Source organism: Cavia porcellus, unplaced genomic scaffold (genome assembly GCF_034190915.1).
Source record: "Cavia porcellus strain 051 isolate PalLab524CR breed Dunkin Hartley unplaced genomic scaffold, mCavPor4.1 scaffold_13, whole genome shotgun sequence".
In the NCBI taxonomy this organism is placed as follows: Eukaryota; Metazoa; Chordata; class Mammalia; order Rodentia; family Caviidae; genus Cavia; species Cavia porcellus.
Window position 1 is genome coordinate 53,355,968 of NW_026947496.1, and position 72,089 is coordinate 53,428,056.

Genomic DNA, 72,089 nt, shown 5'->3' on the forward strand with positions numbered 1-72,089 from the left:
ATCAAAATTTGTTTTCAAGACCTTGACATTGGATTGAATAAAAAGTATTATGGAACCAATCTTTCATGGTGAAAATGGACATAATGGATGAAATACTGTATGTTGCTTACTTCATTTTTGCCAGGTCAAAGTGAAATTCCCATCAGCTTTGACACCCCTTACGTGGCCATGTAATAAATGAGCGAGAGCCTAAATATGGACATTAAATATTTCATTTGCCCTGGACATTATTACCATACACTGCAGTTCAACTTTTGAGACTGTCTTTCACATTTCTCTTTTGAACATTATAGTCTTTTCCTTGTGAACTTCTATATTAGGGGTGCTAAATAAGGTAGCTCACTCAATTATGAATCATTCGGGATTATAAATTCATGTATCATTAACCATGAATTCAACAAGTACACAGTGATCTGTTTGGTCTGAAATTGCATCAGAGTGTGAAGTAGTACTTTAGGATGATTAAATTAATAAAGTACATTGAATAAATGTTCAATATAAGTGAAATATGGCCCCCTCACCTAAGGGTAAATAAATAAATCCACTGTTTACATTGTTCCCCTTTGACTTCATTTTCTCCATCATCTTCTTGCTGACACTAACTGTTCCTCCATTTGATGGAATCAATATTTTAAATATGAATCAAAATGCAAAGTCGGGGGGCTTAGGCACACATAAGTTTGCAGTAATATTTTTCTAATGGCTTAGAATCATTTATCTTAGTCTGAAAGGCTTTTGACTAGAGAAGGAATCAAGTACTTCTCATTTTCATTAAAGTTTCTCTTCAGTTTCAAAACTACCTCTATGTTTAAACAAAAGATGCAAGAACTACTGTCCTTTATCATCATTATTGCTATTATTATTATTTTACAGAATAAATATGGAATATGATTTCTATGCTCCTTTGGCATCATTATTAGTAAATACCATAATTTTCTTCCCAAAGGTTTGCTTTATTTGGTGTTAATAAAGCTGATGTCTCTCTCTCTGCTGGGAAGAGATTTCTCTGTTAAAAACAAGATCCCTCAGTCTTACAGGGGGATCTTTTAAAGAGCCACTTTGTATCACTAACTAGCATTAGCCCAAATTAGACCGAAGACACATACGTGATTAGGCAGTGTTATTTAAGATTTCCTGCTTATTTTTAATCTTACTCTTTTATTCCCCATAAGGTAAGCACACAACAGTATTGTTTGGGCATGTATACTATAATCTAGAAGTTCTGAGATAATTTGTTGCTCAAATCTGTAGAACCTGAGTTGCTACTTAGAGAAAGGAGTCAACACGTCTTTAGCAAAAAATTACCATCTACTCTCTGCGGATTGTAAATTCTAAATAACCTTAACATAGCACCTGCTGGTTTCCAGCAAGTTCAACTAAATTAGGAATTGAATGTTCATGCTTTCACTGATCCCTTATTTCAGAGCTTCAGTAGCCTGGGATGGCGTATCTTTGTGAGCTTCACTTATAAAATATATTATTTGCATTAGAATTTTGGAAGTGAAACTTCATGTACTTGGGAGAGAAAAAGAAATAGAACCACAAAATTGATTATCTCTTAACAAACTTGAAAATCTGCAAGAAACAACACCCAGCCTCTGCATTGAGTAGAGGTCACATATTTGTACATTCCTACTAGACTGTTAGCTACTTCCTCTCTCGCGTTTTACCGTCCCAGCCTTTGCCCCATCTACCGGCAAAGAAAGCAACCTTTCAGTGGGCATCTGTGCCACCTTTAAATATATTCCTTTTTTGTCAGTCAGCAGACAAACCCCACACTCTGTATCCCCCTCTGCCCCTCCCAAGCCCCATCCCTCTGTCACTAACACGATCTTCCATTACTTTCAGGCCACACAATGTCACCATCTTCATGCTTTTCCTGCACTCTCCCAGCTGATGTCCGACATCCTTCATTCCGCAGCATCTGAGCAGAACCACAAGATGACAACTTTAGGATCATAATGCGAATTAGTTATGCTCTCACCATTTCCCATTCTCATTAAATCATTGTCAGGACAATGGATTCATGTGGTACCATTTCCTGTTCTCATTACAATTTTTGTCACAAGAATGAGGTATCCGAATTTCAATGCTTCTCCCAGCCTTTGAAAAATAATAGTTAACTCTGCTGCTTTGACCTATTTTTCCTGTTCTGCATTTGCCTCAGCTCTGGCCTCATCTCCCAGGGCTGTTATGGCTTTGACAATTAGAAGATAAAGATAAGCAGTCCTGAATAGGGTGAAAGTTAGGAAATCCAGAGACAAGGTTTGTTGACATGTTGCCTTTCCTTTTTCAGCGACAAAATTAAACCCGACATTGTAACGTGCTTTCCACAACACTTAGGTAGTCTACACATGCTGGTTTCTTAGGGAAATGATGAATCAATCTTTTATTCCACTTTTACTCCAGTTTAAAAAAACAAATAACATGTTCTTTAAAAAGAAGAGGAAAGAAACCACTCTTTATGTTTTTCTTGTTTGTTTTCTCTTTAATGTAATTGCAAATGTACGGTTACTTTTAGGGGGAAAACCCCCACATTCTTACTGTTCAAATATACGATATGAATAAATTACTTTATTTCCCCTCCCTGCTGATCCTAGCTGCCTTTACCCAGGTTTGTTTTACAATTGATGGCTTTGTTCTTTCAAGACAGTTACACGTTCTGTTTGGGTTCAGGTGGAAGTCTTACAAATACTAAGTAATGATTTGTTAACTAAACGCTCCTGAAGCTGTCTGTCAGCTCTCCCTGCAGCATAATAGCGGCTTCACCTGCCTGCAGTCACTTCAGGGCGCTCTAATTAAATGCAAACTTTGTAACACACCAAAGAAGCCCAGACAACCCAGAAATGCTGTAGAAATGCATACTTTTTCCTTTGGTAATGGACTGTTACATCTGTTTTGTTGTTGTGCAGGCAGTGTGAACAAAATTCGTGAGAAAAAATGAGAGATCATTTAATTGTTAGCTCAGGGGCCCCGTGTGTAAAAAATGTTTTAAATGGTGATATGCTTAAAGCTAAAATCCAGTTCTCTTCAGATTCTTAATAGGAAAACTGACTTCAGTATGGCGAGAAAATTTTAAATTGCTGCCTGACTCGTCATGTTTCCTATCTTATTTCTACTTGTTTTTTTTTATCGTTTATTTTTATACATATCTTTAATTATTTTGAGTTGTGGCCCAGCAAAGTGCCTGGTATGTAAGAGCCACAAAATGAGTATTTGTCCATGACAAGGAGAGAGGATAGGGAATTTATTAGAGAAGGTTAGAAAAATCAGGTTTAACCAGAAAGATGAAATGGTTTCCAGATTACTTTTTTATTGGTTGATGGTAAACATAGTTTGTTTTCTTCAAGTAGTTTCTTTCTATCTAGTCTTCTTCATGATTCTGTCAGATTAGTTTATGCACATGTTTATAAACTATTTTCTCCTTTATTACTGATAATGCTTAATCATGTCTTACTTTTTGAAACACTTCTAGATTTTATATTTAACTAGAATCGTGCGTCTCACTCTGAAAGTCAGTTTGTATTGCAGTTTCATTTGGTTTGGTTTGTGCTATCTTTGCTGAGTTTTATTATTAAAGGAAACTGACTTGGCAAGAATTTCCATATTTCATTTCATTAGCATGACAGCGTAAGTAGCCTTCAAAGGTTAGATACAACTCAGCTTTGAAGGCATCTGGAACTGGTCATTTTCATGGCACATGTCTAACCACCTAATCTTTTCTGGAGTAAATGGTCCCCAGATTATCATTTTCTTTGAGAAATAATTTTGTTGATATCTATTTTGCCAGGAAATTACACATTTTCTCTAGGATTATTAATTTGTTGCCTAGAATTTCAGGTAGTACTGCCTTCAAATATCTTTAATTTTTCCTAGATCTGTGCTCACTCTTCCTGGTTTTTATTCTTAACCACCTCTGCCTGAGAATATATATATATATATTATATATATATGTGCCAATCGTGCCTACTGGGGGACCATCTATTTACTAACAGTTTCCAAAACAAGTTTTCAGATTTTTCTATCTTATTTAATATTCATTTTCCTCTTCTTATTAGTTTGAAGACTTTTCTTTGTTTCATTCTGTTTATGTTGTTCTTTTGCAATTTAAAAAAATGTATAATGATTTTAATTTTTAGTCTGTTTCATTTTTTAATAATGGAGGTTCAAAGCCAAAATGAGTCCTTCAGTTACAGCTTTCACTGTAGTTTGATGTTTAAAAGAAAGTAGATCCCATCTCAATATATTCTAGATTGCATTTAATTTCAGTTTTTCATCCTCAGATTTTCCAGAAATTATCCAGGAGAATTATTTTTTATTTTTAAGTAGGTACAATTATTTTAATCATCTGTGTCCCCTTTTTTAGTTATATTAGTTTATGATTTTTAAAAATGAGCCTGAAAATCGTAGTTCTGCTTTTTAACAAACTTAAGTGTTTTTAATAGTTAATAGATTAAAATAGTTTCTAGATATATAAAATATATATTTTATGACAGATGAAAATATATCTATGTATTTAATAAAGCAAGCTTACTAATACATTCTTGTATGTCTCTACTAATTTTTTAGTTAGTAAATCTGTCTAATTCCATGAGGACTATTGAAAATTCTCAGTCTAAAGCTCTAATACTTTCATTGCATTATGTTCTGTTTAATGTTTTTTGCTGAGTGATTAGTTGTGAGCTCATTTGGAGATTCACGTGTATAGTTGTATTTGTTATAAATTATCACTTTACATTTCCTCCAATGCTGCTTTTTCCTGCCTACTACTTTTGATCTGCCTACTACTTTGATCTTTACTTTGTCTGTTACTGACATTACTACTCCTGTTTTCATTTTCTTATATTTGTATTCACGAATACCCTTTGATCATCATTTATTTCTTAATATTTTCTATCTTAAATGAAATAATATAGCTATTTTTTTAAAAAATCCATTGTTATAATCTCTGCTCTTCGATGGGAGAATTCAGTCATTCATATTTAATTTAACAACTTCAATGTTTTATTTTGTGTCCTCCAAAATTTAGTATCAGTTGAAGTACAATGATAATTCAAGGAATTCAATCAAATATGTTATGTCTAGCCATATGTCTATTTATTATGGGCTGTCACCGGATGTTACCTTTGCTAACATTTAACTGTTGTAAAACTAACTCATACAGAGCTAGTTCAAGGCTGTTTTATTATTTATAATTTTTTCTATTATTCCTAGTAGTAACTGAGTTCCATAATGTTCCTGAAAAACTTACCTGCACCTTGTGTGCTTAAATAACCCTGTGAGGTCATAATTATTATTTCTTCCATTTTGTAGATTAGAATTTGAGCCCTGAAAGTTTCCATGACATTCTTGCAAAACACTCGACTAATACAGAACAAAGTAGGATTTAGAACCCGAATACTGAGTCTAGAGTCTGTTGTTAATCACAAGTGAGCTTTTACATCAATTTTCAGTATTCACATGCCAACCATTGAGGTCATATATTAAAAGGAAACATTGTCATTACATGAAAATATTCCCTTTGAACTGGCTAATAAAATACCTTCCCTCTCAACCTCCTTCCCCAATGAACAATAATATCTACTCTGGCCTTGAGGGCTTCTGAATCAGTTTGTGAGTTACTCTTCTCTAATTGCTAACAACAAAAATCAATTTTCAAGAACTTAAATTCTTAAAATTTAATCAAAATATTTTACAAGTAGCTTATAAAATGAAGTAACATTGGAGGTCAGGATGGATACAAGTCACTTTTTCTTTGCGTGTTTGTTGTTTCATTTACCTTAAGTCAGGCCACTGTGATGAGCATAAAATTTTAAATAAATTATTGTCCCTTTCCTTATGGAAGATAAATTTATTTGAAAGTTTCATTGGAGAATCTCAAGCAGACGGCAGTAGATAGAGAACAAAGTCTGACAATAGCTCATGTCTATGAAATGCTCAGGTTGCACCTTGGACTACGCCAAACCCTGTATTGCACTGGGCTTCAGAACATCCCAGAATGATACCCATTTTATAGTGTCGGGTACTGAGTCTGGGATTCAAGCCCAGCCACTCTGACTTCTACTTGTGCTTTTAATGTCTCTTATATACTGAGACAAAAAATACTAGTTGGATAAACATGCAGATATGCATATGCAGAAATATATATACCATATTCCTTTTTAGATTCAGTAGCACACACTACCTTTATCATTTCTTTATTTTTGGAAAAATGCATTGTGTGAATGTATTTCTGGCTCTGTCTGGAATCCTTTCTTTGAATAATAATAGATCAATATGAAAATTTTCTTTCCCAAAATTTTATGTCATTTCAATTTCTCTAGTTGCTTGGTTGGTCCAGAACAAAAGGTGTTCCAGAATTAAGTACAGAATTTGAAATCTCTATATGACATTAAGCTTTAAGGGGAAAAAAATCTCAGAAAAGAATGTTTTTACCATAGGTACAGAACTCAGGTGACAAAATATCATACACATTTCTGTTTCTGTTTGTGCTTGATATAAACAGGTAGCCACATGAACACATGCATACAAACTCTTGCAACTTAGTACAAAAATCCTAACATTGGTTTTCTCTGAAAGTAGGTGTATTTTTATCTACATTTCTGTTTTCTTCTTAGTGTTAACAGGCTTTATTAACCGAGAGAGAGAGAGAGAGAGAGAGAGAGAGAGAGAGAGAGAGAGAGAAAGAGAGAGAGAGAGATTTTTAAAAGTCATGAATTTTTTATACAATTTCCTGGGCTGTGTTAGTTTACTTCATGAGTGTTCTCTCTCCTGTCCTCTACCGAGCACATTCTTTCGAGGCAAGAATGCCTGCACAGCATCCCTTCAGGTCTCTAACATCAAGTCCCCAAACCATACTAAGTAAATGGAGTAACATAATTATCTCCAAAAACTTTCACTAAGTCTTTTGCTAGCTATGTATTTGAATATACCAGTTCACAAGGAAAATTCAGTGTTAAATTCAATGCTGAAGCAATTATGCAGGATTTACCAATGCCTTTAAATTAAAGATTTCCATGCTTTTTCTTGCTAAAATAAAGCTATCGTTTTCATTTTTAAAAAATAAATATAGCCCAGGAGAGAATGACAGTAATATTTGCAAGCAGTTATATTAGAACCACATTTCTACTTTTGGAAATCAATATATTGTTGGGGCACCCTAAATTTCCACTGACATTCAAATAAGCTGTCTGAAATCACTAATATTATGGTAAGAGGATCTTTCTGCTGAAAGCATGTGCCCATAAGAGTTCTAAATTCAGTGTAGGATGAAGAGTTGGCAGAGCAGAGCTGTTGCTTGAAATATAATAACAAGGAAGGAAACCAGGAGAAAGATGCTTCCATTAAATTTTCCATCTAGTCCTCATGTTCCCACTATTAAAATGAACTCAATATTTTGTCTGTTTTCCACACACAAACCTTGTGACTAACCACCTCAGCTAAGTTTAAATAACTTGAATCCTAACATTAAAATTGAATACGTGTCATTTCCCTTTCAAATATCTTTAGCCTCACGACTTGATCTTGAAAGCTGGTTAAGTCTTTCATAGCTTTTACATGTGATTTGAGAAGTTGACGTATAATTCATATCTTAGGACTTGAAAGTTTTAGCAAGTGGAAAAGATCGGAAGTCCTTGGAAATTATTTCAGAAGTTCATTCTCTTTTATGTCCAAAGACATGGTTGACATCTGAAGAATAAAATTAAAGTAACAATAAGCCCATTTCTCTCATTTGGGCTCCAGGTGGGGCAGAGATAAGCCCTGAAAATTCCTCTAATGGGGATAATGCTCCTAAAGAAATCTGAATTCTCTCACATCTGAGTAAGATTAAAAAGAGTGCCATGATCATCTTTACAGCAAGTAGAGCAGAACCTAGCAAATAATTTTTTAAAAAAATCAGTGACTCTAGGGCTTAAGAGCATGAACACCAAAGTCAGAAAAACCTGATTTCAAATCTGGACCCTGGTTACTCACTGAAAATCTCTACATGTAAGGCCATGGTTAAAAATCTCTGTGCCATAAGATTGAAAAGTTACTGCTTCATAGAGCTGTATGAATTGGATGATGTAACCCATACAGAGAATTTCTCCAAATACCTGATGTATAATAAATTATAGCCATAATAATTACTGCTATTATTACAAATTAAAAGGAACCTTCACATTTGGCATATTCATAAGTTTTCAGATTTGCATATGCAAATTGAGGCAGTTGTTGACAAGTGGGTCTAAATCTCCCCATCTTATTTTAATTGATTCTCTGTAAGACTTCTAATTCTAGACTTGGCCTCCAATTGCTCCGTTTTCATGGAGTTCTGCTAAAATGTGTTTTTGTTTTTACTGCTAAACTGTGGATGCTGTTGTTTTCTAATTAATTAATTTATTTTTTGGAGAGGGAGAGGAGTTTGGTCAGTGTATTGACTGAATATGACAGTGTATAACTGCTAGTCTCTGAATTTAAATTAGCAGAAAATTTCTTCAAGGATCTCATCTGTGAATTCTTCCTACCCTCTGTAGATCTGTGTGCCACTGCTTCTCCTCTCATAGTGCCCTCCTGCTGTGCCAGAGAAAAACTGACTTAGAAAGTTTCTAAAATGAGGGAAACTCTGGGTCTACTGTTATTTAAATAGCATGCTTTGAAAGAGGACAGCTAGAAAACTGAATGAGAAATATACATGAAGATTCTTAAAAATCACTTCAAAGCAGAAACTGCCCACCTATAATAATTTTGTCATCACCTAGGTGTAGGCTGTTATATTTTGTTCTTATTTTTACAATATTTACTGAACACTTAAATAGTGTTTACTGAATACTTTCATGGTTAATTCAGTTAATCCTCATAAGACTATGGGCTGGATATTAATTGATACTGTCTCATCCAATGGGAAGACTAACACAGGCTCAAAGAGAACAGAAAGCTCACCCTAAGTCCCAAAGCTGGTGACCTGGAGGCTATCACCTGAGCTAAAGCAGGCTGCCTAGGGAGACTGTGTTCTAGCTTCTTGCTATGTGTTTGGGTGGATCATTATAGTTCAGCAAAAATAAATAAAGTAATAATAAGAGTATAATAAATAGGAAAATTTAATACAGTTACAGCTCTTAACAGTTATGTTCTTTTCTTGTGATTATATAAATGAGAAAGAAAAAGATTACTTGTCTTTCATGATATCATTTGAAATCTGGCAATACTTTAATTGGTGACTCTACCCGTGAGGGTTCCATGGAGAAAAGTGAACCTTCTGTTACACTGTAATTGCTATTTTCCCAGCAATATGAGATAAGGACAATAAAGTTTGGAAAAGGACAATGCTGATTTAGAGAAATGAATGGTCCGTGTTCTTTCTTACATTGACCTGCTCTCTAAAAAGGTCTCTATCTTAAAGTTTGCTTCTTAAAATCATCTATAAATAGACGTTGATTCTTCTTAAAATCTAAAAGGAAGGAAAATCATCTCAGATTTCTATGATGCCAGATAAATTGCCTCTTATCCTGTGCCTGAAATGTTTTGAAACCTGATGACAATAAAAGAGTTCATTTAGATTCAATTGCGTATTAAACGATAAATTTTCTATTTGCATAAGTTTGGCTTCTTTAACTTTATACTTAACATGTCAGTTTTTAATGTAATTAATCCATCTGATTGTGCTTGTAGAGTCCTTTTAAAAAGAGAGCATTTCATAATAAAATGTACTTATCTGAATTCAGAGTACAAAATAAAGCTCACGGGAATGAGCATTTTAAGTTTCACTTAAGGTTATATGTGGTAATCTGTGACTTTTCAGGCATATTAAACAGGCCTCAGACTACTATTCTCTGATAAAAACAAAATTTTTATTAATCAGTATAAATGAGTGCAAATTAAATTCTATTCCCCCTTTCATATTTTATAAGAACATAATGGTATTTGGGAAAACAAAGGATATTTTAAATTGCTCAAAGACTTCCATATCTTACTCATATAGTGAAACTATTACATTCTGCTTTTTGTATATGCTTGTATCTGTGCAGAAAAGACTTTTTTAGAATTTGAGCTACCCTTAGTTAGGGAAGAGGGGGAATGTGGTACATAAATTTCACTTAATACAGTATTACATTACTGAACAAAGCAAGGACTATCTGCTTTTGTGCTTTATTTTTTGGAGATTGAACTCACAACCTCATGCTTACCAGGCAGGCGTTTATGCTGCTGAACTAAATCCCCGGTCTGACTTTGTACATTGTAAAATATATTAATTGATTTTTCTTTCCTTAAGTAAGCTGGACTCATAGATAACCAATTTTGCCCTTATCATAGCATACAAAACATTGGTATAGTAATATGATGGTGAAAACTTATGTACTTTCAATAAAATAAATGTCTTTTAGTTTTTATCTAAGTTTCCATTAAGGGTGGATGTATAGCAGGATGCAGCTATGATGACACACATCATCAAAATAGCTAGCATTCTGGAGGCCAGACAGTCTAGTGATGGATTTTATATTTTGATCATGTGATTTGACTCTCTGTATACAACTAACAAGGACAGATGTTTTGAAAGAAGTCTTTAATGTTAATCTAATGAAACATCTCAAGACCTCTGTCATAATTTTTAAAACAACCCAAATTACTATATACCAGCCTGTTAAATTTTATGGCCCTGTTTTTATGTTTATATTTACAAACAAAGGTAATCTTGAATCACTACCAGAACCCCTAGATTTTAAAATTTCACAACTGACTTTCGGGTCCCAGCTAGTGAATTTTACTCAGTCTCAAAACCTTTCATAAATTGTTAAGAGTTGACAGAGTGAAATATACAAATAGCATTCCCTTTTACCACACAGCATTCCAGAAAAGATGTTTGAGAGGCTAAATATCATAAAGCAGCTAATATTTTCACATAAGAATAGTGTTAAATTGGTCAGGAATTCAGCATACATCATATTCAGGAGTAATACCATTTTAACAAAGATCACGTAGACTGTGAGGGAATTAAAAATAGTACACACTCTAAACATCAAATGATTATTCAGAGGCTCGGTATTATCCAGTTTTTGTTGACCAAAACCTTAGATATTTTTAATACTTTTCAAACTATATTATTGTTTAATGTTTTTGTTAATCTAACTCACTTTACAAACTTTAAATTTTTAAAAAAAATATGCATGTATTCCCTTATAATCTGTACTTGGTCTTTTTAGAATCTGAATTCCTGTGAATCTACTTTAATGTCACTTTAAAATGGTTAAAATTTTCATGTTCCAGATTCTTTTCTACCAAAACAAAACAAACAAAACACAACATAGTTTAAAAGTGTGAGATTGGAGGCAAGGCATTTTGGGAGATGATCATGTGTTGTTATTTGGTTCTCAGTGTCCCGGCAAGGCTCACTTGTGGTAACAATTTCTCAGAGATGTCCTTTATGTCCATGCCCTACTCAGCAGCAAGGCTTGGGAGGGCTAGAGCAAGTCTGCCTTTGGTCTATCATGACCTACAAGAGGAAGCCCCCAAGTGCCAGTGGTTTAGAGGGAGCCTGGCTTCATAGATTCCCCACCTCAGTGGGTCCGGGGTTTCAAATTCTCAACATGCAATGAAATCTTCAAAGTCAGTGCTGAAGTTCTCCTGGCTGTGCAATTCCTCTTAGCATCCTTTAGTTTTTGCCAGGTACTATTGCAGTAATTCACTGTTACCTGGGTGGAGAGTCCATGTGTTAGACAAGACCTCTTAAATTTTAGTTCAGTACTCTTAGTTGTTAGAGGATGAGTCTGAGTATCTCACACACCAGTGCTAACTGGAAATCAAGTTCTAGAAAAATTTGGGTGTTCTTCCATGCATGAAGTTTGATGTCTCCACATTCTACTTCCCGTTACTTGATACTTCCACTGAATAAATTCTATCTTTCCTCCAATTCCATTTCCTGAGATGTGGAATCAGAATGTCTCAGTTCATCTTTCACCTACAGGCTGTGATACATGTTTCTGGCCAGCCACAGACAGGCTGAACCTGAATTAGGACAGTGGAGGGCTATGAGCAGAGTCTGAATACTGCTTTGCCTTCCAAAGAGAGCCGAAGAGCAGGTGTCAGGGTTGAATACATGCAGATTACATTCCAAAGCATTTCTGTGTTTGGTCTTAACTACTGACTTGGTTTAGACAGAGCAGATAATCCTTTATAATTGGGATTAACTAGTCGTAGAGGAAGTTAGTTAAATGTCAAATTTCACAATCGATGAAAAAAAAAAAAAAAAAAAAAACCAGGAGTAAGGACCAGGACCCCAAGGACAGGCACACTCCTAAGACCAGGCAGGAACTGTATCCTTACCCCTACTTTCCCAGGTCATACACCTGAATAGACACTGCCTAGTCTTAGGAATGTACCTGTCCTTTGGGGTACTGGTCCGTACTCCTGGGTTATACTACATCTATATTAAAGTGTTCATATTCAGATTGATAAAGGGAAGAGAAGAAAGAAATCTGGGAGTATGAAGAGCTATTAAATTTTAATATGTTAATGTTGATCTCTCCAAATTAAATGATGTATATGATTATATTCTCACCAGATGTTAATGAAAAACATAGATACTCTATAATTTTTAAGGCTTACTCTAGGCTTTCTTTAAATCACATGCTGTATATATCTAGTACTTTTATACTGTATTTTTAATAATTGTCTAGTATTTTGTGTATAAATTTAATTGTGTATACTTGTGTATAATTGTCTAGTATTTTGTGTCTAGTATTTTGTCTAGTATTTTGTGTATAAATTTAATTCATGTCCTACATATTTTTGATAAATACCTTATAGTGTTTTTACAGTTGTTGTACAGGCTGTTTAAAGAATTAAGCCAGGAATGGGGATGCATACATGTAATCCTAGTACTGTGGGAGGCTGAGGCAAGAGGTTTGCAAATCAAGAGCCCAGTCTGGACAAGAGCAATTTAATAAGACCTTGTCTCAAAAAATAAGTTGTGGTTTATCCTTTCCTGTATAATAGCTAAAGACAAAGGGGAATAAACTACCTCCACGGAAGAAGCTATAAATGATGTTCGCTTGAATGGCGTTTGGGTGGCTTTGAGGGCCTCTGATTAGCTCTCCATTGATTATGGAATACTGAAAATGTATTCCTCTTTCTTACATTAAAGTTGGGTGGATGGATATCACTCTCTGCCTAAGTGAGAAGCCCCATCACACCTCCCTGCATAACTGTATCCCTACCCCTACTTTTCCCGAGCATGCATCTGAGTAGACCCTGCCTGGTCTTAGGGAGTGCGCCAGCAAGTTTTACTTTGACTCACGTCTCCCCAGTCTCTTGGCGGAGCAGAGGTTTTTCTCATCAACTTGAGAGTTAACTTTTGAAACCTCAAATCTGAAAACAATCCCCTTTGTTTATTCTGATTTTTAAAAAATATGGTATTACTTCCATAACACAATAAAATACAGGCTATTTGAAAGCTGAAAAGCAGAAGGCCCATGTTATGGCTTAGATCCAGAATGTCCCCCGAAGCCTCAAGGGCTTGCAGGCAGGGCTTTGGGAAGGTGGTTTGATCAGGGAGGCTCTATAGCTGCATGTGCTCTTAGGAAGTGTGCTCTATAGCTGCATGTGCATGGGAGAAGTGGGTGCCTGCAGGGCAGGATGACCTGGAAGGAGCTCTCTCGCTCCGCGGCTCCTCCCTTCTCCTGCCTCCTGATCATGGTATGAACAGCTTTCCTCTGCCCAGACCCTGCCCCTAAGACTCAGATTAATCTCAAGGAAGGAAAGTCGGTAGGCAATACGTTCATTAGCACTTGGGATTTTCTCCTTACACCAATGCTATTTGCATGTTCACTTTATAACAGTATGTGAAATGTTTAACACGACTCTACCTCACTGCAACTCTTCTCACACACAAAAACGTTTAGACTCAACCTCTGTGAGCTAACGCTTATCAACAACTGTCAAGGTTTCCCGCATTTAAACCTATATGAAAAGAGAACCTGACCCCAGGAGCTCGCCTGGTGCAGTTCTCTCCTGAGAAAACATGGTCTGACGTACTTGATCAGCAAGCTTGGTTCCGAATTTAGGGACACAAATGCGGGTGGAAGAGACACCTTATTCCTGCAGCTGCAATGACTTGCCGATGCATTATGAAAGCAAGGCTTCCAGTCTCTAACTTTTCATGCTTGGTGTCCGTAAGAGATTAATGTGGGCAACTTGGATTCCAGCAAAGCTCTTGGGGGATGATGCTGGAGTTTTGCTAGAGCGGGAACGAAGCAAGATATTTAAGGGCATACAGTAGGCAAGGGACACTTGAGGGAATCTCAAGACACTGAAAGTAATTATATGCAGAAAGATGGAATGGGCCCTTCAGAGACACTAAGTGGATATAAGATAAGATAAGGAACGGTGACAAAGGCGTTCTTTCTCAGTTCAGATACCCGAAACTTGTTTAAGAGAGTAGACATAAATGCCTGAGATGAAGGACTTTAATTTTTTAGAAATAGAACAATTTATTTGCTAGACGATTAAGTGAAGGAGGGGGAGAAAACAAAGAACAGCAGAATAATATATTTACCAACAAAAATGTACAAGTGAAAAAAACAAGAAAAGGTGGGGGTTGGGGATTTAGCTCAGCGGCATAAGTACCTGCCTTGCAAGTGCATGCTCTTGAGTTCGATCCCCAGAACTGATAAAAAAAAAAGAAAGAAAGAAAAGAAAAAGTGATAAACTTAGTCAAAGAGAATAAAGGATAGATTCAGTCAAATATTGATTGATATATTACCAGCTGTGATGCCTTATTTCTCGAGTTGGATCGAAATTAAAAAAAAAAAAAACCTTGCTGAGTACCTTCTATTTTATAGTAAAACCATTAGTTACTGTTTATTAAGCACCTACTATGTGCCAAGCACCATACTAAATACTTTACAAACATCTAATACAACCTTTACAAGAAATCCACAAAGTATATGTTATCTTTGTTCTACAAAGTTGTATAAGTATGTTTCAGAGAAATTCTCTGTGCTTAAATGTACTATGCACTGCAAGAAGATGCTGAAGCCAGACATGGTAGCATAAGCCTGTGATCCCGGGGGCTGGGGGTTTAGCTCAGCGGCATAAGCACCTGCCTTGCAAGCAGGCGGTCGTGAGTTCGATCCCCGGTACCAATAAAAATGAAAAAGACAAAAAAAAAAAAAAAAAAAGCCTGTGATCCCAGCACTTGTGGAGGCTGAGACAGCAGAATTTGCATTTCTGAGCCCAGTTTGGGCAGTTAAGTGACTCAGAGAGATCCTGACTCAATTAAAAAAAAAAAAAAAAACAGAGGAGTGTCTGTGGACATAGCTCTCTGTAAAGGCTCTAGGTTCAAACCCCAGGACAGAAAAAAAAAAAAAAAAAAAAAAAAACAGCCTTGGACCTATTGGAACTAGAATGAAAATCACATAACTCTTGCTATGACTATGCTCCCCCATTTCTCCTCTGCTGGCTGCTCTGTGTGTGTTGCTCTGGAAAGACTAGGGAGTAGCTTCAAGGGAAGCCATGAAACGTGGCCACTTCAGACCACAGCTTCTGCTTTCAGCAACTGCCATTTTCTCTTGTGGATGCACCTGGCCATCGCAGCTGTCTGTGTGGAGGTCACTGTTTCTTCGGCATCACTCTGCAAAAAGCACCTCCCCATTTGTCCTGAGGGCAGAAATATGTCGGCAATGCATTCTGAACTGGATCCTCACACGCCCAGATTACAGACGATGGGGGAGAGAGGCAGGGACCAGAAAGACTGGGTAAGATGAAAGCCCTCGCCAAAGGTGTTTCAGAGAAGGAAAGGTGTGGCAAGGAGGTGGACCAGAGTGTGAGTGAAATAAAAAGGCTGTGCCGGAATACGCAGGGGACCGTAGCAATTTCCACCTGCATTTGTTGTGAGGACTGGCGAGACACATGTAACAATGAGATCGCAGCTGGCACCGATAGAAGTTCGAGTGCAAACCATTTCATTCTCTTCTGGAGAAGAGCCCAAAATATAAGAATTTATGATTGCAGTATTTTTAATTTCAATATTTACTGCTGACTTTTATATTTTCGTATTCAAAACATGTAAGTGCTATAACATGTTTTATTAGATGCCTCTTTTGGTATCTAGTTATATTTTACAAATAAGTTCTATGTTTACCTCTTGTATTCCACACACCCTGATCTCCTGCCTTTACTGTTTACAATTCCAAATATTGTCTTTTCCCAGGTTTGGTTTGGTTTTTTTTTTTTTTTTTTTTTTTTTTTTGCCTCAATCCCCAACCGTTCATTAGAGTTCTTTTTTGCTAGTTAAACGTGGTAGCCTTTACTTTCTTTTTCTGGTTTTCTAATTCCTGACTCCAGGCAGGAATAAAGAACATGGAGAAGTTAGTCCATTCATTCAACCATGAGTCCATTCATTCATTTATTTTTTTCATTCAAAAATGTTTTCAGGTGCCTGCTGGGTGTGGATTCTGTGGTAAGTTTTGATCTGCAAAGGTGAAGTTGCTTGTCCAGAATTGCTAGAATTTATATTTCCACAGGGAAGAAGACAGTCACATGATGACCCAGGTAAATAATTGTCAGGCGTGATACATACTGAAAAAGAAACACAAACGGAGCTCTCCAGCATGACCGTGGACATTATGGAACAGTTTTCCTGAGAACAGTCTAACTGCACCCGAGTGACCTGAGAGTACCCATGGTCCCAAAGTAGGCTGTGGACAGTGTCTTCCCTTCGCACTGAGACACTGGGCCTCTAGATCATCTTATTCCTTGATGCTTGTGAACCTTCAACCTCACCTGAACATCCGCCTTTATACCTGAGTTAATAATCTATTTTTTAAAAAAAATATTTCTGACATTTTTGCTCTACTTTTCTTTCCCTCACATAAATTTAGTATTCTGCAATCATTTCTTCTCAGCATTCTTTATTTGCTTTTGCTTTTGTATCTTTTATTTAAAAAGTAATTATGTGTCTGTTTCCACTTACCTCATTTCTCGTTATTATTCCTTTCTAGCTCAGTGCATTTACCTGCCCGCTGTTTCCTTTTGAATTTTTTGGCTTCCTTTGTGCTTTTCTCCACCCATCAACCGGTATAATAATATATCCTATTGCAGTAAATGTGTCAGATCATGTATAGTAGTTAATGCTTTAATTTCCATAAAAGTGGGGCTTTTAAAATCTTCTCTGTGATTTTTTTGCCTGTATTTGCCTTTGTGAAATTAAATCATTTCAACTCGCTAATAATGATTAATACAAATATCAAATCATCAAATCTAATGAATTTGCTATTTTCCACAAATCAAAGCTCACAGGTAGTTGAAGAGTGTAAAGGCTGGCATTAGTGCTTATTGAGGAACAAAAGTTTTCAGCCATCTCAAAGAAAGCATCATTATTCATTTTCAGTGCGGTGCCTTATGAATCCTTATGTTTATAACACTTCTCGACTGGAATAAATCTTATAGCTGATTATCACAGCAGTTGGCTTGGTGCCAAAAGCAATTCTGGGAACAGCATTCAATCAATGTGTAAACTAGTGAAATGCCAGGAACTTTTGGAAGACCAAGAAGGGTGATTAGTTATTGAAGAATAAACAATAGTAAAACATTGAGCATACTCTCTCAAACAGTGCAGAAAAGAATTTTCCATGAGTTAATATGAGTATAGACCTGGTTATATTTTGGGATGTGGGTTCCACCAGATGATTTATGTTTTGTTATATTGATGGAGAACATTTAACTAGCACAAAGTATGTCATTTAGAGTTTAAAAGAAATAAACACTTCTATTATTCAAAGTAATATGTTTAGAATACTGCCATCAACATATACTTTCATTTATAATTTAATAAGAAACTTGATATAGAAAAATAAAAACAGTAATAAATCGATGAAAGTAAAACCACAGGAGCTGAAAACCGAGAATTGGACTATAATGTTAGGCTAAACAGAATGTAAAGATGCCATGTCAGAGTATCTTTAAATAGAGAAAGAGCCCTTGGTATATTTAGTATATATACAGACTGTAGTTTCCAAAGTTCTGGATTAAATCCAATTTATATTTTAGAATATTTTAAAATTCTAATAAAACTCTGCATGGAAAAAAGTTCATTGCATTTTGACACAGACCTATATTGTTTTAAAACTTAGGCCTCAAGATGGGAGCAGCTACCTTGGGAGAGAGGAAGAGAGCCCTTGCCTGACCAGTATTCAGCTAAATCAGTTCTATGGTCAGAATTAACCTTTCCGCAGTGAAGGAAGTCATGCAGATTGAATTCTCCTGTGTCTATTACTTAGTGAAAATACTTTATGGTATGAACCAAAAATGGTGGGACACACCTGTAATCCCAGGACTCTGGGAGGCTGAGGCAGAACAATGTCAAGTTTGAGCACAGCCTGGGCAATGTAGTGTCTATGCAAGACCTTGGCTCAAAGTCAAAAACAAATACAGAAGGGCTGAGGATGTAGCTTAGCGTGAAGGCCATCAGATCAGTCTATAGTACTGCCAAAGAATTATGTTGGAATGCATGGCTTCGCAGTAAGATTTTCAAAAACAATTTTGTCATTTTATTCTACACTTTTCATATCGCAACTCCACTTATACAACACTTACATGTGAAGTTGGCCAGGACCAATCTACTCATTTGCAATCTTTAAAAATGTATGTGGGAGGTACCATATAAGGACTTTGTTTCTGACAATTAAATTGAATAAAAAAGATGGCAGAAATTAACCAGTCATCCAATTTTTTTAATATATGCTGCTTTTAAAGTTTCATTTCTCATTACTAGTATGTACTCCACATAGACACTTGTACATTCACGCACACAAAAAAAGAAGAAACACACAGAGGCTTAATAACTGTCAAGCAAAATTTTAGTTAAGAGTTCATTTAGAAAAATGAGATATAAATCTCCTTTTAAAATAAAATTATGCATCTAAAAACATGAACTGTGCCAATATATGACAAACATCAAGCTGAGATGATTTAAAATTGCATGCAAATGACCCTCGGCAATATATATCATGATGAGGTTTGTTCACCACGATACATAATTCTGGATAAAAGCAATATTTATGTGCAGTAATATTTTAGGATTCAACTTATTAACTAAAGTCGCAAAATGAATTTACAGTTGGCGTATTTAACATCTTACAAAATATTTTCTGACTTTTAATACTTAAATATTTGGTTATTGTCTTCTGTGAATTTATTAATTCCTAAAAGTTCGTGCTCTTTGCCAGTTTTTCTTGAATTCAATTATACATGTCAAGTGTATGTCAGGTATTCAGAGGAAGAAGAAAATTCAATCAGCATATGCTCACTCATTGACACATACATAAAAGAGGACATTTGCAGATGTTTTGATAATGGAAGGGTTCAAATCATTTGTCCTAAGGCAGTATTTGTAGTAATACTTTGATCAGTTTCACAATGGTTAGACTATTTTCCCTGCAGAAATTACCACATGACCCTAAAGGACAAGAGAAATATTATGTGAGAAAATTGGAAAACATCCGATTGGCATGTTTCAGCAAGTGGACCAGAATGAATTGTATTCGATCTGATTTCAACTACTTAATGTAATATGTTTAATACCACAGTGAGATGAGAGAAGCCAAGAGATAAAACCCACATAAATCATAAAAATTGCCTCACTGCGGCAATATCCCTAGACCTTTAATTGTGACATCTTTTCTTTTTAAAAAGTTGTAGTTGCTTGTTTCCTTCCCAATAATCTGCAGTTGCAGAATGTTTTCTAATTTATAGATAAAACTTATTTAATTCACTCAAAAACCTGAGAGAGATATTCTTAACCATTTTTAAAGACAGAGAATCAAATATTCCTCAAAGGATCATTATTTGAAAACTGCAAAAGAAAAGTTACAAAGCTATGTGCAAATGTACACAGATTAAAATTAGCCATATATATTTTGCTGTTCTCTAGGTTAAAAATATTCTACCAATTATTTTTAGAAAAGTATTTTAGTGGATATTTAAGACAAATCATTGTAGCAGTGTAACAGTAATGAAAAGATGACATACGAACTACACTTTTTTGATCATTTTTCATGAACCATTATTGAGACTATAGTCTCTGCATATGTTGAACTGCACCTCAGAGAATAAATATTTTTGCCTGCGATGATAAAGCTAACAAGTAAAAACGACAACATTTGAACACCGAACCTCTAATGTCAGATTGTACTCTAAGCAAAGCAAACAATATTAAAAGTGACAAATACACAAATAATGTAAATTTGGGAAGGTAAGTTTTATAAAACTATAAATGTATGTCTATTTTTTTACCACTTTTGAAATTGAATTTCTCCTTAATTAAAAATGCTTTGTGTCTTCTTTATTAAACACATTAGAGAGTAATAGGAAATACAGACCACATTGCTTTTCATTTTCCCTGACAGTTTTCATGGTACTAATTTGATGAAAATACAATAATACTTTGAATTGTCAAAGAGTGTAAACATCCTTTAATCTGAAGATTTCATATTTAAAAATTAAAATATATGGTCAGCAATGACATTTTCTATAACTTCCAAAAAATTCTAGAACGGGGCTATAAATTATGACTGAACTGTATTCATTGGTTTAGAAAGAAACAGTTTTAATAATGCTTATTTAGACAGAATTTTTTTCCCTTTATGTCACTAAAAGGCAGAATGTTCAATCTTTGTCTTTTCCCCCAAAGATGTGATTATGTCTTTTGTTGTTGTTTTTACAATAATTTTGAAGAACTAACATTAATGTGTTTATAATAACACACTATTGAAGAACAGAAAATTTTCTATAATTTAGCAAAAAGAGTTTTAAAAATATTTTTGGACTATTTATTTAGTTTGCATTATCTGTGGAAGTATCTAAGATGCTTATTTCCAAGAGGGAATGTAATTCAGTTTTATGAATGAGGTCAAAAGCAGAGTTAGAATGTGAAGCAGTGGATAGTGAAAGCAGAATGACAGTAAATAAACTCTGAATTCAATTTCGTTCCTAGCAGTTCAGTTGAATCGAGAAGAATGCATCTTCATGGTGACTGTCCTTATAATGTTGCACAACTATGACTTTTTACCAAATGCAAAGCTTACAGCTGATTTATGCACTCCCCACCCCCACACTGTTAATGTCAACTTTCTCAGCCACTGAGTTCGACTTTGTAGGCATCCAGGGCTCAGTCCTTTATTTGGTTATGAACACCCATCACTGATGCATGGCTCTCATAAATTTAATATTTTCTTGTTGCTCTGAAGATAGTTTTACAAGATAAACACTGGCAATCTTCATGTTGCCACAGGATTTCAGCCATTTCTAGGAAAAGGTGCTGTGCTGACTAAATTTTATTTATGGTGCCTAGATTTTTTCCTTTGTAAAGATGACACTTTTATTTAAAACCTGTTACTGTCAGGATTTTTTAAATCTTCTGTTAAAAAATCTAATTTTCCCAAATTTTGTTAGCTTCTCTGATTGTATCACTGTGCAAAGAGCATTACTATTTTGTCTGATCTTGTTTTTGGAAGGATTTATATTGTAGGCACATCCAAAAAGGATACCCATGTAAGGAGCTCAGAATTTGCCTAAACATGTGGACCTGGTTACCTCATTTAACTCTTCAGAATCCTAGTTCTTTAGATGTTTTTTTTGTTTTGTTGTTGTTGAATGAATTTATAGAAAGTTATTTAAGAAAGTAGAAATGAATTTTTAACTATCCATTTTATAATTTGTATATTTTGCTTTAAATACCAGTATTAGAAAAATTGTATTTGGATAAGCTGAAATAGAGCAATTACAATAGCAACGTAAGTTGGAGTTTGTCTAAATCCCAGTGTAAAACTCTATGAAAATTGAAATTTTTTTATATCACTGAGCATGAAATTACCTCATAGTTTTTTTTTTTTGTCTTTTCTTTTATGGGTTCTTCTTCAAATATTGCAATATAGTAGGAGTATAGATGGTGACATTATTTTCAGGGTTATGGAAATAAACGCGGATACTCAGAATTGAGCGATACAATGCTGCTCTAAATTTGAAACATGCACCACATGCCTAATAAAGTATGATGTGATAATAACAGCTGCAAATTATATTGTTTAAATGCTATTATAGAAACTCTTCTCCAAATTGATGTTGTCTTGCATTCAGTAGGTGTTCAGTTAGGTTTTATTATATGATTTATTAGAAGCTAATTAATGTGCATTCTGTAGCTTTGTAACACTAAATTAGTGGAATATATATCAAGATTAGAAATTCTTGACCCACATCCAGAAATCTTGTCCAGGTCTAGAGCATGAGATAGTGTATTATTGCTTGTCACTCCCTTCAGAGATGACCCTACTTACAATTCTAAGCAGAATTGTTCCAGAAAAGTCAGAAAAGCTAATTTCTCATTCAACTTGTTTTTTCTATAATATTTGTGACAACTGTAACTTTCACACATTAATCCAAAGTGGACACCAGAAACACATAAAGTAAATTTTGTCTCTCTTCTCTATGTTGGTCTTTTCAGTGTGATCTGATCAGCAGCTTTTAGTCCATAAAGGAATTTATCAGCTTACTGTATATCTATTCCTTTTGCACAAGAATATTGACTAATCAAAAACAGAGGCAAGGACTTCATTCTGTCCAGTTTGACACTGTTAAAGGATTGGCATTAGAAACAGGGATCTCAGTGTTGTCCCTGGCAGCTAGCCCAGGAATCAACAGTCATAGTGACATTGAGAAGAATTAGCAACACCTTTACCAGAGTTTAAAAATAATACAGAGTTGGGAAGAAAAATAAATTAAACCAGGAAGCTGAAAATTTAAAAGGAAAGCTGCCAAAGTTTGTTGGTAGGTGAAAATGGAGAGAGGGATGCTGTCTCTTTCAGTGGTTGAGACTTCAAGTGCATTCTCTTCTGAGTCCCCGGATTCATGGTAGGTCTTCAAAATTGACACACACAAAAGAATTATCAAAACTGTGAGCATCTTGAAAGCTTTGAATTTGAGAAATTATTGGAGATGTTTGGATATTAAACTTGAAGCTGGAAATTTCCAGCTGTCTTCCAGTGACATGTGACATTATAAAACTGGCATTATGTCTATATTAACTTTATGTGGACACTCATTACAACACTACTTCAGACAAGAAAGCTGCAGCACAGGCCAAATAATTTGCCCAAGGTCACACTGCTAATACTGTATATCTTTCTTCTCCTTTTGAAGTAGCATCTCAGAGAAGTGTACACCTCCAAATTGCTAGAAAGCAATTTCACACTAGCAATGAAGACACGAAATTTATTGCAAATCTATGCAACAAAAAACTTTGCCCTGGTCTTTTTCACCTGCTCGTGTCTTTCCCAGTCATGGCCTGCTGAAATCCACCTTAAATTTACTTTGTTTTTAAATTTGTGATTAAAATACAAACTCTCATCAATAAATATTTGTGAAATTTCTCGTTTCTGGGTTCCCTTTTGTATTTAAAAGTATGTATAGTGTGTGTGTGTGTGTGTGTGTGTGTGTGTGTGTGTGTGCATAAAAAATCCTGACACTTAGGACTTCAATAACCTTATCCTTGCTTTGGGGGATGACTTAGGGCATGAAATAGGATAGGGAGTTTAACAGCTTAAGGAAGGCAGTATTGCTCCATTTAGGAGCAGTAGCAGGAGGTGTCTGACCCTGGATAATTCTCAGCTTTCCCCAAAACAATTCATGAATCACTTATAAGTTACTCTTGCCCCAAGAAAAGACTGTATTTAGTCAGTACAGGTAAGTACTTATGTATTATGTTGCCATGGTTAAAAGAAAAAAGAAATAGCGGTCGTTCTGCTTCAGAGCACATTAATTATTTATCCTGATGCAAATATAATTACCTAGCAGTTTGTGGAAATCAAAAACGGGGCACCAGAAAGAATGAAATAATTAAAATATATTGATAATAAGCGCACACTGCTATATTGACCCAACGATGGTTAAGATATCAAAGATGCACTCTTCAAAAGGGTATTATTTTGTAATTAAAAAGAACCGCAGAAAAAGAAACTGAAGACATGATAATTATACAGTGCATTCAGTGCAGTTGTCAGTGAAAATGCCATTTAAGGAAAATAATACCATGTAAAAAGAAGTTAATGTGGAAAAAACCTGAAAAGGATCTTACTGTTGATACAAGTAGGATCAACTATACATGTCTGCGAGGCATTCGTTATTGGTGATAGACTTTTAAATACCAGCTGCTGGAAATAATGTTTCATGATCAACATTTTTTTTATTGAGAGTGGAAGGTTTGGGTTTATATTTCCCACATAGATCACCAATGACCCTTTCTTTCCAGGCCCTTTCCATGGTATCAGTGTTGTTACTTATGATCACAGTGTATATTTTCTTCCTGGTTGTTAAATTTCCTCTTATTTGAGAGTGTCTGATGTCTCCCTCATGCTCAGTAGATATGTCATGGCTGTCGGCAGAGTGAGGGACATTACAGTCTATATTTCTCAGGGTATGAATGCTTGATTTTGTAGGTCTGGTGGAGAAAAATAACTCAAAGCCATTGTTGGCATCCATCAAGGCAAGAATTCTTTCACTCTTTCAGTTTTCTTCCTGCTGGGTGGGCATCTCCTTCATGGAAAGTAGTTGCTACAAATTCAAAAAGAATGAGTGGTTTGGACCAGCTTATGTCTAGTCTTTTTGATGATTTTGAGACTAAGCCAAAATAGTTTTATTAAGAGAAAATATGAGAAGTTATGAGCAGCTAGCCACATACGCTGACAGTCCTAACTGATAATTTAACTTTGCTTTGAAATGATGAGAAATTTGATTAGGACATGAGGACAGATTTCAGTAATTAGACTATATGACCTGATATTCATATTTATCAGTGACTTTACATGAAGGAATAGTAAAGAGATAAGCGTCCATTTCATTTAGATTGAGAATACATTTTGAACTGCCCTGTCTCTTCCTGAGTGAACTCTTTAGGATTTGGGAGCAGGAGACACATCTCATGAAAGGCAGGCAGTTTTCAGAGGCATGGATGGGTGAACCAAATCAGGGATTAGGAACTAGGGATATAGTTCACTGGTATAACACCTGGTAACAAGCATAAGGTTGTAAATCTGATCCTGGTACAAAAAAAAAGATAAAAGAGAGAAAGACAAAGACAAAGAGGAGGAGGAGGAGAAAGAGAAAGAAAGAAACAAACAAACAAACCAGGGATCTGTTAATTTAATTCAGTCAACATTCAGAGACTGACCAAATCAAGCCAATTTGGTCAGTCTGAGTGTGTGTTGACCACTGGGGTGCAGCAGAGAGAGGCTAGCATGGAGCCTAGCAATGTGGACACTATTACTTTCAGTTCTGAACACACACACACACACACACACACACACACACACACACGTCACTGCAAAATCAAGGACTTTTCTCCTAGCTTAGCAAATCGCCACGTGCTTAGTCCCTCTTTGCATTGTGTATTTGTTAGATGCACCACTCACTATTGGAATGTTACTATTTATGTGTTCTTTGCTTGTTCTTCAAATGTCTCCCTATCTAGTACCACCACGATCCCTTGTTGAGTTCCTACTCTGAATACTTGGTACTTCCATATTATTAAGGAAGAAAAGAGAAGAAAGAAAGAAAAAGTAGGAAAAGAAAGAGAGAGACAAGCAGAAATTAATAGTCAGAGAGATCAACTTGGGCAGTAAATTATGATAATCTCCAAAGCTACCTGACAGAGAGCATTCCCTAAACCATCTTTTCCAGTTTTCATAAAATTCTGTCAAAAATAATAACTCAGTATACTTCAATTCACTTATATTCTTTCCCAAAGACACCAAAATTATTATTAAACTAACAACTGTGTTCCTTAGGAGAAAATAACTTTTATGTTTTTATTATAATTTTCTGATTACTAAAACAATGTATGTTTAATACAAAACATTTGGAATGCTAAAAATAAAAATCATAATTTATAAATTATGACTATAGTTACAGTTTGTATATTGGTATAGAGTTATACCTTGGTATATACCAAAATATTTTTCCATGCCTTTTTTTATGCTTCTGTATGCAATAAACCTAGTTTCAATTGTATGTTATATATACCGTATTTTTACCTAATTAGCAACATAATTTCCTCAGGCCAATAATAATTCATCAGTTTTCCACTACTGAATATTTATATTATTTCAATTTCCACTATTGTAAATAATACCATAGGATATCTAGCATATTGTGCTTCTGTCAAATCATACGTTAAAAATAGGTCCAACAAGGGTGTCCTCCTATTTGGTGGGTTCATACATCAGTAAAAGTGAGTACACGTCCCTCAACCTTCAGTTTTCCAGGAAAAAGTAAATCTGAAGTAGCAATAAAAGGAAATGAGTAAGCAAAACAAGAAACCTCGTCTAGCATAACATGGTAAATATTTTTGCAAATGGAAAACACGATTTGAATTTGTTCTCTTCCATTACTTCTAATTGTATCACTTTATCCAAACAACGGTGTGATTCAATATTTAGTGAAAAGCAGTCTTGGTATGTGATTTGAAAATTGAACTTTATTTTCATTTTGATTATCTTTCTATGTTTCAAATGAAGTTTATTGATTAAGTGAGAGAGGACTAGAAAAGAGCAAACATATCTATGTTTCTCCCAGAATTAATAGTTCTGCTATCCTGGAAGAACTTTTTCCAGGCATTCTCACAACACCATTTAGAACAACACTTAAACATCATGCTCTCTATTGGCTAGTGGCTTACCTTAGGAATCATTACCAAAAAAGTGATTCCTTAGCCTGGACTGATAAACCAAGTTAACCTGATGGTTCATAAAAGCTATAAATTATCTCTAAAATGCACAAAAACCAGAAAGATTCTGTATGTAGATTAAAGTTAGGTCAAAAAAATTTTCCATGCCATGTTTGACTCCAGCAGGTCAAGTATATAACAAGAACTTGCCCATGATGCTCACAGAGAAGGAAACCTAGTTTATATTACATTAGGGCACTTAGATGTGTTTCTTGGAATATGCCTTTTAATATGGAATTCAGCTGTGTGATGTAGACCGGTACAATACATGTGGGATTTGCTTGTGGAGAGTCTCCTTGGTTTATTTATTTGGATGATTTGAGGGGCCCCTAGACCCTTTGGAATCTCTGGCATCCTGCTTTGACTCAAGGTCATCATTAGCCCAGGCCATGAGAAACTGGCTATGCTTGTCCTTGGAATCTGTCTCCTCTCTCAGAAGGAAGAGTTTTAGAGAGTGCTAAAGGACTGACATCTTGGGAATTAATAGGAGAACCATATTCAAAAAGCTATGAAATCTCACCAGAGTTCGCAAGTCTCTTAGGTTTTTATAAATACTCATTTCAAAAACTGTGTCTCTGCAGATGTTTGTCATTTCACTTCATGCGTAACAACAGAAACAAAAAGTCATGTGGCGAATAACTCCTTGCATTATAAATGTCTTTTGCTTCACTTGGTCATTGTTGAAACACTGGATATTAATTCTTCAAGCCCCCACCCCAAACTTTTTGCATTTAGGTACAAAACTTAATTCCAGTTAAACATCACACAGAGGATAGAGTAAAAGAAAAAAAAAAAAGGTAACTGAATCATCACAGTCATATTTAGTTTCCCAAATACCTTGGTAACCTAATTAGTTTTTCATTAATGTGTTCAGTAGAATCTTTTTAAAAGACCAGCACTGTCCTTATCTCTGTAGAGTTACATGTTGATTGCCAAAGGTGCTTTTTTCTAATGGAACCCACACATTCCTAGGAAACAATTTGTCTTTGTGTCAGAAAGAGCTCCTTGAATGACTCAGGGTGAGGACAGAGAGCAACCTGCAGCCTTACCTGGAGATTCTGCCTGGACTTCTGTTTCTCTGGCTTCAGCTGTATAAATACATCGTGCCATCTGCGCATGGCGGGGGAACTGAGCCGGGAGAAGCTCAAGACCTGTGTCAGGGTTTTCACAGAAGGACTGTTTATGAACAGATGTTATGTGGTGTTTTTCACAGAAAATGGACTCTGGAGAGAGAAAATGTCTATCAATTACTGAGGTATTATGTATAACAGCAATTTTTAACCTTGAGAATGAGACTTTTAAAGTTCTAGGCAAAATATTTTCAACTGTGACCACTTTCTTTGTCTCAAGTCAGACTCAGCCTCGGGTCATATGCAAACTACGCAGCTAGGTGCCAAGGAGAACTCACAGCTGGTGAGACTCAGTTCTCTCTGAAACAAGAGGTCCTTGGTGTTGAGATGCTGCTGTGACTGTAAAACCTTTCACTCTATCTAGGAACTGCTTATCATCTTTTTATTTCTTTTCTGCATGAAAAAGACCTCAAAATAAAGCCATAGGATTTCATAGCCATCTAGGTTTTCTTTTCATCTGTGTTTTCAGGGCTTCCCTTTGCTTGGATAAGAAGAGATCTAAATAGTCCTAAATGTTAACGATGCCTGGACAATTAAGCATTTAGAGTTTCACAGATAAATTGATTTACACCAGTGGGCTTCCTGGATTAAATCTAAAACACATACAGTGAGAAGGAGATCCAGAAGCCACCAGGGCCAGATGGAATTATCTCCAGCAGCAATACCAGGAGCAGGGATGCCCCTTTGTGACCTGTTGACAGACACCATGTTTTGCATAATATATATATTTTCATTTCCCCTTAGCTTTCTTATTATTTATTCAATAAATCCTTTTTTCTTGCTGACAGCAGTTGTATTTATAAAGCTAAATCCAACACAGCAAAATGTTCATCACTTTATAAACTAAATGCTAATGTTTTATTTATGTGCAATGAAGAGAGAAAAAAAGAACTGAATTGATGTTTACCTAAGAAGCAGCACAAAAGTGTACTACCATAATAGTGGAGTTCATAAGCATTCTGGCTTGTAATTTTGGGTGTCAACATTTGAATTGCAGAAAGAGTTTATGCAGACATAGCACGTACACAAGTGCAGTTTAGATCCACATCTATAAAAATAACATCTGTTTAAGCATACATTACATTTAAAAATAACTGTACAGTGATCAGCTGGTTAAGTACAGTTAACCAGATGTCGTTTTAAAGGGCCAGATGGAACTATGAAACTAAGATTGAAAAATTAAAAAATACTGTGAAAGGTCAAACCAATTAAGCAACCTGTTTTGTTGGCATGTAACAGTTAAAAAGTAAGTTAAACTACTCAAGGAGGGAGCCACATGAAGATGCAGCAGTTAAAACCAGGTCCTGCTCCTCCAAAGACAAAGAGAAAAACCCAGGCCAGTGTTGCTCACGTACTGAAATCCAAGCCAGCATCAGAAATGTGAATTTTCCTGTGGTTACCAGAGGCTGAGGGGTGAAGAAACCAGAAAGATGTTGGGCAAAAGACACCACATTTCAGTGAGACAGGATGAATGAGTTCTAGAGATGGATTGCACACCTTGGTGACTCCAGGTTGTGGAATATATTATATACTTGAAAATTCATGAGGAATAGAATTTTAGAGTTCTCACCACAAAAGTGTGTGAGGTAAAGCATATGTGAAATAGTTTTATTTAGCCATTTTACAATGTATACATGTATCAAAACACCATGTAATATGCCACAAATATAGCTTTTGCTTAATTTTTTTGAAAATTGAAAAAAATGTAGTTTCCTTGCTGTGATGCAGAACTGTCTATATTTTAAGTATATGTCTTCTAACAAACCTTAAACTTCTGCTACAAAATCGGAGGACCCAATTAAATTTTCCAAAGTACAATCTATATCCAAGTTAAGTATTTTAACATAACAGTGGATAAGGCTAAACAAGTTAGTACACGACTTACATAACAAATCAGATCCTTAAGAGTAAGTAATGTGATAACTTTCCAAAAACCTCAAATCAATTATTTTTCTTTTCTCATGTTGGTTATCACAAGGAAAGATGAGGCAAATATTTATGGCATACTTATAATGAGGTGGGTTCTATTACAAACATGTTCACATATATCAGAAGTCACAGCGAGAGGCTTCCTGGAGTGTATGTGGCCTGCAGATGTGTTTTCTTTGGCTACGCAATCCTTTAAATCTGAATTAATTGCCAAAAACTAAAAATTGGGAGGTTTCACATAAAAGTCCGGATTTCCAGCTTCCCCAAAAATCTGGCAACACCAGGTCTGCATTTTTTCCAATGCAAAAACTGGCTGAAGCTGAATAGAACAGCTGCCTCTTTAGCAGGACAGAAAATCACAAATTTGTCAAAGGCTGCGTCACTGGCTCCAAATTAGCCTAAGTATTTCTTGTACTGCTTTACTCATTTATACCTCCCCAGTTTCTGGCGGCTTTGCATTCTTCGGCTGAGGTTGTCATCAGTTTCTTTAATCCCACAATCATCCTCATGAAGTATGTATTATTTGTTGTTAATGTTTTATAGGAAAATCCAGGTGACCCTCAGTTGGTAACCAACAGATATGGGACTCAAATTCAAGTCTCTTGATTCTAATTTTCCTCCAGAGACATCACGACGTCATATAGCCAAAGCCTTGGAATTCCTGCTCTCAACAGTCACGTGGCAGTAGGTGCTTTCCATATGAAGAAAAGAGAGGCCCAGATGGAAATTGTTCCTGAACCCATGCAGTAGACAATTTAGACCTAGTTTCTGTCTGCAGGTTGGACAGAGGATTGGCTGGTTGGATACTGAGCATTAAACTCACATCAGAGAGCCCAGAGATGCCAAAGAGACTTCTTCTCACCAATCTAGGTCATTCTGCTGGCTTTGCCCACCTAGGTACTGGGATGTAGGAGGAGCCTGAGACTTCATTTGAGCTGAACCGAGAAACTTACAGCAAAGAATGGTAGCCTATATCATAATGCATTTCCTTTTTCAATTGGTAAACTGATCAGGACACTTCTTTTTTACTCCATTTTGGCAATATCAGCTTCCTTTTAGGAATTTGCGATCGGATTTCCTTTAGGTTGGTTGGTTGGTTGTTTAAGACAGGGCCTCACTTTGTGGTTCAGGCTGGCCTTGACTCACTATGTAGCCCAGACTGGAACTCACAGCAATTCTCCCGTCTCAGCCTCCCAAGTGCTGGGCACGCAGGCGAGCCCCCACATCTGGCTTGGATTTCCTTATCATCGACTTTTAGTACATTTTCTACAATTATGAAAAACAAACTTATAAAAATCTGCCAAGTAAGTTTTATTTTCTATCTAAATATGCATTTTCAAATTGTGAACCCTTTCTTTCTTCCTTTCCCATGCTATTTACTTAAATTCTAAAGGGCAATTGTCAATTTTAAAAAGTTGAGGGGGGCAGAGATGAACATATAGTTATGTCAAGGAGTCAGGCCAAAATGATAGAAATCTCTGCGTGGGAATCTAGTTACACATTGAAAAATGAGGCAGACTCCAGAGCAGGTTTGAGTCATGTGATCTCATAGTCACGGAGTCCTGGAGTTGAAGCAGCTTTTTAAGGAGTGAGAAGGGGAAAGGACAGAGACAGAGGGAGATAAAGAAGGAAAACGAGGGAGAAAGATGGTGAAAAGAAACTTTCAGGGCAGGACAAATTATGATGGCTAAAAAATGAAAGATTCCACCTACCCTTTCCTTCTCCCAGGATACACTGGATGAGAGAAAGCTGATGCTCAATATCCACTAAAAAAATAAATAACCTGTAGAAAACCTAAGCTAACAGGTTAACCACACACATTTGTGGTACTGACATTTTGGGTGCACTTCAAATGCAACACGAATATCCCAGAAGACACTGTGTGCTGAGCATTTTAAACATGTGCGTAAGTGATCCTTGGTGGTAAACATCTTGGAAGTAGTGCTGGGAAGAAGTGACTCAGTAACCACCTAAGAGAAGCAGTTCCTTGGGAAGAAATCAAAGAAGGAAGGGGAGAGGCAGGGGAGTAGGGGTAGGAGGAAGAGGAAGAGTAGATGGGGGCGGGGAAGCACAGAGAAGCAATTAGAAGATGGCAGTCACAAAAAGGGAACAGAAAAACTGCTGCAAATAAATGAAACCTCACCAATACCAGGGCCTCCTATTGTGAATCCACTCCGTCCTCCTCAGCTAAACGAACTGTTAAAAGACCCAGACCAAAGCTGCAGCTCCCGAGCCAAGAATAACTTGGAAGTTAGAGCAGATGGCTCCACCTCTCCATCTGATTCCCGCACATCCTTAACCTCCCCTGGCGGCCCTCAGCGAGCAGAGCCGAGGAGGGGCAGCTTACAGACAGCCAGCCGCCCAGAAGGAGGCCCCGAAGCCAGGCTCCACTGGACCTGCCCCGCAGCCCCCAGGCTGCTCTTGTGAGCAGTGAGCTGAGGCTTCCAGCTGTGCAGGTGTCCACAACTCTGCTTTCTGATGCCTCCCTCATTCAAGCCTGCCTCTGGCTTATAGAAAGTTCTGTTCTGGTTGCAATCTTCCAGAGGCTGGAGAGATTGAAATCTAGTGTCAGGAGAAACGCCTACATTTATTGAGTATCACAGACCTTTGGCCCTCTTTCCAATGATTTAGGATTTTTTTTTTTTTCTATGAAAACATGAAGGGAAAGATTCATCTGACCACAATCGTTAGGACATTTGCTCAAAAGTGCCTTCTGGGCCAGCTGGCTTCTCAGCTTCCTGAGCTATGAGAGGCCTGGTTTTGCCACAGCACAGGGGTGAGAGCAGCCAGAGGGGGGCGCGGCTGGACTTGGAAGAACCCAGGACTTCCACCTGGATGGCTTAGTGCACGGATGAGCCTTGGACTTCTCTTGGAACACTGCAGGCAGTCAGGTCCCTAGGATTTACCTGTGGGCAGTGTTCTCGTGTTAACGGCCTCCCCAAACCTCAAAGAAAAAAAAAAAAGTGGGGCTAAAGGAAAAAATTTGTTTAAGGACAGTATTCTGGTAGCCAGTTTAAAATCCTTGTCTTGGCGCACAAATGAATTTGGGGGGTGGGGGTGACGCATGGTAGAAAGATGGAATATATAAGGTTGTTAAGACCAAGAAATGAAATGTAAGAATGCTTGGAGCCAAAAAATGAGTCATCAGTGTAAGGCAGTAAGTGACAAATTAGTCCAGATTCGTGCCTAGGGACAGTATGGAGTGACAGAGACTGGCCCGGAGAACCGCCTAGGAAATGCCCTTTCTAAATCAGGTGGCCCTAACCGCGGTTCCCTGGCCTGATGACATAAAGTCATCTACCTTACTATCAGTGACTGCTTGTCCTGGGGCAGCCGGTCATGCTACCTTGTCCCCGACAGAAGCACTGCCTGTGTCACCCAACCAGGGCGACTGACATTCCTCATACCCCTCTCCCAGATTTTCAGGTTTTTTTGTCTTCTACAATTAGAACAAAACATTTTATGGCAAATATCCCTCAGCAAGGTAATAAAGCAAGTAAAATACTAACCTGGAACGATCTAGCAAATCCTTAGAGTGATTTCAGTGGAATGCAAGTCAGGTGGCTGAAGGGGAGGAATGTGATATCATGCCAGGAACACAGAAAGTGACTTTGGGAGTTTTGAAATCCAACCAGGCTTAGCTTCATAAGGGTCCTTAGAGCAGAATCTCTGTGTTAATGCCCTGTGAATGAGCATTTCAGGTTAACAAAAGTTTGACAGGTAGGTGAACACTGTGCTTGCAGGACTTTCCAGAGCCTTTAAGATTGTGCTTATGTGTGCTACATATCTATAAAGGGAGAATACAGTATATTGTATCCCCAAACCTTTAACCAAATAACCTCTTCTTTTCCTCGTAGGAGGCTAGCAGTCCACAGTATGTTTGTTCAAAAACATTGATCTGAAATAAGTAGTTGCAATGACTTTACTCCCATTTACCCTGTAAAACTCTTTTCCCTTCATGGTTTACATTTTTCAGGGATTTCTACACATTACTATATGCTTAACAGAAAAAAAAATATATAAAACATTTTGGCTATTTTCATCCTAAATACCTGGAGTTCACATCAGTATAAACTTAGCAAGTTCTTCATTCAATTATGTTCTAAACTTCAATGCTAGCAAGAAATATCATTATTTTTATAGGTTTTTTTTAAATCCTGTCTTACCAAATGTACCTTCACTGAATTAAAGCAAGATTTTAACAGTTTTTTTAAAAATAATAATTTATGTGGAAGTATTGAGCTAAGATTCAAGGCACATAGCCTTCTCCCACCTTCTTCCAAGTTTAGACTTAATATAAATCTGAATTGCTTCTTAAAAGAAGGCATGTTAATATTATTTTTCATTGTCGGTTTTTATACAAAGCAAAGTTCCTGGTCATAAGATAATATGATAAATATTTTTAAAATTTGGACATTTGACAGCGACATTAATATAGACTTCTTGCCTCATTCTAAACATAGTTGTCCATGAATATCTCAATGTGCTATTAGTATGAAATATTATGGTCAGAGTTTTGTTTAGAATTCCAAAAGCTGTTATTGGCACTTGAGTCATAATATTTTCCTTTTAATTTAATTGAGCATCAAATAGTAAATACCAAGCAAAACTGTTTTAGCAATATAGCAAGAATGTTTTTTCTCTCTAATCTTATAGCTTTTAATAAACAGTCTTCTGTTCTAATGCCTCAACTGTTTTTACTGTCATTGTTTAATGTTATGCACATGCCCATGATTACATTATTCATTACTCCACGCACACTTGGCGTATGTCCGTACTTATATTTTGTCTTATTTATTTTGCAAATGTGAAGCTTTCCTCTTTTTAAAAATAGATGCTGCAAGGGATGTGCCTGAAAGGTATTTCATTAAAGTAACTTGTTTAGCTTTTTATTTGTTTGATTTACCATGCTCCTCTGTGCAGTAAAAAGCAGCTAAATTTATGTGGGCTTTTTATTAGGTCTAGTATCATTGTAATCCTTTTCTTTCAATCATAATTTTTCCATAGACATGAAAGATTTCGGTGAAACATGCTGAACAGAGTGCTCACTGTGAAACACGGGTAGCTTTTTCACAACCTAAAACAGTAAGAGTACCCTGAGAATAGAACAAAAGAAATTAAAACGCTAGATATGCCACAGTTGTCTCGTGCAGCAGTTAGAAATTTAATTATTTTATCTCGTAGAATAATGTGCCCTTCAGAAATCATTTTGGACTAGATGTTTCAAACCAATGATCTGTAGTTAATTATCTTTAATAACTGTTGCACATTATGGTTAGATCTATGTTTTTGCTAAACCAATTAATAATATCTTCATTAGTATAAAGACAAGGTAGCAGGATCCTTTCATTTTTCACATTGAAAGAGTAGATATTTTAAACACTGTAATTTACTTTAGCCATACATTCCCAATGATATGACTAATTAATGAAACTTCAAAGACATAACTTCCAAAAAGCTTCTTATTTTAAAGTCATTGTTGAACATTTAATGACATTAGGTTAGGGGCATTGCTGACATCCTAACTGTCCACATCCTGGAATTGACTAAACTCTTTTTAAGCCACCAAAATGTTTAATGTATTTTTTTAAAAAATGGAAGAAAAGAAAAAAGTGATTGAATATTATCACTTTAAAAAACCTGTTGATTACAGAAAAAAGGATTCAAAAAATGAATGGATAGCCTGTCTTTCCCTGGATATAATGATCACAGGACAAAGGCATTTCCTTTTTAGTTCACAACCCTGGCTGGCCCTGAGGAGTGATTGTGAAGGAGACTGTGATACTGGGGGCTTTGCACATCTCCATGGGACCTTCCCCCTCCCTTCAAGATCGCGTTTACACTCATGTAATAGGAAGCCCTGGCAGGGAAATGTTCTCCAGTGCGCTCACCACGTTTCCTTTGCCAAGTCTTGCCTTTTCATGGTGAAATCAATCACATGTACAGTACATTTAGATCAATTATTTCAAAGGTTAAGGCCAAATCTGAGCCTGTGCTGTCACACTGGTTACATAAGAGTAGAATATTCTGCAGGAATAAAAGTTATTTCTGATAATTTCGGGAGACTATTGGAGAATTTTCACCCCATAACTGTTTTAAATTGGGAACTAATTTTTTAAATATTATTTAACGCATAGTTTCATGTATCTAAAAGGACCTGGTAAGAAGACAAAGTTTGTTAGAATGTAAAACAGCACAACATCATTCATTTTGGTCTCCATCTTGTTAAGGATATGGAGGTGACTTACCAAAATGTGTTCAGTAGTTCAGGAGAAAAACACGAGGAAATGTGAGTGCAGGGAAGAGAGAATCACTGGACGCAGGTTCATTCTAGGTCAGCAGGCTACTGGATGCTTCGACAGAGCAGGTCTGCACCTGCTTTGGGGTGCCAGCAGCCAGAGCAAAATGGCTGCGCACCCTGAAAACCAGTTCTCCAGAAACCTGTGGACTTCTGGTTTTTCTTTGTAATCAGGTCCAGTAAATTTGATTTCCTCTTAATACAGGACAGATCTGTTGAATTTAGAGGTATGTTTCCATTCTACTGGACAAAAACTTGCTAAGGGCAAATAATATCTCTCATAATTACTGTACTGAGTGGCCCAGACTTATTAAAAGATGAAAGTAAAAAGTCATTGAATAATTTCATGTCATAGGACTGAAATCTTATGGGAGTATAAGGTAGAATGGGCAAACATAATTAAAATAATTAAGTGGAATTTATCTTACAGACTTGAAATGGGTTGGTGACCTTATAGAATGTAGTTCTTCAGGTCTTCAAAAAAATTTGCAAAGTTAAATCTCTGCTGGGTTTGGTGGCCAAGTCCTGTAACCTCTGGACTCTGGGAGGTTCAGGCAGGAGGATTCAAGCTCAGCCTTGATAACTTAGTGAGACCTTGTCTCAAAATTTAAAAAACAGAATAGGAATATAGCTCAGTGTAAAGACCCTTTGTTCAATCCCCAGTACTGGGGGAAAAAAAACAAACAACACAACACAAAAAACGCCACACACACACACACACACACACACACACACACACACAGGCACACACATTTAAATTTGGAAATATCCGAACTACTTAAATAATCACTTGCGGGGGGCGGGGGTTCAAAAGTTATCCAAATCCATAAAAGTTTGTTGCAGTCACTTATATTTGTTGATCTGGTAACTGAAGGGTTTTATGTCAAGAGTCCTTGTTCCCATCTTAAAGCAAATGAGAAGGAAGAGAGGGTTTGACCACAAGAATGAAAACATTCTATTTATAGTCTATTCACATGGTGAAGGCCATTCCTCATGTGGCAGCTGGAGTGATCAATTCACAATTCAAGCCTGTTCATGTCAACCCTTGTATTAGTGTTCTCTAGAAAAACAAAACCAACAGGAAACATACAATATATATATATATATATATTTCTTTTTTTTTTTTTTTTTAATTTACTCATGAGGTTATGGAAGCTGAGAAAACCTATAAACTACTCTTTGCAAGCTAGAGACCCAGGCAGGCTGGCGATATAATTCAGTCCAGGTGCCAAGGGCCCAAAATCAGAGGAACTAATGGTCTCAATTTCACTCCAGAGGCAGGCGATGATGAGAGGAGATGTCCCAACTCAAGCAGGGAAGCAGGAAAAAAGAATACATTCCTCCTTCCTTGGCTTTTTGTTTCCTCAGGTCCTCACCTGATAGGATGAAGCCCACCCACACTGGGACAAGTCATCTACTTTACTGAGTCCACCCAAAACACCCACTCAGGCATATTCATAACAGTGATTAATCTGGACACCCCAGTATTCTCAAGTCAATGCAAAATTTAGCCAGCAACAGTTTCTGGTCTCCTAAGGTGAAGCTTTAATGCTTCACCTTAAATTCAAAGCCTACCAGAATCTGTCTTATGCCATTCTGGATTTTTCTTTGACCATGAACATTGAGCAATGTTATGTGTGACTTTTGCTCCAGATACTGGTATGCAAGTCCTGCCTTGAATCTTGTTGTCTCCCCTCAAGAGATTTCTTCTGTGAGCTCTCACTTGCTTTCCTCTCTTCATTTATCTGACTTCAACTGAAAAACCAGTTCCCCAGGACATGTGTGACCATTGGCCCCACCCATAGTGTCAATCCTCTACTCGTACATCCTCGTAACACTACGTATTAATTATCCTCCCTGTTCCCTTTTAACTGTTCCTCAAATTTGGATTACTGGTTCTTTAACCTTTGCCAGAAAATTATAAAGGTAGAGATGGTTAGTTTCCTCATCCACAAGGTCTCAAGCAATGCTTGCGATGCAATAAGGCTTAGTCAATATTCAGTAAATGAAAGGATATCCTAAAAGAAGTGTCAAAAATTTAGAAACTGCCAGACGGGTATCATACAGGTACATTCAATGCATCTAATTTCTGGATTTTGAATCAAATAATTTGCATATTAGACCACAAGACTTCCCTTCACCACATGAGTGTAATCCAACTAATCAAGGTAAAATCAATTTTAAAGTCTCTTTTCCATGGCCTAAAAGGTGCAAATAGAAAAACTCTTCCACATGAATGAATGAAAAACACAAATCCTGATTTTCTTAGTACTTCTGTCACTCACTAGTGATTTCAGGAAGAAGAAGCTGTTCCAGTCACCATCCGTGATCCCCCTACAACCCCAAACCTCCTGTATTTTGCAACTGCTTTGTAAAAAATTACATGCAAAAAAGTCGCTATATATTTGCAAATAGCTTTTAAAACCAGAGCTCTCCTGGGAATGTGATCCTAATAGGATAGAGACGGGGCTAAGTTGCTGAATGCTGCTGGTCATTATTCTTTTGTTTCAACTCAAAGAAAACATGCACAGATCTCATGACTAGACTGTCGGGCATGTGTTTCTGCTTACTGCCTAATGTGGTTCTAATAACGCAAATATTCCAGTTAAGTAATGATGACATATCTACGGCTAGAGATATTAGAAAACTACACAGGGGCAGCATTTTGAGAAAGACAAAGGGAAAATACAATAAATGTTTCATCTAAATTATCTTGTTGCCTTCCCACTAGAACTTATTCTGAATATGTTAATAAGGAGGGAAAAAGGGACTCTAAAGCAATACAAATTAGAGCTCTAGGAGTGCATGTCTCAGAATGAGCCTTAACATGTACTTGGTGTAGAAAAAAATCCCACCTTTGTAGACACACATTCCTGAATTGAAGAATAAATTTTTTAAAGTTCTTTTTCAATGAATCATTCATCATGGAGTCTCAAACCTGTGTCACTGTTTTCTTCCTAGGGTAAAAATGTAGGATAATAGACTTATGCTATTTACCTTGTGTTTTAAAAAATTTAATTATTAAGGGAGCTGAATGCCATCCCTTCTCAGGAATCAATTCCACCTCCACTGGAGACTTTGAGACTCCATCCAGTGAGGGAAAAAGAGTAGACATTGACTGGTCGTTTGTCTCTTTGGCTAGTGGCTCTTTTATAACCTCTCCCATCTGCACCCATGTGGTTTGGGTTGGAGAGCTCCTGCTGTTGGAAGCGCTTATTGTGATCAGTGTATCTTTTCCCTGAGACTCAGTGTTTGGTTAAAGGATTAGAATGGCAAACTGTTGGGCTCATAAGACTTAATTCACTGTTTGTGGGCGTTGTTCTCATGAATGGAGCTTGTGTTGAAATGGCATAGCGTGTGGAAGAACAGAGAGCCCAAAAAGGAGCAGAATCTGGCAGGTTTGCATTGGGATTGAGTTTTGCCTAAGGCCAGTTTCAACTTTGAAGTTCTGGTTATTGGAACAAATATTCATTCACTCCAACCTGAGTTGCGTTTACTTGCAGTCAAATTTCTAAAGGACGCAAATTTCATTTATGGAGTACAGTCCTTAAACTGTGGAGTTTAGTCTTTGGAGAACTGCTTTGTTTCTAATTTTATACACGCACCAACTTTCGAGTTTCCTGGAAATACCCATCTGTGTCTGCACATGAAGGTCTCCTGCTCAGCAGGCTTCATACCCTCGCACACCCAAATCCAGTTTTACTTTCTGTTTTAAATCTCTGTTAACTCAGGCACCATGGCCCCAAGTTAACCTAGAACCACGTTATTATCATTATCATTAGAGTCACTTTGCAGATGATTGCTGGAGGACTTAGATGTCTGTTCTTCTCTCTGGCCTGTTACAGAAACAGTTACTACACATGAAACAGTTACATGGAGCCAGGCTAACAGTGTTAAAACCTTGCTGAGCTTGTTTGTACAAAAGAGGAAACTAAGGCAAAGAGCAAATAGATTCAAGTGTACCCAGAAATAGAAAGTAGCAGAGTTATTTGAGCTCCCTCTGATTGCAAACTACCACTCTCTATCCTTCATCCTGAACCAGTTGTTCCTACTCACTTTCATATTTTTGAAATATGCTCAGTGTTTGTAGTTAGCCTGGGAACTCCGAAGACCTTGTTACTGTCCGGGGTATGGCATCACTGCGCATGCTCCTGGCACTACACTGAGTGCACAAAACGTATTCAAGAAATATTCATTAAATGAATTACCTAGGCAAGCATAAGCAGACTTCACATTCGTCCAGTATTTGAATGCTTTTGAGTAGCATTTGGCCATAAGCCAGAGCACAACTCAGAAGCATTGCCAATGATGGCAAGAAACAACAACAACAAAAAAGAAAAACCAGGTGATGTTGATTCTCCAGAAGTATGTCTAGGTTTACAGTGGCACACAAAGACACTGAACTGCTGTGTGATCATGGCTAGTTTACTTACCCTCTCTGAGCCTTCATTTCCTCGTGTGTAAAAAGATGGTAATATAATATAATCTGTCTATATTTTGTGATGAGTCTGTAATTGAAAATCAGGTAAAGTACATGGCATATAATGCACATTCTATGACACTGAAAAATAAATGATCATTATCCTTTAAGTAATGGTATAGATGATGTGTTTGTGAAATAATTCAGAACTGAACCTTTCTTTTAATAGTAGAGAATCATTAGATTTATCAATGAATTTAAAATATTCCATATTACAATAAAAATAGGACATAAATTTTGAAAATGGTATTTACTTAAGGTTTGTCGGGTTAAAGGCCAAGAGCAAAATCAGGAAAGTCACTAAGCCTTTTTTAGCATATGAAGGCCTGCTTCTTGTTTAATAAGAATGTGCCTATGTATTTATTTTATTTAAATAATTTTCATGAACTTGCTTTTCTTTCCTCATATAAAATGTATTAATAAATAGCACAATTTGAATTACTTGACTGTCTGATTTTCAGATAGTTTCACTGAAGATGCTCCATCTAACATTAAAAAAAAAAAAAACAGATGGTGACTTAATAGTGGCTCTAAAATTGTTGAACAATGTGTTTAGATTTTAGAGCACTTATCTTATACCTTGATATGCTTTAAGACATTTTTAATTAAGAAGTTAACTTTTGAAAATTTTGAATTAAATTCATTAACCAATAGTGCTAAGGCATGTGTTTTCTTACTCCATTAGTCAAGTTTTTCAAGTATTTATCCAACAGATGAACAATGGGATGCTGGAAATTGTGTGTGCCGGTTCTGTGTCAACAAGTTTTAACTTGTTGCTGGAATGCAAAAAGATTCAACAATGCTATTTTTGTGATATCAGTAGCTCGGTTTAAATTAAGCATCTACCTGAACATTTGTTTGTGATTAGAAATGTATCCAATGAAAATGTACTTTTCATGCCAAAATTTAAGAAGGTGTTTACACAAGCACATTTTTAGCAGGATACAAAGCTGGACTTTTTCAATCCAGCCAAAATCAGAAAGCACTATAAATCTCCCTAGAAAACAAGTTTATAAACTCAAGTTATGTTTAAATAAACATTCTAAGTCAAAATGCTGGACTAAACCCCAGAATATGTCCAGTATTCCTTATCACTGCTTTTCTGGTGCTGAATTTAATTCTATGATAATTAACAGATTTTCTCAATTTTCTTGAAATATAGTGACAAAATTTTCTCAAGTGTTCATGGAAATTCCTTTTTTTTTTCTTTTTAGGTGAGATAATGCTTTTCTGACTAACCTCTATTATCTAACATTTAATTCCTTCCTATTCCCTGTTTGTGTTGTTCTAGAATATTTTGGAATATAGTGGCATAATCTCCTTGAATAAAAAAGAAAAAGAATGTATACAGAGAAACATTTTTCAGACTGAATTCTTTTAATTAATATTTAATTTTATTCCACCTCTATCCCATACTCATTTGTGCCTGATTCTATTACTGACCAAGATTCGTAAGTTTAAATAAATCTCAAGTTATTTTAAATTGTCCACAAGGCGGCAGTAAAACATCTTGCTTCTCTCAATATCTTGAATTTCTAAGTGTTCATTTTCTAAACATTTAGATATTATATTTGTCTGAATAATACCAGAAACTCTTCTGTCTTTTAATTTTTGCTTTGCCAAATGGTATGCATTAGTAAATATGAGTTAGTCATGATAAAACCTTTCATTAATTTTTCCCTGTGATAGATGAGTAGGAATCCTTCAAGTTTTGGTAACATAAATTGCCTGTTTGTAAGAACAAGCAAGACTGCTTTTCAGATTTTGAGGCTTACAGTGAGTTACTTTAAGTTTTCTGGTAAGAGGCATTGTTATTGACCATAAAGGGCTTAGTATCTTTTCTTTTTCACTTTGATATTTTATGGTATGAAGGTGTCATTCACATGTGATTTTTCTACTCAAGTTTTCAAATAAAATGTAAAACCAAATGTTCCAGTTTGTTTAGAAGTTGTGCTTATAAACCATTGCTGTGCAGAAAAGTACTCATGTAATAGGTTCCTGCACAAGTGAGAAGCAAATATCCTGTGATCGCTGGAACTGTGGGCTTTGAGGAAGCCTCCTGTCCACCGGCGGGACTTCCAGCAGCCTGCTCTGTGCTCTTGCTTACCTTGTGTGGACCCAAGTTGGAGACTGCCTTTGCCTGACCTCATGTGTCAAGCAAGTGAAGTGTATGTCAGAGCGTGTGCCTCATGCAGGAGGAGGTGGGATTGTGGAGCTGGATGACCTTGTGTTGTTCACCGGCTCACTGCTGCCAGAACAATGGTTGCCCTGAGGACTAAAGGCTGCCAAAGGCACCCTGGCATAATCTGTCATCCCAGAAAGTGTCTGCCATTCCTGGGAAAAACAGAGAGATGTGCATGCATTAGAAAAGGGAGGTGGGAGAGATGCCGCTGCAAAATAAATTCTAAATGTACTTTGATAGAGGAGACCTAAGCTACAGTCTTCATGCTGTCTACATTCCTGGGGAAGCTGCAGGGAACTTGACCGGAGCAAGATTGTAAGATTGAGTTCAGCATTTTACCAGTACAAGTGGAGCATGTTAGTGTGCACCTGTGTGCGCGTGTGTGTTTGCAACATCAAAAGAAATTATTTATGGAGGGTATTCATATGGTAAAATGCAAGAGTTGGTAACATAGCATGAACAGATACACACAGCCACAGAATTTCCATTCTGTCCATTGTTTCATTTAACATAAGTACAGCCTAATGCTTTTAGAATTGAACATTGTTTTGCCAGGAATAAAAGACACACAAGTGCCTTCAGAAGGATATTTAAAATACTCCAGATTAAAACATATATCACCCACATAACACTTATTTTTTGAAAATGCACATACTTGGGGCTGGGGATTTAGCTCGGTGGCATAAGCAGCTGCTTTGCAAGCTCGCGGCCTTGAGTTCCATCCCTGGTACCGATAAAAAAAGAAAGAAAGAAAGAAAATACACGTACTTTTGTAAATAGCTTCTCTAAGAAAATGTGCAGAACGGTTTAATTTCATATTAAGGTGCAAATGTAGCCCTGGATTTGTGTTGAGCCACAAGTGCTTTGTGACCGAGAGCAAAGCTTTCTGGAAGACTTTCGCCAGCAGATTCAAAACTACCGAATTCCACATCTGAGAGTAATGACATGATTTTCTTGCTTAAAGAAAGGCACATTGATTTTAGACACACTGAAACTCTGAAGTTTCAGAAGTGTGTTTGGGTTAAGGTTAAGTCGTCCTTGACAATATTAAAAGAAAGGTTTGAATTGTTGAATAACCACCTTTCACCCATCCCTAATTGTAATTTAAATGACAATATGCCTCAATCAATAGCTCTTTGTCACACTTTGAATATCATGGATGAGATTTCACCCCAGGAGTTTACAGGGCAAAGAGCTGCCTGTGCATAACCCTAAGGATGTTTCATTAGAATATCTGTTCACTCACCATTGTCCTGGATAAAGGCATTCAAATAAAACCACAGATAGGTAGCAATACAGAAAGACAAAAATCTTAATTTTTCTAATTTTGCTTCAAGCTAGATATCATAAGAAAAATATTGCCAATTAAAAAGCTAAATTATCCTTAGACTAATTTCACTAGTTAGGCTTCAGTCATTTCACCCTAATAGCTAATCTTCTGGGTTCTGGGCATTGTGATAAGTACTTTCGCGTACAGTTTTTTTTTTTTAATTCTTCAGTCAGCTCTGAGGTAGATCCTAATATTGCATCCCACTTAACAGATGATGCTTAGAGAGACTGAGTCCCTTTCCCTTTGTCACACTGTGAGTGAAGAGAAGAGCTTCAACAAAATAAATTCTAAACTTGTCTCTGAGCTCTTAATGAACTTCTCATGCAATCAAAATTCTGTAAAACCCAACAGAATCACATCTTTTTCCTTAAATCTCTGTGTAGAAGTTTATAAATATAGCATAAAGATTCTGTTTATACACTGTTGTAAGATAAAACTGCACTGAGCATTTATAGGCCATTGTTTATACATTTAAGCAGGCATTTTTACCTGTTTTCACCTGCTTTCCACATGGAATGCATTCTTTGTATCCTGGCATTCATGCATTTTGTTGTGATGTTCAGAGGATGATAATGAATTTCTAGTCTGGCCTGGCTGTGCCTATTTAAGTTTAGATGGGCCTATTGAAGTTTTAAGTATGAACTGATAAATTCCTAATTAGTTCTGAACACACAGCATCCCAAGCAATCAGTTTTTAGTATTTCAGCACCAACATTACCATGTGACCAGAAAATTATCATGCATATATTAGGAGATGCTCCAACTTGGATGGCTTTTCTGCAAATAGCCAAGCTATAACAACACTGGCTATGACATGTTGAATGTATGGAATCTGTTAGGACAGAGGTGGCTCCTGGGCTAAATCCTATTCAAGGACACATTTTTTTTCTACCTTATCTGGTTGGCCTGGCATGTTTCTAAAATATGAACATTGGGAAATTTTACATGAAAATATGTGCATCTGACTACATTGGAAAAAAATCTCTTGAAAAATTAGAAAATCTTAAAATACTGGGCCAGATTCTTGCATTGCACAAATTGTTAGAGTGCATTACAGATACTCCCTTTTGAGGGCCATGTTTTCTTCAAGTCACTGCAGTCCCAACAACCCAGTTTTACTCTTAGACCAGAACACTTCTCTCTCTGAAGTGACCAGAACGCACCTGACTTTGGAACTATGTTTTTAAAAAGAACTTTATACTTACTCTATAGTGTATCCTTATGCTATGAGGGAAGTGCCACCATACCCATTTTATAGATGAGAAAACATAGCAAATTTAAGGAAATACTCTGACATGGTTCATAAGTGGGAAAGCTGGGCTGCTACACACACCTGTCTCATTCCAAAGCCTACGTTTCAGCATCTTCACTGACAGTCATTACTCCTATGCATGGTCCTCTTCTAGTCAGTAAAATGCATTTTGTTGTGGCCATCTGGCCTGGGTTGTGCTGAGAGCCTGGATCACTAGTATATGCTCATCAAAGACTCCTTTCTTTCCTCATTACAAGAAGCTTCTGCAGGTATGATCATGGCATCTAAAACAGTACATGCTCACAGGAAGAGCATCTATGTTAAGTGATTTTTAAGATGGCAGTAACAACTTCTCTCTGCAGAGGCACAGAGAAGACCGTGGCAGGGCACATCACCCCATCTGCCATGGTGTGCTGGAGAGGGTGGGAGGTGGGCGCTGTAATCTTCTGTTCCTCAGGCATCTCTGCTGACTTCCTTTTTGGATCTGTTGTATAAAGACATACTTAGTTGTCAGCATCATCATCATCATCATCATCACCATCATCAATATTATCTTGATGGAAAACATTTATAATTTAATGCTATCACAGAACTGCAAGTGGGAAATCCTTTGCAGTCATATAATAACTACCTTCGTGAACTTTCTATGATGTTTTCATCCATCCAAATGGTAGGTAAAATGAAAGAAATTAGCTGAAGAGGGACACATTGGGATACTAAGCTTGCAGTGCTCTCATCGCACCTGTTAACCCACTCTACCAGGGACAGACGAAACAACACCTAACAATATGACAGGGAAGGGAGAGTGACTAACGGACATTTAGAGCAGTACAGGTGAGCAAGTACACCTTCCTGTGGGAGACTCTAGGCGTGTGTTGGCTGGTTTAAGACAATTCTCTGACCTATGTCCAGCTGGAGGGATGGGCTGTGAAGTGATCTGAGCTAGCTTTTCATTGAGGGACAGTGACAATGTGCTCTGGAGGGATTTATACTGCTTGTTTTTATAGCAATAGAAGTTTTAATGATAAAATCATATACACAGATTGTTTTAAGGCATTCAAATATATAAGCATAAAGAATATCCATACCCAAATAGTTTCAGGATAAAATGCATGCATGTCCGCGTGTGGACAGGGAAATGGGATGAGATTAGTTGCATTAAAATGGTGAAGAAGAGTTGCCAGGTCCCTAATCACTTTTGTTGAGAAGGGAAGGTAGGTATGCTTTAGGCTTTAACAGAAATCATTGTTAGGACGATGCATTCTTTTATGCCTGGCACCTCCCAAGACCACCCTCAATGGAACATCAGTGGGAAATCTTCAATTCTATGACAAATACCAAAATTGTCTCCTACCTCCTTCCATTCTTTCTCTCCTTTCTTCTTTTCTTCCCTCATATCTTACTGCCATCTATCTATCCCTCCATCCTTTTATCCTTCCATTCTTCTTGGCTCCCCCACATAAAACACAAAAGACTCTCTGAGCTTTTCTTTCAGACCTGAGAAAAACACCTAGGGTGATCATAAACCAGATCGTTCCTGTTTTCTGCTTTGAAAATCTTTTAAAGAAAAAAAAAAAAAAGGCTAGCAATTCCATAGTTAGAAGTAAAAAGGTTTAAATGCAAATGAATGCTGAAGGTAACACGTGAGAGTGAATGAGTTTCATTCAGAGGACGCCAATCACTCACCCGTCATTCAAGATTGACACGCTTTCAGGGAGCTCCTGGCTCCCCAGGAGCACCTAGGAGAGGGGGGGAGAGGGCAGAGAGAGGTGAGAGGTGAAGAAGACACCTCTGTGCCTCTCACATGTGTCTGAGGGTCAACCCTTTTGACCTCTATTGGAAATTGACTATCAGGGTCATTCTGTTTCTAAGATTTGTGAATTTTTAAAATTTTTTCAATTGTTTCAGAACATGATCCTTCTGGGTTTATTAAGCAGAGGATCTTTTCTTTATCTCTTGATTCCCAAACATTGGTTCCCCTTGAGTGTGCCACTTCATGGTCATTCCTGAGATTGTGGGTGGGCCCGTGTTGGGGTTGGGGCCAGGTCATTTGGGGTAATTGTAATTGTTCACCTGAAGAGCTACACATTACTATGCTGAAAATGAGTCACACCCCCACCATTGTCAGGAATCAAATTGCTCTGTCTGTCAAGGCTGTCTTATAAAAGTCTGTGCCTCTGCCAGAGCACTCGATCTTGCTTTATAAGTGTTTGAAATATTGGAAAACACGTGCAGATTATTCATGGAAAACTGCAACCCCTGTGCATTTTCTCCTCTCTCGGTCATGGTTTTTATGAGTTGGTGTGAGCTTAAAATATTCAATGAGGCAAGAATCTTTCAAAACATACCATAGTTGGGAGGGTAAGGCATTGATAAAAACAATTAATGCTTTTCAAATGGAAAAAAATCTCAGAATTTGAGAATATTTACTGGTTAGAGTCTAAAACCCTCAGTATTTCTCTTAAACCAGTTATCTAAATATTTGTTAGATGCTTTCCATTTTCAAGTGTGCAAGAGACCCCCAAAATGAACTGTTCACATGTAGCTTCTTAGCTCAAAAATTGTGTTGATTGCCTCTGATATTCAACCATGCTCCTTCAGTATTTCAGGGTTCCCCAAATCAACTCACACCGATGTAAATCAATATCCCAACAACAAAACGGAATAATGGTCTATTTTTAGTTCCAATCAAATTAAACCCATGGTTAAAATGTTCACAAATGAGGCTTTTATCCCCCCTCATAATATCCATAAACGATTGGAACCATCCCCTGTCTACTAATCAGCAATTTTAAAAATAAGTTGAGTTTGCCACCAATACCGTGTTGGGCTTAAAGTGATCACAGAGTATCTACTTGGGTACTCTTAAGTGCTTTCAGTTAAGAGCTCTGCTGTGGCACGCATGACATAGGTTCACCACCACTGACACTATTTCTCAACATGGGAGTAGCATATGAAAGGTGCCATTTAAGGACATTTCCTAGTGAGAAGCAAGTTTCATTGCTGAACTCTGAGCAGGAATACTCTTCTTTCTCAAAATAAGTCACCCTCCTATTACAAAGAATACAGGTAGATGAAAAGAAATCAGACTTACTAAAGAGAAGGAAAATGTACCTCAACAATTATACATGATTATTATTATTCCCAATTTACAGATGAGGGCAGTGAGCCAAACTGTGCCCCAAATGACATCATAAATGAGTGACAGTGCAGGATGTACACCTGGAGTAAAATGAATCACATTCAGATTGAATCAAGTCCTTCTCCATTTGTATGTATTAGAATTATCCAAGGAGCTTTTCCAAAATACTCTTGCCTCGCCTGTACCCCAGGGATTCCGATTTAATTGATAGAAAGTAGGTAAGACCACGCTCTAAGGGTTACAGAGAGCTATAACAATTGACACAGGCAAAATTTATTTTTTTAATATAAGGAAATGCTACCTTCTGAATAAATCGATTTGTTTAAATATTCAGAACTTTAATTAGAACTTAAACATCTTACTTTGGGCAAGTCGATAACCAGGATATAGCCTTTGATTAAAAGTTCTGAAGTAGGAATAGGGCTTTCTGGGACAGATCGGATGATAACACTGTACAGGTCAGCTTGATTCACAGAAGGGCAGCTAGACCCTCCATGTTTCCCAGTAACCGAACCCAAGTGAGTCTGGGTGACCTGTCCCACAAATGTAGCTGAGTGTAGACTTCAAAGCAGTCATTACACATTCTTTAGCTCTTACAATACACATGTCAGAAATTGTTCTCACTATCAAATGTAGGTTCATTAATTTAGATTTTAAATTGTGAAGAAAAAGCCAGATGAAGTTTGCACACCTCTAATCTCAGCTCCTGATGAGGTTGAGACAGGAAGATGGCAAGTTCAAGGCCAGGATTTGAGTGATTTAGCAGGAGCTATATAAAAATATTTTTTTTGGCAAAGTATCATTTAAAAATACATTATTAGATGAAAGGGGCTACTTAACTATCAGCTACGATCTGGGGACTATCTCTGCCATGCTAAATATTATAGTAAACTCTATTTCCAGTGTCTTTTTAAAAATTATTTATTTATTTATTTATTTTTATCGGTACCAGGGATCGAACTCACGACCACATGTTTGCAAGGCAGGTAGGTGCTTATGCCGCTGAGTTAAATCCCCAGCCCTATATAGTATACTCTAAATGAACAAAGAAAAAGCTTATGCTTATAGCAAAGAGAAAAATCTTAAGTCACCAAACACCCAAAATTTTAAATCCACAATGGTATTTGATGAAAATATCTAAAACAATAACAACAAAAAAAATGTGATTTATTATCTCGCATATTTGAAAATCTAGTATACAATGCTAGTTACTGCCCTTATGGGCAATGATAAAAAGAGATGTTTAGAAAAAAAGGAAGTTTAGTTAAAGACAGGAGCACAATGACTTGACACCACAGAGTAGGTGGGGCAAACAATCTGTTTAAAGCTATACAGGTATTGTTTCTTGTGATTAGATAGTTGCTCTTCTTCCTGTGTTTACAGAAAATATGTACAAGTCTTCACAAGACTTTCAACTTCAAGTCTGAGGTTCGGATTCAATTTCTTGGGAGTATAACCTTTAACTTCAGAGCATGTATTGACCTCAAAATTTGAAAAGCGTATTTGTTGCAGAAAAACTAGGCAATGATAGCTGCTCACTAGCTTCCTTAATTTGCTAGAAAACAATGAACTGTCTGAGTCCAACCTTCTCACTGACTTTAGAAAATACCTCTGAAAAGTACTGTGCTGTCGGCCTTCCCTCGGGGTGAAAACATTCCCCATCTTTGCTGTTCCGCACTACAGCCACCAGTTCTGAGGGATTGTTGAATACTTTGAAATGTGGCTCGTCCAGCTGCACAATTGAAACTTTAATTTTATTTGATTTTAATTAATTTAGAGTTCACAGCCATTATAGTGGCTAGTGTATTGGCCAATATTAGCGCTACATATTTCATTTCAAGCACAATGCTAAGTAATCACTCTTTCACAATAGCAAATAGATTAAAATTCTGCTTGTTGCTAACAAATGGTTTTTTAATGTTGGAATTTATATTATATATGCAGAATAAAAAGTACTCTGTGCTAGTAAAACTATCTGGTGTTCATAAACTCAATTGAGATGTGAGAATAGTTTCTACTCTGTTATTAAAAGCATGGAGTGCTTCAGGAAGTCCACACCTAGAACCATATGCCAGAATCCCTAGGTTAATGTGTAAGAGTCCCTCTCCATACAAAATGGGTAGCAAACAAAACTCTGCAGTTCATTAATAAAGTCTTATTTTCTATTTGCTTTGAAAGGTTATTTTGGGAGTTTATTCCTTTTACTAGTGCTGTGGTTATTTTTACAGTAACCTCATAATTTGCTAATTTATTTTTTACCTTGGTTCTGCAAATTCCAATCAAGTATAACCCAGATAGGAAAGGTGTGCATATTATACTGATACACTCCCTTGACTTTCTAGCGTACTGTTAATTGTTTTAATTGGCGGTTAAGCTAGGTGGTTACATGTCTGAAGATTGTTGAATGCCACAAATCTTTCACTCCTGCAAAGACAGGTCAAGCAACAATTTTGGGAGGTTTAAGTCTATCCCTATCTAGTTCTCTCCTCCACATGCAAATCCACCATTCACTCCCACCCTCATATGTATTTCCGCAGTCCAAAGTGTTTCTTGTCTTCTGTTTCTTCAGAATTAAGGGCAAAAACACTCAGGTAGTTAAGGTAGTTCTCCTGGTCTATTTTCATACAATGTACTTCCTATGTTCCAGGTGCTGATTTCTCTGTAGGAACCTCACTCAGTGCTTTTAAGAATCAATAGTTTCAGCCAATTTAATCTTTACACATGTTTCTTCTTTATTTGGTCTCTCTCTCTCTCTCTCTCTCTCTCTCTCTCTCTCTCTCTCTCTCTCTCTCTCTCTCTCTCTCTCTCTCTCTCTCTCTCTCTCTCTCTTTCTCTCTGTCAGGTTTCACAGCCTTGTAATGATTTCTGTATCTGAATATATTTCACTTTAAATTTTTTAAATGCTCTTCTAATTTGAATTTAGGCCTTCATACAGATTCTGTTGCCTGGGCTGTTTTGAAATATATGATTTTAACTGCATGAAACTCATCCTTTAAAAATGATTTATGAATGTACATTTGAAAATGGTTAATGCTTATTTATTACAAATGGAATAATTACAGCTAATGGAACAGTGCCATTTAACATCAGTGTAGTGGTGTGGGGAGCTTGATAATTAGCCGCTCCATAAGTGCCTTTTTTTAGATTATGAAATGACAGCCATGGAACACCTTTCTGTGAAATGTCTCCACGTACTAAATTCTCTGTTGTTTATTCTCATTGGCTGTCCACAATGCAGTGTGTGTGTGTGCGCACACGCATGCACACGTGTATGTTTTGGGGGTTGGAATTGAGTCCAACATGAGTCTTCCTCTAAGTCAAGAATTAGAAAGTTTTAAAAAACATGCAAGACAGAAATTGCTTTGGATAAGGAATAGGACATTTCTATAGAAAACTAGAATTTCTAGAAATTTGAAATTACTAACAATAGTAATATCCCCTTTAGAATTGGCTTTTTTCCTCAGAATGAAGGGATATAAACTAACATTTTTAGAATATGTTTCTAGTTATTAACTAATCTAAAAAGACAGTAAAAAAGTATTTCTAACTTGCATATCCACTGTGTTCCACAAATATGTCATAGCATTGTCTGTAGGGTAAACAGAATTTGCATTTTGGCTTGTCAACAGACATCTTAACTACCTGATGGTTCAACTTGACCTTTTTAGCCTTTTTTGTTGTGAGGTAAAGTCTACTCCTCTCCATTCCATTTGATAAACCTGATAAAAGAAAACATTCTCTCTTTGTGAAAAACTACTTTTCTGATTTTTTTTCTTTCCACAATGTGTGTTTGACTAAAGTATTAACTAAAAAAGTCTATTAAGTGATTTTCAGGAGGAGTGGACTGAGAAACCACATTTAAAATTAAACTTCTGCAATGCATAAAGTTTATGTATTAAGGCTTATGTAGGAAAATGTTCTTTCTCTTTCTCTTTGAGCACTCAGAGATTGTCATAGTGGCCCTAATGTTATCCTTAGAATTTCCACAGACATCAATAAGAAAGGATATAACTTGTAATTTATTCTGGGCTGGCAAGACATTTTCTAAAATGCAGTGCAACCCTGATTCAGAATTGAGGGGAAAGGGTTTAAATTAGGTTTTTTATAGTGGTAAGTATTTGCAGACAATGTAGAGATTTATGGATTAATTTGTTTTAAATTAACTTTTATAGGGTGACTAATAGTCCACAGGGATAAACTAGGCTTTCAATTGCTCATGATTTTTAGTCAGATCCTAGCGAGGAGATCATTTCTCTTAAGAAATGGTGACATACTTTTTAAAGTGTACCATACTATTATTATTTTGTCAGTGTCCAAAGAAGATAAATAAGTTCTGGGCCTTAGGCAGAGGTATTCTCAACTGGCCCAACATTTGAAGTTACATTTCACTCAGAAAAGCAGAAAGACCCTGCCCTCCACCCTAGTAGACATCTTTTATCTGCTGATTCACAGGACGACTTCCCAGTGGCGCCCAGAGTGTTCATACAGACAAATGCCCTTCTTTGGGGCTGCACAGAACTACTTCTCTGCATTGCTTTTAGTCTTAAGAAATGCTCACCAGATCCAAGAACTGAAAATTCAAAAGGCTAGTGCTTTGGATTCTATACTGTATCAGACTCTGCCAAAAAAGATTTCAGTATGAGTCATAGGTAGTCAATTTTGTCTATAAAATGCACATATATATCTGTGTAGCTATCTATATATTCATCTATTACCCACCAAACCATCCACCCATCCATTTATACATTTCTCTTTTCCTCTGGTTATATATTTCCTGAGCATCTTCTACACATTTGACCAAATTCTAAAGACTAGTAAAGTAAATCTGCTTTTGGACTAACTTGATTGTATCTATTTGGCCCATTCTAAGCACATCTCCTTAACAAAAAAATTTTATTGACTACATGGTGAGATCTTGCAAACAGCAGAAGAGTGTAGCATGCTCTTTTATGTAGAGGATTGTAATGAAGAAACAGACCGTTGGCATCGTGTCTTTATAGAGTATTCTCATGCTTGGATTCTATGTCACTGTTTTCCAACTTATTTAAGTTGGTAATTATCTCTGTAAACTTTTAAACACATCATTCTGGAGTTTTTCTGGTTCCCATTGTTACTGGTACTCTGAATGTTCTGACTGTGTATGAGTTCCCTTTCTTGCTGTTTTAAGTTCCTGTTTATCTTTGCTCTTACATAATTTTTATGATGTACATCTCCTTGTATGTAATAAGTTTAGAAATTATTTTCTTCCACAGTCCATGGATCTAGGTTTGGGGTCAGTTCTGAATATTTTTTAGACATTTACTTCAAATACAATTTCTCAGGCTCTGGTATTTACTCTTGGAACTCAGAAACAGGCTGACATTATTTTTCAGTCATCTGTGTCTTTCAACTTTCGTTTTTATATTTTGGATCTGTTGGTCCTTGTGGACCATGTTTTGGGGATTTCTTTAGATTTCTTGTCTTAATTAATTCTCTCTTTAAAGACATTTAATCTATTCTTTGACATATTACTTAATTTCTATTTTATGCGGCAAACCTATTTAAGGGTAATATTTTCTCTATTTTATCAGGCTTTTCTTTTCTTTTTGGCTGCAAGAAATTTTTGCACTCAAAGGACATGAGTGTTAGTTTTTATTGAAGTACGAAGTAGATAAAATGCATATATCCTAAATTTATAGCTAGATGAATTTTCATAAATGAACATATATATTATAAATAATGCCATTATAAATTTTCTTGTATATCTATCTTGGTGAGCATATGTTGAGTATTTTCACTGAGTGCATATCTAAAGGAATTGCTTTGTCATGGGAAATGTGTGATTCAGCTGTAGTGAAGATTGCAAACAATTTTCCAAAGTGGTTTTACCAGTTTACCTTCCTATCAGTAGTATATAAGCTTCTTAATGAATTCATGATCTCAACTACCATTTAACTTCAAATATTGTAACTTCTATGTATTCTATCTAACTATCTTTATAAATTCTTTTTTTCAAATCTGACTTGTATGTGAACATATTTTCAAATATTTTTTATATGCATGAGAAACATTATTTCATATTTTTGAAACTTCTGATCCTTGCACATTTGATTCAGCAATTCATTTCCCTGTTTTGTGATTTAAAAAACATTATGAGTTTATTTTTAATAACAATTATGAGTGGGGAGGTGGTCCTTGAAGTCTGGGTAAAAGAGTGATCCTCCAGGTAGGATCTGCATTTGTATTCATCGGGTGCCTGAAAGTACCTCCCACCTCAGATAACTTTTATAGCTAAAAATAGGAGGGCAAGTCTTTCCTCTCTGAAGAAACCCTTCTCTTTCTACTCACAACTATTATGGAAAGAAGATTTCACCATGCTCATCTTTGGGGATAGGTATTTTCTCTTACTCACAATCATGTCAAGATACAGCATCCTTTGAAGTCTTGACATAAAGCTGAGAATGCAGTGAAGTTGGCTTATATCAAATCAAAGCCCTTGGGCCAACACTAATAGTGTTTGGACTCTTCTTCCCCATGCATCTGTTAAAGTAAACTCTATTGGTCACGAAAGATAGATAGGAATTCCCAGGCTTCAACTCCATCTGTCTGATCTCCATGATTTTGTGCCTTTACTTCCATTTGGTAAGCTTCTTGACCCCTTACCAGTGACTTTAAAAGAGAATTTTCAAAATTTCATCCAGCATTATATATTATTTTTCACACAAAAATTATTGAGAACAGCAGTTCTTAAAATGTGTTCTAAGAGCCTCTGCATCTCTTTGAGGCCTTTTTATGGGTTCAATAGGTCAAACTCCTTTTCATATTAATAAATAAGATCCCATTTGCATTTTTCAATCTTCTTCCCTCCCAAGGGCTTAGTGGAATGTACAATGGCAGCATAATGTGTGTTAATGCCATCATTTGATAGCTATTGGAATGTATGCTTCTGTGTTCTTGCGAGTTAGAAAACTGTTTTGATTACTAAAACAGTAAATACGGGTAACTGTAATGTGCATAACAAAAGTTTTGAGTTCTTAATAGTTTTTGAGAACCGAGAGGGATTCTGAGAGCAAGAAACAAGAGAACTGCGGGTTTGGGGTATGCTTTGGGGACTATGGCAAGATGGACTCCTCAAACGGCAAAGTGATCAGTTATTGACATAAACATTCAGGAGGTAGAGGAGGTCCCCTTTAAGATGCTGCACACGGCTCTATGTAAAACGTGTTCCCAGAGACCCAGAGTTGCTCCAGAGCTTGAACCTTTTAGAGATGGATTCTGGACATTACCATGCACCATGAGATCACAAGTGAGCAGCTGTTTCTCTGATCCTTAGTTTGCTGTGGTTTCCAATATGAAACATTATGATCCTCCTTCATCTTCACAGTGTTGGACCTTTGTAAGAAAAAGTACACACAGCAAGATCTGTCTTGGGTCTTCAAAAGTTTTTAACTTATTGAAAATATTGTTTAATAGATTTTATTTATTTATTTATTTATTTATTTATTTTTGGTACCAGGAATTGGTACTAATTGAACTGACAATCTTACATTTCCCAGGCAGGCACTGTGCCGCTGAGCTATATCCCTGGCCAATAAAAGTTTATCAAAACTAACCAAGATATGCTAATTTTACATTTACTTCTTACAAAGACTAAGAATTTAAATTCAGTAAATTTCAATTGTATCTTTCAAAGTGTTGCATAATAATTAACTATCTCTTCACTATTCTTAACCTGTTGATTAATGCTAAAACTATGAATTTTCATAGTGTTAACTAAAGAAAACATATTGGAGAGTGAGCTTGGTCTGTTGGATAGAAAACCATACTAAAGTAGACTCAGGTCTTATCTTACACTATCACGTGCCACCTGTGATGTTCCCTGGTGGTAGAATGTTATGCTGGTGACCCCCATGGAACCATGTCCCCTGTGGCTCCTTCAAAATCCAAATAGATTTATTTGATCAAGTTCAACTTTAAAAAAATTAAACAACTTGATTTAGCCAAGTTACTTAGTCAAAATAATAATAATAATAAAAGTTTGGGCATATAAAAACAATTTATTGGGCTGGAGAGTTAGCTCAGTGCTGTAAGCGCTTGCCTGGCAAGCTCAAGGTCATGAGTTGGATCCCTGGTACCAAAAACAAAACAAAACAAAACAAAACAAAAAAAACCCAAACAAACAAATAAGCACGTTTGTTAACATATGTTTATAATTCCAGCACTCTGGGAGGCTGAGGCAAGAGGATAGAAAATTTGAGCTTAGCCTGTGCAATTTAGTGACATAGCTAGATGTTGTCTCAAAATAAAGAAGAAGAAAAAACAAAAAAAAGAAAAAAGAATAAAAACTCCGTGTGTAACTCAGTGCTAAGGCCCTGTGTTCCATAACAGCAATAGTCGGGGGAGGGATGGGAGGAGAGTTTGTGTAATATTTTTCACTTATTTAATTTTAGTGGGAAATTATGTGACTGAGATCTACATATGCATAACAAATATGGGTTTAAACTTCCACATGTAACTACCCAGTTTCAAATTACTATATAGATTATAGCAGCATTTGTTTGGTAACATGAAAAAATATAGTTAGTTTTTATTTCCCAATGGCATGCTACATTATAAGTCCATTAGCAACTGCATATGTTATTGCTGTAATTCTAATAACTGCTATATATTATTATGGCAATAATAATGTAATTCTCATAGTATGCAATATGTAATTTATTGAACATTGCCAGAATTTATTTTTAAATTGTAAATTTGACTTGCTTTTTAGTGCTGAAACTCTCTGTCCTGCTTTGGGAGTTAGGCATATTCCTTTTGTTTGAATAAGCTGTCAGGAGCGCGTGTCTGAGATGAGTGCAGGAGAGGATGTTGAAGCGTGGCAGTCATTAAAGTCCGGGCTAGAGTAAAGTGAATGATTGGAATGCAGGTTGAGTAAGTCCGTTCGCATGTGTCATCCTGACACTACCAGGGCTGCCGACTGGGTGACTCAAATATAAGCCTCCGTTATTGGAGTATTGGAGGATATTCCTTCATGCTGCGGATGATGACATATGGAGCTTTCCTTATGAATTGTCAAAAGGATCACAGACCCCTCTACGACTTCTATTTCTGTCACCAGTAACTTGCTTACCTGCTTTTCGCCCCTTCTTCTAACGCCCTTTGCCTGTAGCTCTTGAATATCGCATATTACACAAAACGCTGCAAAAAAACAAAACTCTTCAGGTTTTCTTATTAAGTACTTGATAACTGGAATGACTCTAAAACTACCCCAAGAACATAAGTGTCTATATTTTTCTTCTAGAAATCAAAATCAAAATGCAATAAAATGTAATATTTGTTTCAGTGTCTTTAGCCTATTTTAGAAGTTCTTTCTGAGGCATTAATGAATAGATTCTGACAATTTAGACCTGTTTCTTCATTTGGCATACGTGAAATCCTCCAATATATTCACACTGTTTTGTATAAAATATATATACTTCTGATTGTTTCTAAACCGACTTATGTCAGGACTGGGAGAGGAATCCCACACTGTCTCCTGATGTCCCTTCACCTCTTTGCTGCAGATGTGGAAATGTAACCTCTCCCCAACCTTTGACCCACTCCCTTTCCACAGTTACTCACAGAGGCCATCATAGTTCAAGACCCAGCGCAGACTCAGGACCGTCATACAGCTTCCTCCATCTTTTTACTAATCATTCATAAAAGAAAAAAAGCTGATAGATTTTCAGATTTACCTAGAAACAACCATTAATCATTTAGTTTGCATTTCTCTAGATTTTTTTCCTAAAATTTAAATATCTTTTTTGAGCTAAGGAGTGCAAAGTTAGGTCTTGGTAGGATGTGACCTGTGCTTAGCATAAAAGTTTTACATTATCATCCATATCTCTTCATATCAATGCTATTGTTCAAGCTTTCAGTTCTTTATCTAATACTCTTTTACTTAGTATACAAATATTTAGAGGATGTATACAGACTCCATAGCTAACATGGGTTATATGAAAGAAATTGTTTCTGTTAGTTTTCAACATCTTTTCCCCATTGTAGTCAAAGTGCAAATCATATGTCCTCTAGACCTTGCCTGACATGAGTAGAAAAGATAGACCATATCATAAAAGGCCTAAATGCTTGCATATGGAGGTGGAGACACTCCCTGAAGATTTAGAGTAAATATAATCTGAAATGTTCTCTTACCTGAAACGCTTAGAGTGGATTAAGTAAAAGTACAGGATTGAACAAAAAGTCTCATTCAGTAAGTTATGGTAACAGGTTTAGAGTCAGTGTTTGGGAGTCAGAATTTTCCAGGCTTTAGAAAGGTATTAAAGGCATATTGCATATGCTGGATACCACAGAATCTGCAGAATCTCCTCATGGCCAAACATGTCAGTAATTCATCAGATAATCCCAAACTACATATTATAAATGAAGTGCATAAGCTCCTCATGTCACTTCAAGATACAACTTATTTTAGAAAACAAAAACTTGGGTAACCCTGAATTCAGGGGCTTTCAAAGTGCAGATAAGTGTCCCACAATATCTGGTTTGGGCTGGAGGAAGTATGTACCGGAAATAAAGATGGACGTGAGACATACTGCAAGGGTGGCCGTGGTGGGGCTGGCTGTTTTGTTAAAGGGAAGACAGATGTGGCGGCAGTGACCAGTAGGCTTTTGGTGTGAGTGGGGAGATGGGGCCATGGAGAGAACAGAAAGACAGTCAGGCGATTGTAAAGCGCGGGAGGAGGAGGGGTAATGATTAATTCAACTTGAAATATACAAATCTCCAGGACATTATGAACCTGCCTGAAATTAGCATGATTAAAGGTGCCTCTCACGGTGTTTTGGTGAGTATGTGATGGGGAGCTGAATTAAAAATCAGTAGCCTTTTCGCATATAACATATTTCATTAATCAAGTTTGAAAGTTAAATCCAGTCACCCTAAAAGTCATTTTAGACTCTTCTTTAAAGAAGTAGCACAAATGTAGGCTGCATTCTAAAATCAGGAAAAGAATTTAAAGATGATAGGTTTCAAATTTCTACCAAGATGAAAATGGAGTTATTTTTTATCTATTTTCCAAAGATCGTAAATAAAAGCTTATGGGTTTAGCTGTAAAAATTATCTGATCCATTTTAGGTAATAACACAATAGATTAGGGATTTAAACATTATCCTTTTGATATGCTATCATGTGGCTGAAATTACAAACACATTTTTAAGCAAGAAGGGAGTAAGGTAGAAGATTATTAGCAATAATGTTTCTTTTGACTCACGTGTACTCTTCTAGAGATGTGATGACTCTCATTTTTATGTATTAAAAGATATTAATAGAACAATGTTTGGCATATGTGCTATAGTTGCCAACAAATATTCCAACTTCTGCTCCCCCCCCAGCATACTTGTTATATGATTCAAATGGGACCTCAGGTGGCAGAAACAATCCTTACTGAATTCTATGCTGGCTGCTTCTTGGAAAGACCTGCTGCTACCCAGAAGCTTTTCCTTTCCTGCCTTTACATAGCGGTACATATGAATTCTTTGGGTAGCTCCTTCCATCACAAAGTCTGGTGACTGGTGGTATCAGGACTACAGAAACAGCCCATTTAGGAGGAGGTTCTGATATGTGCTGGTCACAGGACTGTGGAGAAAAAAAGGAGAACCAGGCCTGGAAGTGGAGCCCCAAACACTGTATAGTATTTTCTTAAAATACTATCATTAAAATGAAGACAAAAGTCTCAAGTAAAGCTTTGTGTATTTTCACATCCCAAAGACGCGGAAAAGAAAGGTTTGGTATTAAACATATTATTACTTATATTATTTTGCTTTTAGCCAAATGAAACCTATCTTCACTTGCATTGTTTTCTTTTTTGTGCTTTTGCAAATAAAATGTTTGACCCTGCTGCTCTTAGATAGTATTTTACTCTTTAAAAGCTGCTTATTTGATAGAGCTATTTAAAGGACGTTTTTCCATGTTGTATGTAGCAGTTAATTTTCCTCAACATTTTAAGTATTATACAGTCTTGACAACCGGAGTCTTCCCAAATTAAGGATATAAGTTAGGAACATGCTTTTCTGGGACTGGGGATTTAGCTCAGTGGCATAAGCACCTGCCTTGCAAGCAGGCAGTCATGAGTTCAATCCCTGGTACTGATAAAAAAAAAAAAATATTAAAAGCAAATGTCACAGAGCGTTTCAAAGACATAACTGTCTTCTGTAGAAGGTGACATTGTTTATCATATTATAATTACGGCACCCTTCTTGTTTTATGGTTAGAAAAAAGCCACTGGCCCCTGTGTTTCAGACAGAGAAAACCTGTCATTTTGTCCTGGAAGCCTCAGTGCCTCACCTCTTCAGCCCAGGCAACTGAAAAGTGGTGCTCACATTCTTCTTCATAGTCGGAAGTGGCCCTGACCGTGGGACAGTGTGGGGCCTGTATGGCTGCTTGGTCACACCCCTTCTTTGCCTGAAAGAAGGGAAAGAACTCATGCATTTCACTGACTTTATGCAATGCAGAATCCCGGGCAGAGAGCTCCAACCTTTGAGAACAAGATGAAAAGGCCTAGCAGCAGGGAGAATTTGGATTCCACTGAGGGAAAATGCCCCAATAAAAGAACTGTGAGACCTGGGTGCATATTACTAAGGGATTCTGCAGAATCCCATTATCTGATGATTTTAATGAATAAAATGCAATGATTTTTATAGAATAATTATTGTGAAATGCTACCCAGAAGCTGAAGGATGAATGAATCTATCTTCACACATCTTTTCAGGCCCTTCAATTCTGTGATGTATGCATTGTATTATTTAGCAGAAATAATAAGGAACTAAATATGCTTTTTTAATGTGTGGCATTAACCACCTTTGTGTGTTAATGTGCTACCTGCCAATTACATGCATTAAGGTAAAAAGCTAAAATACACAAATTAAGTTATGAACACACTGCTACATTTAACAGATTAACTGAAAACCTGCAAAGATTTCAAGAGTATATTAAATGCATAAAAATCATTTCCTTCATCTTGAATTTGCAGGTTAATTTTTCCAAAAAGTATGAGGTCTAAGAGCAGTGAATGTATTCTATGTGCAGCAAAAGGAACTTAATATACATTGAAAAAAATGAATGATCACTCGGCTGTGTGCTTAGGGAAGTACTATCAAATCATTCTTCACAACAGTTTGAGCCCTGGGTCAGCAAACTTTATCTGTAAATATTTTAGGTTTTATTGGATATAAGATAAGGTCTCTGTACAACTACTTAAGTCTGCCGTGGTGTCTTTATAATACATGAGCGGGTGTGGCTGCATTCCAATAAAACCTTATTTAACAAAAGGGGCAGTGCTTCGGATTTGACCTACCTATAGTAATGTTTTGCCAGTCCTCAATCTAGTGCCACCTGTGCCACCTATGTCAGATAATAAAAAACAAAAAGATTGCTTTACCAACTGAAATCTGAGAAGTAAATAGATTGTTGATTTAGATGAATTTAAGTTAAATGTATTTGAAAATATATTGATAAAGTATAGCTGTATAGAAAATTAATATAATTCTCTACTTTTTTTCCCTTTTTTATAACATCAGAGATTGAACCCAGAGCTTTTGTGGTGAGCCTTTTTTTTTTTTTTGGAGACAAGATCTCACTAGCCACTAAGTCAATGAGGTTTTGCTCAAACTTGTGACTCTCTTGACTCAGTATCTCAGCATCCCTAAGATTATAGGGATGTACCACTATGTCCAGTGTAATTCTCTACTTCCTTTTTTTTTTTTTTTTTCTTTTTTCTTTTTATTGGTACGGGGACCAAACTCATGACCGCCTGCTTGCAAGGCAGGTGCCTATGCCGCTGAGCTAAATCCCCAGCCCCCAGTTCTCTACTTTCTAGTGGATGGCATGAAAGTCCTGCGTGTGCCCTGTCTGTGGGCGTCTAACCGGGCAGCCATAGCACTGAGTGTTTTGAAGTCTTTCTGACCATGCTCTAAGCAGCAGCTGATTGCACAAAGGATGGGAACTTGACCCGTCTGTATTATTTGCAGTGATTTATGACTTGTATAGTCTAGTCTAAATTGGAATGGATCCAATGGATTCCTCTCTTGGGATCTTGGTCTTTGAGAAACAGAAGAAATTCTTGTTGGAAAGGGTTACTGGAGCTGGAAGGTTATGAGTGAAGGTTATTTGGGGCTTTCGAACAAATATCAATAGAAGAATTGGGGCACTGACTCTAACAAATAAAGACGCATTGCTAAAATTTCAGTTTCTGATTCCAGCCCTTGAGAACCATGCATTTTGTTTTTATTGTGCATATCTCTGTTGCATCATTAAAATATGAGCCTCTGTTCCTTAAATGAAAAGAGCCTTCACTGGCCGGTGAAGTTTATTCAACTCCTTCATCTGAATAAAATGCGCCCTCTTGGTCCTCATTGGAAGGTTTGCAAGTTGGAATGCCAAAGCCCAAATCAGACTTTGTAAGTTTGCTCCTTACAAAACAGAGTGGCCCAAGCTGATCAAGGAGCACTAAGAAAGAGGATTACAGCACTTGTATAAGTTTAAGTTTTTCTAAGTTAGCGTATTGTCTCTTCTTCTTTTCAAGTCTTTAATTACAGGGGGAAAATGTGTGAACTGTGGACTGTGTGAAGAGGTGAAGAGTGAGCTGTTAAGGGCTTAGTACTGACTCATGAGTCTTGGTTCAGTTAGTGTTAAAGTCGGGACACGAAAAGAGAACTCAAGAGCCCTCATTCCTAATCCAGGTTATTGGCCTCAAAGCCCAGAGGAGGAATTTTCATTTGTCTGTGGATACTATCCTACCCCTCTTCTTCAAGCCCACTTCCTTGGCATAGATGTCCAGGTCATTTTTTCCCCAGTCCCTATATTCACTAATATCCCAGCTATACAGAAACACGTAGCTTGGTGCTTTTCTTCCACTCACTAAAATTAGATGTAAATATACTCTAACGATTATGATAATTGCGTCACTTGTGATGCCCCAGGCCAGGTACATTTGTTCCACCGGAACTCAAGGCAGCTGTGGTGGATGACTATGACAGCTCTCTCCAGTCTTCTTCCTCTGAAGCTGTGAGAGGACTGCAGTCATGGTAAGGCAGCAAAGAAAGACTACCCCAGGTTCAATGGGTCAACTCCCCCAAAGCCGCCACTTAACATTACGCTAAAGGGAATGGCATTCAGTAGAGAAATGCCCAGTACTTCCAGGGTTAGTTAGAAGAATTCTTACACAGTTTTTCAGGACACTCCCAGGGAGATGAACACTGACTTTCTATGATGGAGGCCTACCTCTGTATGGCCCCTCTTGGCTTATCTTTCTTAAACTCATTTTTTTTTTCCTCCCTCATCTCCTTTCTGGTATCTTCCCCTCCCCTTCCTGCACCAAAATCTGAGTGTTTGATTCTGCTTTTGGGGAAACAGAACTAAGACAAATTGACCAATTTGTAATTTTTACATATAATAGTTTATGTTTTAAATACATACTTTCTGCTCTCTTAATCCCACTTTGTGTCAGTGTGAGCTTTTCAAGGTGGTATGAACATCTGATGAGAGAGTAGGGCTGTATCTTGGTTTACGAACGGTTCATTCCGCGATCCTGGGGAAGAAGGCCATAGTCATGTTCACTGCCTGATGCACAGTTCATGTATGGAAGCAAAACTTCACTGAATCAAGGTACTGCTGTGTTAAAATCTCACCTTCCACCTGTAATCATTGCTATAGGGCAGGCTGAGAGGGGAAGATTTGAGGTGAACCTGAGCAACTTAGCGAGATCCTGTATCAAAGTAAATAATAATAATAATAATAATAATAAAGTGGTGGGGTTGTAGCTCAGTGGTAGAGCACCCCAGGTTCAGTCCCTAGTACCATAAAAGTAGGTAGGTAGGTAAGTACACAGATAGATAGATAGGTAATCAAAGATCTTCCCATACAGAGAAGGCCAGTAATGCTTAGATAGCAGTCTATTTTACTGCCTTAAAAAAATTAATATCTTTTTTAGAGGTGCTTTTTGATTCAATTATAAATCAATCCACATATAAAAAATCATGTCTTCCATATTTTTTTGTCTCTATGAGCAGTGTTGTTGCCATTGATTAGTTTGGAGACCCAGTTAACAGATATTATGTAAACTAGAGTTACAATATAACTTCTCATTTTTCCCTACTGTACAAAGTATCAAAATATTTGAGCTGGAAGGGTGCTTGGAACTGGTTCTGTCCATGCTCTTATTTTAAAGTTGAAGCAACCAGAGCCCAGTAGAATGAGGTACAGCAGCTCCCAAAGTTTTTATTCTGAGATAACATTAGAATTCAGAGCAATTGGTTTTCAGTATAAGGGTCTCAGCTCACAGCTTTCAAAGCTAAATATAATGTTTTTGTATTTCCCTTTCATATTTTTTTCAAATGTTATCTATGAAACTACAGGTTCTGATCTTCTTTGCTATTCTCATGTTGGAATAGGATCATGTGGTAGAGGAGCTATTGTTACAGCCCCAGAATAGTGTACTGGAGCTTTGATCTGCAATGTTCTAGTCAACATACAGTATGGAGCAAGAGGCTGAGCTACCATTGATCACACCCCGTGAGCCTCAGATGGTCCCACACCGTAGGTGACATCCCTTCCTGCATGGATGGAAGTGGCAGAATTAGACACATTAATGATCAAAACTCTCCAAGAATATCTCTGCATCACATCAATCTAAGCATTAGCAAAGCAGCCAGAAACATTTTCTTGGAGGCTTCTTCTTGACTCTCACTTACTTTCTCACCAACTGCTGGCCCTGCTTTTTTGCCCTGGATCCAACCCCATTTTCAAAGATGCCAAGGCAAGCTCTGCGATTGGATTGTCTGGAAATGAACAACACAGAGAGAGCAGAGAACAGATACTGTGACACCCTGCAGTGCTTGTTAAACTCACACACCCAGAGAACTCAGAGCCCTCGAGATGACTGAGGGAAATGGCATCTCTCGGGAGAAATGAGAGACTTGACAGGTAATACTGAGAAGAGATTTCCTGGCAGAGGGAGTGACCATGCTTCCTGGGGAACACGTGGCGGAGCTGACAGGCACGCTTCTTAATGCAGCTAAGGAAGAACCCACTTCCAGGGAAGGAAAATGTGTGAATGCAGACTCCAACCAGCACAGAACCAGAGGTCCAGTATCACAGGCACATGCAAGGTCGGCAGGACAGAGGACCTTCCCAAAACTCAGTGAGGCTAACTAACCAGACTTTGCAGGGACAAGACTCTGAGTCCCACGTGTTCTGAAGCTGGAGCTTGGGTGGTATTAACACAGTACAGGAACACACAGGAAGAATTCGCCTGTCGTGAATGCTCGTATTAGGCTCTTGTATAATCCTGATTTCTCTGTGTGGCAGTTGACTACACAGAAGTAAATCCCACATGATTTTGTTCCCATTTTGGGTGTTGCCAATTTAAATGCATGTCTTAAAAACTCCTCAGTTGCCATAGTAAATGGGGTTTTTTCATAACCTTATATCCTTCATTTGTAAGTATTTATGCTTTTTATTTTTGCAAACTTTTAATAACTCTAATTCTAAGACCTCTTTCTAGTTCATCAACTTCTGTTTTTTATTTTGAAATCTTGCCTTAATTTGGATTTACCAAGAAGCCAATTCTAAGTCAGGGTTTCCAATCTCAGCATTATAGTCATGTTGGGCTGGGTAGGTTCTCAGGAACAATGCTGCCCTGGGTGTTGTAGAAGGTTGAGTAGCAATGCTGGGCTCTCCCCACCAGATTAACCTTCATAGTAACCCAAAGATTGCCAAATGGTGATTTTGAGAAAATACTACTGCTGTAAGTCAAGCATTCAAAGGCAAATAGAGTTTAATTGTAAATGATGCAGGAAACACTGACATAAGAGTTTTAAAATAGATTTATCTGGAGGCAGAACTAGCACATATACCTAAGTATTTACATCTACACATGTACTGTATGTATCTAGGGAGACAGACAGACAGAGACAGATGTATTTTAAGGATCCAATTCATATAAATGTAGAGATATAAACAAAAATCTCAAGGAAAGGCTGGAAGGCTGGATACCCAGGGAAGAGTGAACATTGCATTTTTAGTTCAAAGACAGTCTGCTGGCAGAATTTCTTCTTTAGTAAAGGTAAATCTTTTCTTTTTAAGGCCTTCAAATGATTTGATGAGGCCCACCCATATTGTGAATGGCTTTGTTTAAAGCCTGCCAACCTAAATTCTAATCTAATCAGAGCCACACTTCCACAGAAATATTGTAGGACAATGTCTGGCCAAGTATCTGTGTACTGTGGCCAGACACACACACACACACACACACACACACACACACATACACACACACACACACACACACACACAAATAAACACACACAACCATACAACAATAGAAAGGAAAAGCCAATAAAGGCCCATAATTAAACAAGGTCTTATAGAAATGGGAGCACATTTAGGTTATACAACTTTGGGAAATTTTATAAAACATGTTTTATGATTTCCCTGTGTGTCAAGGGGTGAGGGAGTTGACATATTTTTATACCAGACTGAGATCTGTTCTCAAGAAGGCTTCTTCAGTGCTCTGACGCTCCTAGCAGCCACATGCCTAGGAAAAGAAAGCTCTGGTAGTTTTATTGAAATCCATCAGGCAGAAGGGAATTGATTCTGGCAGTTGGAACTCACAATGGCATAGTAAAAATTTCAGGTGACCGAAGGACTACAGGAAAATCTCTGCTGGCACCTGCTGCAATTTCTGAGAACCACTGAAAGTTGGGTCTAGCCTCTGCCTGGTGTTTAGCCCATGTTTAGTGGCAGTGCTATTGTTTGTTACTTGCTTCTTCTTACCATACCATCATGTGCTTGAAAATGCTTTAAATTGTGATTAAATACACATATCATAAAATTTGCTGTGTGAACCTTTTTAAAGTAAGTGGTTCCATAGTATTAAATACAACCACATTATTTTGCTGCCACTACCCCAACCATCCTTAGTTCTCTTCATCCTGAAAAACTGATAGTCTATACTTTAAATACTAACTCCCCAAAGCTTCCTTCTTCCGCCCTAGTAATCTCTATTCTACCTTCTGTCTATATGAATTTGACTATTTTATGGCCTGTAGAGAAGAATTCTATAATATGTTTCCTCTTGTAGTCCATTTATTTCAGAGTGTAGCAACCTCAAAGTTCACCTATCTCATAACATGTATTAGTCCGTTTTCTGTTGCTGCAACAAAATGCCCAAGGCTGGAATGTTTTAAAAGAAAACAGTTTCATTTAACTCAGATTTCTGAAGGTATAAAGTTCAGAATTGGGCATCTGTAACTGTTCAGTTTCTAGTGAAGACCTAGTGGCAGATGGCACCATAGTGAGAGGGACAGATTCCTTCCTTTGAAAGGCTAGATAATGTTTCATTGTGTGTATATTCCATTAAGCCATTCATCCACCATTGGACACTTTGGTTACTGCCTCCTTTTACTCCTACCAATACTGCTGCTATAAGCACATATATGCAAATATTTCTGAAAGTCTCTGCTTTTATTTCCTTGGGGTACATACAAAGATGTGGAATTGCTGGATCCATTGTCTTGTGAGTTTCCCAAATAAATACAGAAAACAATGGGACAAAAATAAACATGCTAAGAAATGAAATAAGCTGCCCAAACCTTTATAAAATCTGGGTTCATCAGTCCCTATGACTCTAGTCACACCCAAGTTCCTTTGAGTAGAAAACCCGTCAGTAGATTGTGCGTAATTGCCGTGGAAGCACGTTCTCAACATGGCTTTGTCTGTCTCCTTTTTTTAACCTTCTGATGAAGAGCTTTATTATGAAATTCCTGTCTTCAGAACTTCTTGCAAGATCTCAAGTGAGTCGTACTCATAAGTGAAGGCAAAAACATTGTCTGGCAAGAGCCTGTGACTGACATCTTTTTTTAGTTACCTGAGCTCTATGCTTTAATGCTCAAACGTTTTCCATTTTCCCTTTGTTTCTCAGAGTTTTGCAGCAAACTGCTGTTTAGCAAAGAGAAGCCAAATTCAGACTTAGGCCAAATCCTAGTTAGAGTCTGCTGCTTTCTGTTGTTGGGACCAGCATCACATCCCACCTGGCCAGATCTGCCAAGTTTTTTGGATTTCCTAGAGGAGGTTTTTATTCTGTCTGCTTGTCTGCACTTGTATACAAAACCTGTAATTATATAATAGGTGAACTTACTGTTGTGCTATTGTGCTTTCTTTTCTTTTTTTAAACCAACTGAATTGGTCCTTTTTATATTTTTGAGCCTATTGTTACCTATAAAACTGTTACTGTTCCCTTCCCCTTGGCTTCTGATACTTTAGCCTTTATTCTAGCAACTAAATATTTATGTAAAAAAATCAATCATCTGAAATATTTTTTTCTTTCAAAAAAGTTTTAAAACTTTCTAGTCATAAATAGAATTTTTAAATCCTTTAACTGTGCTTAATACTGGTAAAATGATTGTTGTTCTTAAAAATGTTGCCCTACATTTAGATAAGGAAGATCACCTATGAAAGGCAGCAAAAAATTAGGTACTGGCCCATGCCTTCTATTTGTGATTTTTTAATATACCCTTACCTAAGTAAGTATTCTATGGTTAACATATCACATAGACCTTTTAAATAGTTAAGCAAAATAATTAAAATATTATAAATACTTAATACATCTTTTAATTAATCAAAAAACCCTAATGCTTTGGTTTTATTTTTAATTTAATTAATTAATTGATTTTATTTTATTTTTTTGTACTGGAGATTGAACTTACCATCTCGTGCTTCCCAGGCAGGCACTTACACCACTGAGGTAAACCCCGGCAAAAGACCCCTAATGTTTTAAAGAGAATGGGACAATGTGCCATGGTTTATCTCACAATACTGTGCTGTATCTCAGTTGGGTGTTCTCATAATACTGTATCTCAGTTGGGTATTCTTCAAACTTGTTGATTTTGTGAATGTTGTCACAAATTTCTTCATTTCTTGAAGCTGTTTTTCCCCCTAAAATCATGGAATATATAGTAGGACTATCATTTTCCCCCTGTTTATTCTTTTAACCTAAATAGCAACCTTAAATAGAGATAGGTAACACATCATTCTTTTTAGCCTTTGATAGTCAAGAGATGTTGAACTTAATGTGCTTAGGAAGAAAAATCTAGAAATTCTGTAAGTCTTTGAATGTATTTGTTGTCAATATTACTGTTAAGGTTGTTGGTATCATTGTCACCCACTAACACAGTAAGGTTTTCTCTGAGTATATGTTCTATGAACAAGAGCTTGTGGACAAACTATGTCTAATCACTGCTTCTTACTTCCATTCTTCTCACCAATATTACTTTTCTCTAACCCATCTTTTTCTTTATACAACTCATAACACTCTTGTTGATGATGCCAAGGATCATACTCTGTCGTCAATGGTGGCAAAGAATGAGTTGTCGGACAAATTGACCAGAGAAATAAGTTACATCACTCACTGAGTATGCATTGCTTACTTCCACTGAAATGCAGAATGTTACTCAAAGCTATTTAGATAGAATTTTTCAGGTGAAAATAATGTAAGTCAGTTATCAGTTCATGTAAATTAAAATTTTATATGGCAAATGCATAAGAGAGATAAATATAAATTAAACACTTGGATTGACTGAACAAACTAGGATGAAAATGTGTTGTGAGAAATTCATGATAAATGATAAATGTCCTCTGAGATTGACCAGATCCATGTGGAGCCAGTTGTCCCAAGACTCAGTACTTCATAAGGGAGAAAATTGCCCCAAATTAAAAAATGCAACCAAGAAATGGCAACCCAAATGGAAGGACACTTTTCAGAGGTACAAATAGCCCATAGTATAAAAAGTGTGTACTGTAGCTGTCCATTAAAGAAAAGCAAGTTAAATTACTGGGATTCTACCTTACTATAGGATGAAAAGGTAGTATCAAGAAATTGAATAACAAATGCTGTTGAAAAAGCAGGGAATAAAGAGACCCTTCTACATCATAGCTGGGAATGTAAACCAGTAAAGCAATTATGAAAATCAGTATGCAGAGTCCTCAAAAAATTAAAAAAGAAATTCCTTTCAACCTCACTTTTCCCATTCTAGACATCTCATTAAAAGAGTTCAGGGCATCATATTACAGTGATATATGCATACCTGATTTATAGCAACACAACTCAGGATCTCTAAATCTAGGAAGCAACCCATATGCCTTTGGATAAATGGATAAAGAAAATGTAGATCTATATAAAACAAAGTACTACTCAGCCATAAGGAAAAATTTGAGTCATTTGTAGGAAAATGAATGTACCTTGAGACCATAACATTAAGTGACACATAAGCATAAATATCACATAGTTTCTTTTACATGAGAAACTCAAAGAAGAAGTAATTTAAAGACCTAAATAATAGACAGATAATAAGAAATGGGAGATAAATTTTTTGTAAATGGGAAAATGTCCAAGAAATAGAGGAAAAAAGGAGGAGAGGGAAAGAAGATGAAGTAAAAGAATTAAGAGGTGTTATGGACGTATGTGACTCCCCATAATGAATATAATTACATACTTCAAACATCTACTAATAAAAAGAAAATTTGAAACTCCCCTTCCAGAGCACTTTCAGAGGCCTCTTAATGAAATTATAGAAGCGGTCATTCAAAAAGCAAAAATAAAGACCCATTTCAAGCAGGTTGATCACCTAGGAGAATAGAATATTATATTTAAGTAATCAGAGATGGAGGCACAACCACATTCTTTATTTTAATAGGTGCAGAAGGCTTTGTGGTAGGCAAACTCACCAGAAAATATAACTTAGTCATAATAGAGAGTCTAGAATACACATAACAAATGAACCCAGAGCTGATCATTGGGCCCCATTTAATCCCCTCAATACCTGAAGATAGTACATCTTCTCACTGGAGGGTATACATGAAAGAGCCTCCAAGGGAAATCAGAAGGAAGCAAATCATGAAATCTAGTCTCAGCTCATTCGACCTGTGTGACACCTCCAGTTGAATGTCATAACTTGAAATATTTCCTTTTTAGGCATAGTGCCTTCTGCCTTTCTTTTCAATCATCTTACCTGGACCTCTGGTATATAAAATGGATAAAACCAAACCTATTAGCTCTGGCTGAACATGGGGGTAGGTGCTAGAGTACAGCCCACACAGACTCCTGTGTCTCCATCCACTTGATCCTAGACTGCTATGGACCCTCGGGTCTTGCAAAATATACTTTGCAATATTCTGTACTAGTTTTGCTTTCCAAAGGTACTTAGCACTTTGAGCATTCAATGCCATTATTGTATTTGCGGTTTACTTAATGTATGCTTCTCCAGCCCTCGGTTACACACTATCATTAACAAAAGCAACAGAAATCTGAAACCAATTAAGAGCAATAGAGATGTTTATTAGAATAGCAATCTTTGTTCCCACTAATCTTCCCAATCTGGAACAAGGAACTGGGAATTCCTAGAAAATGCAGGACAAACTAAAATGTGTAGGACCTGGGGAAGACTTCTCTCTGTATCTCATGTCTTTCTTTTGTAGAGCTGTTGCCGCCAGTCTTTTTTTTTTTTTTTTTTTTTTTTTTTTTTTGGCTTTACTTAAACTTTTGTGCCATTAAGTTCACAAAGATACAAAAGTCT

General features: G+C 36.8%; 1 long non-coding RNA gene across 1 annotated transcript; it reads right to left on the bottom strand.

Annotated features, from left to right (window-relative positions):
- Positions 1–29,547: 29,547 nt before the first annotated feature.
- LOC134478561 (uncharacterized) lies at positions 29,548–33,430 on the bottom strand. Its single transcript, XR_010051274.1, has 2 exons — positions 33,318–33,430; positions 29,548–31,074 (listed from the first exon to the last, which is right to left on the bottom strand). It is a non-coding gene; the product is annotated as an uncharacterized LOC134478561 (long non-coding RNA).
- Positions 33,431–72,089: the final 38,659 nt, after the last annotated feature.